The following is a 72,089-nucleotide window of genomic DNA, read 5'->3' as shown; positions in this document are numbered from 1 at the left end:
ATTCTTTAAAATACTACTTAATCTTGCTCGGATGGACCTATACAGCTGTCGAACTGATGCTAGAATGGTAAAGGCCGGACAGAAGCCATGTTCTGGCAGTAAATTTACTTCAGTTCATGCCCAACCTTGGAGCACTAGCGTTGGAAGCAGGCAAGCCTTGGAGCCAGCTACTGCAGCCAGTTCGGAATGCTTGCATTTTTAACACCTGAACAAATTTAGGATCCTTGGAGCCCTAGGATGTCCTCAGGAGGTGAGAGTATGGTTTGCATGCATGATGCGATCGAACTATTAGATCTTCAAGATTCTCAAAGGGTTTCCTGAATTGATGCAAGTCATGGTCTAAATAAAACCGCGTAGCATCAAAAGAACTGTTTGGTTCTTTTGAACTGCGAAACCTAATCTTGCACTGAGTTTTATAAGGTGGTATCATTTTGAAGTTAAGTATTTCTTAAAAAATCATATACCAAAGCAAATTCAAAAGAAGCTTCTACTTAGCATCACGTGCAATTTGGCGTGCTAATCTAAATGGGAATGCAAGTTTGGACAAATGCAGGATTATGGATGCAAATATATGTGCATTAATATCGATATGAACATTCACAGCATATATCCATTGGTGAATGCATGAATTTTTATAAGTTGGGTTTTTGACTAAATCATGTAATTATTTCAATAACTGTGTCAAGCTATGTTAGTCCCCTTCTTTGCTCCTTTCTGATAGCAGGATGGTTGAGTCCACATTCTAAATACGAACTCCTTCAAGTCAAACATGGACAACCCCAGTATTTAGCAAAAGCAGTAACGATGAGACAATTTACTGTTCATCTACCACTTCAGTCACATCTGAAGGCTCCTTCTCAGCATGATCGATTGAAGATATAATGATATCAACCAATGCCAACCCTTTTTCCGACAAAGGAGGAGCTAAGTAGAGGCAGTGGGCCATCCGAAAGAGTGGTTCAGGTGACTGCATGATCAACTAAAGACATATACTGTCACTCAGATTCTCTATCATCTGAGACATTAATCATATACAAGAATAAATCAGTATCATAGATGACTAATATTTACAAACGAAAACAAGAACAAATTCAAAAATTATTAATTGAACTCATTGCCAAGCCCTAACTGTAAGGTACGAAAGCATCATGATTAGTCACTTTTTTTAGATGAAATAAGCAAGCATGCACGTAGAATAGCACTCCGGATAAAGTTGTCATTTGATATTGCCTTTCATGCTTGGTTCAAGCAAAACAACTGAAAGTTGGCAATAAGTTGGTGATGTTATAGCGTATTGATTACATTGAAATGTAGGTGCCTCTTTTCCTATTTTTTTTTTGGGAAACAATTATAACGAACGGAATGGAGAAAGTCCCTATATATCCAATGAACTTTGCCTTTTTTGAAAACAAGAAAATCAGATATTGTATGGATGCATTGCAGAAAGACCAAGATAACGGAATAATTTCTCAGGGTAAGTGATGTTGTACAATACAAAAATATGTATATGGAAATGGACAAAAAGAGTGATCAGTTTTGACCACCTTAGTTGAGACAGGTTATGCATTATAGAGACCATGGTCATGTTTAGTGATGCCCATGGCCTTGAACAAGAAAAGCAATCCAGAGTTTTGATAATAAGCAATCAATTATGACGAAGAAATATGGCTAGAAAATGATAAAACAACTAGGGATGGCAACAGAACGGATATAAATCGGGTTGGCCTAAACCAATATCTAATTAAAAATCCTATACTCATATCTATCCTATGTCCGCCTCAGGTCAAATCAAGTAAAGATATAGGTCAGATTGTATCAGCTACATGTAAATAATATAAAATTATAATTTTGAATAGGAGATATATATTAAAGTTATATTAGGTTGGATCCAAATCGGGGCATACCATTATCGGTACCTGATCTGAATCTGTTTCAGATATTTTTTCTAGAACCCATACATATTCTGGGTTCCTATCGGGTCGGGTATTCGGTGGGTCGACTAAAATTGCCATCTTTAAAAATAAGATGACAATTTCTGACACAACTATATAGCTATGAGACAATTAAAACGAAGTTATTTCTATTGTTTTCCTTCTTCCTTTTTATTCTTCTACTTTTTTGTGTATGTGATGGCATAGAAACAACTATACATGTGTTCCAATACTTATGAGGACCTTGGCCTTACAATGTGTCTGACGTTTGGAAGGGAAGAACAAATGCCTAGGGTAGAATTACTATATATGGTCTCTTCTAACATAGAACTAAGAGAGATGTATTGAAAATTTTCTGAAAACCATGTTCATTTTTAATCCCTAAGGTGACATTTTAGAAGATTGCAGCACAAACCGGAAAAGGCAAAATATGGTCAGGAAAGTCTTAGCAGGGGGAATGTGGAGTTAATTCGGTTCTTCTGAGACAAGGCCAAGTGGGTTGGAGACCTTACTAATGTGATAGAACAATAGATTGCCATGAAGAATACCACTATCTAAGGGAAGTTAATCTTCAATATTGTTTAAGGGTTGGAGTAGAGCAATACATATAAATAACAAGAGGTGAAGATAGCCTTGAAGCAGCCAGTTCCATATCTGGTTGCAGTTTGTAGCTATGTTTTGCTAGAAGCTCCTCTAGATATAAGAACAACCATTGATTTTACAGTGCTTAAGTATATTTGTTTCATGGCCTTCTTGAAGCTTTTCCTTTTTGTTAGTTGAAAACCTTAATAAGATAATTATGCCTTCAGACAAACATTACATTACAATGATTACACGCATAAACTTTTCCAAAGCAAATTGGTAGCTGACAGGGAACTAAAGATGTTGTCACCAAGGCTCGGGGAAGAAAGAAATACTGGCAGCTCATAAATATTCAATTTTATTACTTGTCCCAGTCAATTATAACGTAATTTACATTCAATTATCATCATATTTCAAGTCATGGAAGAGTAGTCTAATATCTTCTATATAAGCAATTCATGGTTGCTTACTGCGTTATCATGAGCAACCTCACACTTCTTAACTATGTTGCCTAAAGCCAGGGCCAGTTATTTTTGAATTTCGGTCAATAGCAATAAATGATATAGGAGGTTTTGAGTAGAAATGTTCTTTATAAATTCCATTTTGAAAATATTTTAGGTCAGAAAATTCTAGTTTTTTACTTTAACACATCTTAATAGCCTTCCAATAAAAGTAAATGGGATGGCATTTTTCTAGAGTGAAATTATCAAAGAAAGTGTTTCTCTTTTTATTTTTTCCTTTTTCTTCATTTCAGGTTAACATGAAAGAAAATTAGAGCCCAGATTACCCCAATAGATGTAATTTTACTTGACAAATTATAAAGTTCATGACCCTCTCCACAGAAGTTAAGATCCAAAATCTGTTGAGGATCCAAGTAACAGATCCCTAGAAAATGTTTTCCTCCGTATTTCTTCATTCTGAATTTACTTTTCCAATCAAATTGACTTCCCTAGTTATATTTAACCACAAAAAGACTCAAATTCTTCCGTTCCCTCTTCCCTTTGCAGCAACTAAGTCTAAATCGATTCCATACCCAGATCTCATCCATCCAAACATCAAGAAAAGACTCTAAGAACCCGAAAAATTGTAGCTTTAGCGGATCAGATCAAATCCTCAAAAAAGAACTCCATAAAAAAAAAAAATGCATGGCATGTTATTGAATACATATGAGAGTAAATAAACTAACAACATAGTTGAAAGTTATTGTACAGAACCAAGATAAACCAAGTGAGGCTCAATAAAATGATCAATATAATGTCTAAACAACAAAATCTATTTTTACAATCTGATGTCAATGGTGATGCATATTCCAGCATGAACCTTGTCTACAAGAACTTCAGCTCAACCCTTCATATAGGTCTCAATGCTTAAACTAAACAATAAACCAACAATTTCATTAAAACATTGTGTACAGAACCAAGAGAAACCAAGTGACACTCAATAACAAGATTCATAACGTGTCTAAAGAACAAAGTCTTTTCCCATTCTGATGTCAATAATAAGTATTGTAAGTTTGTAACACATGTTCCAGATTGAAACTTGATACGCATAGAACTTCAGCTCAACCTTGCATATAGTTCACAATGCTTAAACTAAGCAATAAAACAGAGGTGAGTCTGACAAGCTTTGATGAGAAGAATGCCTCGGTTTATGACGCAGAGGTAGTGCAGTTGTTGATTATTGCTAGCACACAGATCACTTATGCTGATAGAAACTCTCTTAAACATGTATAAAACTGACAGAGGGGCTGAAAATAAAAAAAGAAAAATGATAGAGAGATCTTTCAGATAAACTTGGTAGCTCAGTATCAACCAGTATCACATATTATTATGCCTCTTAACAACAACTAACATGGGACTGGAATTTCAAGGAATCTCTACTGGGGGAAGTATGATCGGAGTCCATTACATTCAACAAAATATTCAATAATTTCATACTAGATTTACTAAACTTTGAATGGCATATTGGTTTCAGTTGGCTGGCAAAAATGCAAGTTTGACTACCAATGTGGATAAATAGCATCAACTAAAAATCTTTCAAGTAACCTCACCCATAATTGATGCTGGTTAATAGAGCAAGCAGACCAAACAACTGAAACTACGATCAGGTGGAATATGGCACCACAAAATTTTCTTTTGCCTTTGCAAAACACTGCCTAAGTTCGAATAACTTGAGGCACGGAAATCTGAATAATTTTCACCGAGTCCATCACTATCAGCAAACTCATAATATATTTTTTGGATGCCTCAAACCAAGAAGGAAAAAGAAAATTCAAGTTCTTTTCTAGGCCAACCAAAGTTTAGATGAATATAAGATGTTAGAAATATAAGCGATAAATAAGAAATTAAGAAAATGATAAAACATAGAATAATCCTTCTATCTTTATATGAACTCAAATAATAACAAAGGAATTAATTCACAATATACATTACCCTTATCTTCTGTACGCCTTCCATCGGACCCTTTCAACGGATCGATACGAGGCTCTATCGCATGCCCAAACCAAAACCTTCTCCCCCAAGCATGCGGCAGCATCAACGGCCACCACCACCTCCTCGCAGGCCAATCAAACATCAACACAGTAGTATACAGATTGTTGAAGAAACAAACAATCCCCCTCCGTGCTACCGTGAGAAACGAAACTGAGTGAGCCTACCATGTCGAAATACTCTGAAAAATTCATCAGGCATGAAGCAGATCGACCTCCATTCTTTCTTTGGCAAATCAAGCTCCCAAATCCCAACCCCAGCAATGCATTCCAACACCTCCACGCCCCCAACCAAGAACAATCTGTCTTCATAATCCAAGATATGAGAACAAACAACCCGCGGCATCGCCACGTCTACGAGGTTCCAATCGCCGCCGATCGGATCGAAGGTCAATAGATGATCGGGCTCATGGCTGAGGACGAACAGTAGGCCGTCCAAGAACACGGCGTTGCCGAGATAGGAAAATTTGCCAGGAAACTGGCCCTTGAGCTCCCACCGGCCGGAACGGGAGTCGAAGACCTGGGAGTAGATGGGATCGCTGGAGCTGACGGCGACGATCTTGTTATGGGCCGAGCGGAATTCATCGATAAGAGCGAGGACGTAGGGATAGTCGACGCTCTCCATTGCGGGAAGGAGGACGAGGGTGGCGCCGGAGAAGAGGTTGTAGACGGCGAGGCGTCTGTGGTCGTCCAAGGCCACGAGGAGGCCGCCGTCGGAGGCGAGGGGGAAGAAGAAGGAGGGGGGGAGACCGACTCTGAACCAGCGGTCGCGGGAGGGCTGGTAGGCCGCGGGGGAGTCGTGGTCGGCGAATGGGAGGAGGTAGAGGTCGTCGGGGTGGCGGCGGAGGGAGGAGAGGAAGGTGGGTGAGCGGATGCTGGAGCGCCAGGAACGGGAGACGTACTGGCAGCGGGCGAGGGTGGAAACGGGAAGGTGGGAGAGGATGGATTCTTGGATGTCGAGAGGGAGGAGGTCCCACGGGAAGAAGGGGGCCGGGTCTTGATCCGATTTGGAAGATTGCTCCATTTCCATTGGGTATGCATCGGATTTGGAAGATTGCTCCATTTCGATTGGAGGGATCTTCGGTTGAAGGCTGCGTGGCGTTCGTTTCTACAAATAATCTTTCCAGGTAATATGTAATATTTATACCATAAAAACGAGGGATTTTCTTTTTCTTTTTATTTTTGAAGGGAGTAAGAAAAAATTAAAAAATCCAAAACTATGGCAAATCCTATACGAAACTTATGAATATTATACATGTACGAGCATCTAATAAGCAAGTTTCTCATATTTTTGAGAAAGAAGATAGGCTGCAAATTAACGGCTAGAATCTTGAATAGAATCAATAGTATCAATCAAACAAAAATTTAAATTAAAAATCTCCTAATAATAAGTTGAATCTGTGGATCAATATTGGATCGAACAACTGGTAGGTTTATGATATGTTATTGGTTTAAGAGTAGGTTGTTTAGGCCTTTAGAAAAGTCAGTTTTAAAACTAATTCTACTTACATATATTTTGTTGCTCTCGATCTCTGTGCCTAAGGTCGGACCTGTCGAGGTGGAGATGTCTAAGATGCAGTTGTTGGAGCTCCATTCAAAAACCTACAAAATATCCCTATCAGGATATTCTTTGGGGGAGATCTTCTGATGCTCAAATCAGGAGATGGAGAACAATAAGAGGGAGAGAGTGGGAGTGAAAAATTTATTTTGAGGATCTCTGTGTCCCTTTATTTATAAGAGAGAAATCGGAATCGTACACGTCTTGGAGTCTTTTTTTTTGAAGAAAATCCAATCATGAAAGAGATCTTCTTTATTTGGACTTGTTCAATTTGCTGGAGAGGCGGATTTTATCAACGGTAGTTCTCCGAACATAGTTCGATTTTGGCCAACTAAAATAGCTCGTCAAGAGCCAAGGCGAACTCCTTGGCTTATGCCGAGGATTCAGCTACTACTTCCAATTTAGTATAGCATGGCCAGCAACCTTTGGGTCCATTGTTCATATGTGGTTTGATCCGATCTATCTTTCAATGTTCGATCGATGTCGAAGATGCATTTAGCTGAGGCCGAGGTGGAGATCCACAACAGATACTCCCCACTCTCGAGCTTGAGCTTGAATAAAATCGGTTAAAGAGAGTTTCAGTTTGAGGTCGAGGCCACTTTTGTCGAGCTATTTTCAGCTAACATGTGTTGAAGATTGACATTGTATGGTGAACCGTCTCCACATCCGGGCCGTCAGATCTTTGGATCCATGAGAGCTCTGTTCTGACCAATCATGGGTTGCCATTTGGTGCACATCAGTGGGGGGAGGTGATTCGTCTGTAAATCGAAGCTATCTGAGCTTCTATAAATACATACTGTTCTACTCTTTTATGTTTTACTACTTTTACTATTTTGGGGGAAGGAACTCTGCCACTTGACTCCTGGTGATTCTCCTCGGTCAATGCTAAGCTCCACTTGTTGACCCCAGTCTGCACCCTTAGTTTGCTTGGCTGCATCTCCTTTTAAGTTAGTCCTTCATCTTCTCTTTGTTTTTCAAGATGAGTGCTTCGAGTTTGTCTCCATTCGCTTAGACCTCGAGTGATGACCTCAGAGATGCGGACCCGACATCTGATGTAAGATGTTCTTTAGATGAACCTGAAGTGAGTGGAATACCCGACTTTGGCCCTTTTCAGGTTGATTCTGTCCTCTTCCCAGAGGACTTAGAGGTCATCTATTTAAAGTACCAGATCCCGACCGAATTTGGACTGGAGGTTGCTGGTCCTGGGAGCGCATAGCTCTTTCCCCCGAGGTAGGATCGGGCTTTACAAAGAATCCTTTAAGGCTGGATTTAAGTTACCTCTTAACTTCTTAATTATAGAGTTGCTAAATACATACCAAATAGCCTCCTGTTGTATAGTGCCGGACTCATGACGTTTAATCATAGCTTTTTTGGTACATTGCCTTCTCCTTGTGGTTGAACTGACCTTCCGTCTCTTTAGAGCATGCTTCATATTGAAGGAACACGAAGCTGGGTGGTGGTATGCCTCTCCTCGAAAAGGGCGTCATCTCTTTCGAGGTGCTCCTTCCTCAATACATAATTGGAAGGAGTAGTATTTCTTTATCTCAACCCAGCAATCCTGGGATATTAGCACGTCATGGGATTGACCTCAGAGGTCGATGGTCAAAAATCCTATTTTATCCGATGCCCAAGAGGAGGTACTGAAGCTTATCTATGGCCTCGCCTCTTCCCCACTCTCTAAACTCCTTTTCGAGGAGAATTTGCATGAGGCCAGGTTGAGCCCGATCGATCTTGCAAGTAAGTAAATTATTTTTTAGAGCTTTTTTATCTCAGCTTTCTTTCTTGACTGACCTTAGTTCTTATCTAGATATGAGGGCCGAGGATATTGAAGCTCTTCGCCAAGCTACCAAAAGGAAGAAGACTACCATGGCCCTTGCTCCAAAGCATGGCCAAACTAAGGCCGTCCTTACTCAGTCCATTGCTGGCGGCTCTTTGGAGCTGAGTGGTGCTTCAAGGAAGAAGCTTTTGTCTGGGGCTCAGCCCGTGCAGGCCCTCAAGTCTATCCACTTGGGGAATCGGTCCCCCAATCTTCTGCATCCTCATCGCACTGAGGTTCGGGCATACCTCGGATTTCGATGCGAATGTCTTCTCATCTGGCTGATCTACCAGCTAAAATTTCTTCATAGTCAAAAGCTCTAGCCTGATCTGAGGCTTGAGAAGATAGATCGAGTTTTGGTAATTATGGAGTCACTGGGGAGCTTCTTCAGACGGCAATGACTCCTACTGATGTTTAGGCCTTGAACATGAAAGGTGGTGCTTTTCGTATCCAAGACTCATACAACTCCCCTCTCCGAGTAAGTGCTGTTCCTTGGTCAAGCTCTCATTCAGTTCGTCATCATCATTATTCAGATTTCTTTGCTCTTCTTCTTTCTTCTCTCCATTTTTTTATTTTTATGGCAGCTCATCCACCATGTTGACCACTTCGTCAAGGTGATCTGGGAAGCCCGATGAATTTTGAGGGAGGTCGAAGATAAGGCTGGTCAGGCCAATAAGAGGACAGACGATGCCCTGCTCTCGAAAATCAAGGCCGAAGAGGAGGTCAAGTCACTGAAGGTTGAGGTGAAGTGACTGGGAGCCGAACTCACCAAAATTCAAAGTGATGCTGAAGCTCGATTGTCGATGGAAGCCAGCAAGTGGGCAAAGGAGCTAGAAGCTATGAAGATTGTTGTGGTCGAAGCTTTTCATTCTTAAGAAGAGCTCCAAACAATCATAATAGAGTTTGCCTTTGAGTCCTATCTATAGGGACTGGCAGACTTCAAGGCAAAAGTTCGGGGCCAATTCCCCAACCTTGACCTCAAGCCCTTGGAGTCGGACAGTGAAGAAAAGGAAGTGGTTGAGGTCGCTGAAGGGGAGGTGCAAGCTGAGGAGATTTTTAGCTCGATGCATGGAGATCAGGAGGCTGAGGGTGCGGCGTCAGTTCATCCTCCAATGATAATTGTCCTCTTGGATCTCAGCGACATCGGTGACTCCCATGCCCCTAATGGGCTTAAAATTTTATTATACCTAAGCTCGGGCCTATCCGAGCTGATGAATTGGTCGATCTGTATCTTCAATTTTAGTCGAAGTATTTTTATATCGGACTGACCAGAAAGCCTTGTAAAAATTTTCTTAATGAAATTTCACCTTTCATAATTTGGCTCCCTCTTCTTTTCTCTCTCTTTGTTTTTCTTCAAATGTTAACCCATCAAGTCATAGAAATCAATTATTTAGAGTACTTGAGTTCGGCCTTCAATCTTGAGCAGGTATTTCAATAGATCATCAATAACCAAAGATGTAGCCATTTCCTTTATGCAGCTATAGCCACTACCCTGTCGCTCTGATCATTATTAGATAATGACAAGCTCATGGGACCTAATTTCGATAGCTGGTATCGAAAATTAAAAATCATCCTTGAGCATGAGCGGATCCTTTATGTAGTAACGGATCTGGCACCTGAGGAGCTAGCCCCGAACGTTAGAGGGACGGTCCGAGACACTTATCAGAAGTGGCTCAACGATCGCATTACCGTTCGGTGCATTATTCTGACGGTAATGAATGATGAGTTCAGCCGCAGGTTTGAGAATGTCCAGCCACAGGAGATGCTTCAAATGTTGAACGACTCCTTTGGCACGCCTGACGATGTTGAAAGGTACAAAACTAGTTGTGCCATTTTCAATGCTCGGATGAGGGATGGAGCCTCAGTCACTGATCGTGTACTGTACATGATCGAAATGATTGAGCGCCTAAGTAAACTGGACTTTCTCCTGCACAAGCAGCTTAGTAAGGATGCGATCCTTAATTCATTGCTCAAGTCCTTCCTCCCCTTTCTTACTCATTTTCGGATGACAAAGCCTGCAGTGAACTACCACGGCTTGTTGGGATTGCTGCAGAACTTTGAGAAGGATCACCAGCTCTATAAGGAGTCGGTGAATGTTGTGGGAGGGTCTTCTTCTGGTCGTCGACCCTTTAAGAAAGAAAAAAAGAAGAACAAGAAGAAGAAGAATAAGAAGGTGCAGCTGTATGCTGGGATGTCTGCACAGGGTCAGACCAAGAAGCGCAAGCCCGATCAGAGCCAGACGGAGTGTTTCTTTTGCAAGAAGCATGGGTACTGGAAGAGAAACTGTCATCTATACATTGCCTTTCTGGACCCGAACAGGCAGAAGAAGAAGCAAGGTACTTATATGATAACACCTTGTAACTTTTTCATTTGTGATACTACTGCCTCGGTATTGGATATCGGAAGCCCTTATCATATTTGCAATTCGATGCAGGGTCTGCAGGTTAGTAGAAGATTTGATGAAGGCGAGAGATTCCTGAACGTTGGAGATGGAAGCCAAGTTCCAGTTCTAGCATTAGGAATCATGAACCTTGTAATCAATTCTCGAAACGTAATTCTGAGTGAATATCACTATTATCCAAGTTTTTTATTAAATATTATTTCTGTAGGCCTTTTGGCCATGAACGGTTATCAATTTTTAATAAAAAAAAATGTTTGCAATATCATTTTGAATGGTGTTACAATGTTTGTTGGATGACTTAATAATAGAATTTACTTTCTATCACAACCTGTTAATGTGGTTCAAACCTCCAGTAAACGTCCTAGAATAGATAATATGTCAGAAATCTACCTTTGGCACTGTCGGCTAGGTCATATCAATAAGAACAGGATAAACAGATTGACTCAAGAAGAAATTCTTGAAGTAGGTGATTGTGAATCACTTCCAACCTGTGAGTCCTGTCTTCTTGATAAAATGATCAAATCACCTTTTACTGGAAAAGGTGAGCGAGCCAGTAAACTCTTGGGTCTGGTACATTCTGATGTATGTGGACCCATGAGCTCAAGTGCAAGAGGTGGATATTTCTACTTCATAACCTTCACAGATGACCTATCGAGGTATGGGTATGTCTATTTAATGAAGCATAAATCAGAGTCGTTTGAAATGTTCAAACTAATCCGAAATGCGGTAGAAAAATAAACTGGAAAGTATATTAAAACTCTTCGATCTGATCGAGGAGGTGAATATCTTTCCAATAATTTTCTGACATATCTTGGGGAGAATGGGATTCTCTCTCAGTGGACTCCTCCTGGAACACCACAACATAATGGTGTATCTGAAAGGAGGAATCAGACCTTGTTGGATATGGTTCGATCCATGATGGAGTTTGCTGGTCTGCCGATCTTTCTCTGGGGATATGCACTCGAATCGGCTTGTTACCTTCTAAATAGAGTTCCGAGTAAGTCTGTAACCAAAACGCCATATGAGATATGGATAGGACATAAGCCAATACTCTCGCACCTTAGGGTTTGGGGGTGTCTGGCTTATGTTAAATGTTTAATTACGGACAAGCTTGGACATAGGTCTGACAAGTGTAACTTTATAAGGTACCCAAAAGAGACCAAAGGGTATTACTTCTACCTAGCTGATGAGCAAAAAATATTTGTCAGCCTTAAGGTAATCTTTTTGGAAAAGAAGTTTCTTGGTGAAGGGACTGTTGCCTCTAAGGTCGAACTTGACGAAGTTCGACAGATGAAAAATCCGATGCAAGTTACTAAACCTGAACCGGATTTGATTAGATCAGATCCGGAGCCCATTGTTCAAGCATTCTTAAGGCGATCTGGTAGAGTACCACGTCAACCGGACAGATACTATGATTTCTTGGTCCGGGATGACGATCCTATCGAACTTGATGAAAACGATGAGGATCCGATCACCTACATGGATGCAATGCAGAGATTGACTCTGAGAAATGGCTAGAGGCCATGAAATCCGAAATGGAGTCCATGAAGGTCAACAATGTGTGGATATTGGTTGACCCATCCGAAGGAGTAAAATCCATAGGATGTAAATGGGTCTTCATGAGGAAGAGAGGCGCAGACGGAAAGGTAGAAACCTATAAAGTCCGTCTAGTTGCCAAGGGATATTATCAACGTTATGGTATAGACTATGATGAGATATTTTCTCCTGTGGCAATGCTCAAATCCATTCGGATTATGCTTGCGATAGCTGCCCATCTGGACTATGAAATCTGACAGATAGATGTGAAGACAGCTTTCCTAAATGGAGAGCTGGATGAAGAGGTGTATATGATACAACCTGAAGGATTCACATCCACAGATGAGTCTAAGGTGTGCAGGCTATAGAAGTCCATTTATGGACTTAAGCAGGCATCACGGAGTTGGAACATACGTTTTGATAAGACGATCAAGACGTATGGCTTCGTTAAGAACGAAGAAGAGCCCTGCATTTATAAGTGGGCTAATGGTCCAGTAGTAGTATTTCTTGTATTGTATGTGGATGACATTCTCTTAATCGAGAATGATGTTCCTGCATTACAGAGAATAAAGATTTGGCTGTCGTCACAGTTCTCCATGAAGGATCTGGGAGAAGCTTCCTACATCCTAGGGATGAGGATCTATAGGGATAGATCTAAAAGGTTGCTTGGTTTATCTCAGTCTACGTATATTGATACTATGCTGAAGAGGTTCAGCATGGAGAATTCCAAGAAAGGCTATCTTTCGATAGGCCATGGAATTTCTCTGTCGAAGAGGGATTGTCCAACAACACCTCAAGAGAGAGAGCGTATGGGTAGGATTCCATATGCTTCGGCAGTGAGATCTATCATGTACGCCATGACATGTACACGACCAGATGTGGCATACTCACTAGGGGTAGTGAGTAGATACCAATCTGATCCAGGGAAGAATCACTGGAAGGTTGTTAAAACCATCCTGAAGTATTTAAGAAATACTAAGGATCAGTGGCTTGTTTATGGTGAATTGGACTTAAGACTTACAGGGTTTACAGACTCTAGTTTTCAGTCTGATCACGATGACAGCAAAAGTATGTCGGAATTTATTTTTACCCTTAATGGTGGGGCTATCTGCTGGAAAAGTTTCAAGCAGCACACAGCGGCTGATTCAGTTTGCGAGGCGGAGTATGTCGCTGTATCAGATGCTGTCAAAGAAGCAGTGTGGCTGAGAAAATTCATCACCGAGCTTGGAGTAGCACCCTCCCTTGTTGGTCCAGTTTTGCTCTACTGTGACAGCTCTGGAGCCATTGCTCAGATGAAGGAACCAAAGGCACACCAGCGGACGAAGCATATTTTGCGCCGCTACCATCTCATCCGAGAAATTGTGGATCGAGGTGATGTCGACCTTCAGAAGATCGATGGAAAGGAGAATCTGGCTGACCCATTCACTAAAGCCATTGTGGTGAAGGAGTTTGACAACTACAAGTCAAAGATGGGTATTAGATACTACACCGATTGGTTTTAGGCCAAGTGGGAGATTGTTGGAAATAGTATCCCAAAGTCAATCGTCAGCCTGTTGACGGTTGTGCTCATTTTGTATTTGTACATAAATTATGAATTAATAAAAATTATTTTGATATTTTTCATCACAAAATATTTCATCTTCTAATGAACTCCTATGTTGTGGTGAAGTCCTTAGGACTATTTAGACTTGACAAAGGAGGATTTATCGTTTAGTCCTTAAATCTGTTCGCGATCAAATGATACGTTGTTACCAAGGACGACAATATTTATCAAGCATAGGTCGTTGTGTGCCATATAGGTTGGTTGTCCTCTTAACCAATGAGTGTGGAGACATTGGTATGGCATACAGGTGAGATGTAAGGGTACATCTGCACTGAATGTGACCAACTCTGGAGCTATTTCTGCTGTCAAGATTTGCTCCGATGGAATATGGGTATAAATATCCCTCCGAGCTGAGACCGCCACGGTGACTTGCAAGCAACTCACTGCACTTAGGCACTGGACTATCTGAATTTTTAATTCAGTGACGGAAGGCTGCTGGGTGTAGTCAAGTACTTGACTTATCGTGCGTGTGTCAAGATGGGACCACTCCAGTTTAGGAGCTGTGTACAGTCATGTTTCAATTTAGTAAAATCTTGGCCAGGGTAGTCCTTGTGAGGAGTCATAGGACTGTTTGAGTTGAGCACGATTCGGATGATCTGATCAGGGTTGACAGTTTAACCCTGAGTCGTCCTAAACACAAGGATCAAAAGGATGAATTATACAGTAACCATATTCATGTAGGTTCTGAGTATTGCGATTGCGACTCTTCGACCTATCTGGACATCAAGTACCATTGCTAGATGGTCACTTCGATTAGTACAGAAATTGGTTCCTGTGCTACCGGCTTAGGTTCGAACCTGTGGGGTCACACACATTAGAGGTTCCTATCTGATCTGATGGCTGATGAAGAGTCCTAATGCTCGTAGACTATGAGTCCTACGTGTCTGGGACTCTATGATCGAGAATCAGGATTCTCTGATCATGAGTCTCACACATTTTGGGTACCAGGGTCAAGAGTCTCACTGGTTTGGGACTCTTCGATCAGGATTATATATCGATGAATTCTGATGCCCGATTATCCATCGGATTTGGACTCAATATTTATGAGAAATTTTATTAGTGATTTGATTGCTAATTAACTCAATTTAATTGAATAATTATTTTTGGATCAAGTCCAATTGAATTGGATTCAGTTGGATTTGATCCAATTAGGTTAAGTGTTGACCTAATCGTCGAGATGGTTTGATCTCTGATTTGATCATGGGTTCGGCTTAATCAATTTCTGATTTGATTAGGATTTTATTGAGCCTAATTAAACTTAATTAAGTTGGATTTAAATTAGTCTAATTGGACTTAACTTGTTTGGTTCAATTAGGTTGGTTTAAATATTGAAACCACCTTGACCCAATCTCCATGCGCCACCTCACTTCCATTGCACCCATTTGAATTCATGAGAAGGAACTTCTCATGAATTTTTTTCTCATGCCAAGCCCTCTCCACACCCCACTTTAATGTGCCAAATGAATGGATAAGGATGATTGGTTGGCCATTCAAATTCAAAATAAAGTTTGAATTTGAATGGGCAATCAATCTTTGTGCCTTATCCCTTTTTTTACGCCTCATTTATTACATGAGAAAAATATTTCTCATGAAATCACTCCATGCATAATTTAAGCCATGCCTCACGCCTTTAGTGGATAAGGGATGAGTTGGTGTCTATTTGAATTCAAAATTTGATTTGAATTCAAATGTGTAATTACTCATCTTTATCTTTTCTTTTGAATAAGACGTTTGACGTTGTTATAAAAGGAGGAGAAGAGTGGGGCGTGTAGGAAGAAGATTTTTTGGAGAAAAATTTTGGGGCGTGAGAAAGTCTTGTGCATGAGAAGAAAGTCCATATCATTCTAAGAGAAAAAAAAAGAAAAGAAAAAAAAGTGGGTGCAAGGTTTCCAGTGAGTTCCCTAGAGTTTTAGCTTGGGGTTCGGGAAGTGAGAAAGTGAGCTACGAGTGTCGTGAGCACACAAAATTTTAAGAAGATCTTCAACATCCTCTCAAGCATGTTTGTTGATGATTCGGAGCATCCAAAAAATTGATAGACATCGATCGAAGAAGTTCGATCAGCATCGGCCGTCAAAAGGGCTCTACAACGAGCTAGCACTCGTGAGGAGTCGATCAGACCGAAAGCTTCGTGTGGATGATCACAGAGGCCAGACACATTGTATGGCTGCATCGTGATGATCAGACTCTTTCGACGATGATCAGATTGCGGCGATCTACAACTCGCACAAAGGTATTGTGTTCTGAACACATTACAGTGAAGTGTTTACTGTTCGAATTTGAATTTCAAATTTAAATGAATGCATGCTATATATCATATTTAGATCCAAGTATAGGATAAATTTATATTAATTAATTAGATTAATTAATATTTTTTCACTGTAAAATCATAATTTTGAAAAAATTTTAAAATTACCATTTTACCCCTGCACTGATTTTTTCCAAAAATTTTTTGGTTACCTGATCCAGTCTTGACCCAATCTGGACTGTATACTCCTCGCTCCCATCATTCAGTGGGATTGTCTCAAGGTCTTCCACTAGTTCTTCATGTTCTTCAGTCACTTTATCGTGGGTATCTAGTCCGTCGATCGGATATACTTCAAAAGATCTTGGGCTATAGAGTGCAATGGTGTAACACCGTTGGACTAGGGCTTGGTCTCCCTGAACCTTACCAACCCTAGACTCAATCGGAAATTTCATTATCAAATGGTATGAAGACACCACAGCTCAAAGTGCATTAAGTCCGGGATATCCGATGATAGCATTATAGACTAATAGGGTCCAAATAAGAAAGTCAACCTGAGCCATGGATCGTTGGGGAGCTCGTCCGGCGATCACTAGTAGGGTAATAACTCCTTCGACAGGTATTGCATTATTAGTGAACCCCTCAAGGGGAGAATCTAGCCGCCCTAGCCACTTGGAAGGTATGTTCATTTTGGAGAAAGCATCATAAGACAACACATCATCCAAATTTTTATTATCAACTAATTTGTGACATACATCACTATTATCTATATAAAGGGATATAACTATGACATTATTATATGAAAACTGAATTCCTCGTGCATCTTCTTCAATGAAAATAATGGCCTCTTCAGTTCTCTACCTCTTAATAGTTTCGACGGTTTTTTTTGTCGCATCGGCACAATGCCCCCCAGTTATGATGTTAATGACTCCAGCTGGGGGTCAATCTGCGAAAGGCTCTTCCCATTGTTGTTCTGGGTGTTGGGGCTCCCTTTGTCGCTCATCGCATTATTCGTGTTTGCACCTAATGAACCGATCTAGGCGCCCATGACTAATGAACTATTCAATCTCGTCTTGGAGTTAGACGCATTTCTTCGTATCATGACCGTGGTTGTGATGGTAGAGATAGTACTTATGTGGATTATGCTGACTCTACTTTATCTTCATCCTCCTTGTCCTAGGAAGCTACTCCCTTATCTGCATCAGCACTTGAGTTCGGAGAGTGTTCAATGGATTATAATTCGTGAATCTTCTTGGTGGAGACGCATGTCGCCCTCCTCGGAAGGAGCTCTTTTACTGGCAATTCCGTGGAGGGGTTCAGGACCTCCGATGTTTGGGTGGAGATCGAGATTGCTACCAATTCTTTCCATGGTCCTTCTTTGGTAGGGACTCCCTAATCTTCTCTTCTTTTCTTACTTCGGCATCCGTACTCATTAGGGGCTCATTTTCAAAAGCTTCATCCGCTTGCACATATTTCTCCACCAAAAATAACATCTCAATAAAATCATGGGGATAGGTCTTCTCCAGTGAGTACTGAAGACCATTCTTTAAGAATCTGCCCTTCAGAGAGGTCATCGCGATTGAATGATCCAGATCATAAACTTTTAGTATGGCTGAGGTAGGATCAGAGTGATTCTCCTTCTTTCTATATGATGTTAATCAATGAATTCGATCCTTTACAGTATCTCCTACTGCTAACGAAATGAGTCACAAACAAGCAGCTCATTTGGTCAAATAAGTAGATGGCCCTAAGCTTCAGACTCAAGTACTAGTGCCGAGACACATCCTTTAGAGTGGATGTAAAGGCTAGGCACATTGTAGCATCGGTGGCCCCATGGAGAAGCATCACAGCTTTAAAGCTTTTCAAGTGATTTACGAGATCGACAATCCCATCATAGCTCTCCAGCTATAGCATCTTAAAGTCTGGGGAATGATTTTTGCATCATCTGAATGCTAAATGGTGGATCGGTGTTATAGCCATCATCTCGTGCTGAAGCCTGATTACAAAGAGCTTTGATTCGTTGATTCATGTCCCCAATCCTATGGTCGATTTTTGTATCTTGGATAGTATAGGCTTTTGAATATGATGAGTGGGATCGACCTAGGTAGAGTCATGTCCAAAGCGAGGACTCGAGGATCGCTACATCCTACGCTCTAGCTCCCAGGGGTGGCTTTGTCGAGTCTATCCTCCCAACTCAGAGCCTTGCAGAGAGACTTGAAGTTGTTCTGGTGGTTGAGCAGCTTGCAGCATGGGATTATTTTGTTGCATTATTTGGATAGCAATGGTCAAATTCTGAATCTATTGGACCAATAAGTTAAAATGCTCCACGTTAACCATTGCTCCCAACTGGGAAAGCAGAGGTAGAGCCTCCAAAGGCGGCATCTGGGCTTGCTGATTGGCGAAATTCTTCAATGGCTGAGAGTTGGTGATGTTGGAATGACGGAAGGATGTTTCTTTGCACGACACCATGATGTGGACTTCTCACTCCTCAAAAATGGGTTGGGCCCTTCCTTTAGCACTAATCTATTACTGTAGATTCTTGACTTTAGTCGAGTGGCTAGAGTAGGCTGGGAATCACCGGCAAGGCAAGATTTACAAATTAAATCTTGACCAGAGTTGGCTTCGATGGAGACCCTCCGACGGTCAAATCAGAAAATTGGAACAGATTAGAAGGAGTGCGAGAGGGTGACAAAGTACGAGTGTGCATACCTGGAGGATCCTTTTTCTACCTCTATTTATAGAAAGACGAGAACCATAAGGGAAAAAGTGATAGGAGACTATTCTAGCCATTTTGCTCGTGCCACTCATGATGTTTGGTTCGGACTTTGGTGACGGATGTCATCTTATCCGACATGTAGTCAGCTACTTTACAGGTGGCATGATTTGACATGACCTCATTTGGTGTATAGCTAGCCATTGGAGTGGCGTAGTCCAATATGGAGTAATGTGACTTGATAGAATCATGTGGGGATTGATCCTTCCAAACCTGATGGCCAGCAATAGTTGAAGGGAATACAGCCTGTGGCTAGAAGCAATGATCAACAAGAGATCCTTCAGTCGAGAGTGATGCTAGGGTCAAAATCTTTCTTGGATCGATGTCCGATGTCTGGGTGTCGCCCTGATGCTAATGGCTAAGAACCTACAATCAAAGCAAACATCGACAATGAGAGTTTAGATTAGCAATTGAATTTAGGATCGGTGGCAATTAGAGTTGGCGGTCGAAGTTAGGATCAATGGCCAAAGTGGGATCAGCAGAGTTTTCTAATAGAAAGCTTCATTTGGAAGGGTTGGTTGGAGAGTGAGGATCGATAAGGTCCAAAGTGAGATCTTTCACTACTTCGTTATGTACGGAATGACTCCCTTCAGCGTACTTCTCCACAGTTTTGGGATGACATATCTACCATTAGAATTTACTCATTTATCTTTGATTAATATTGTGGTGACGACCTCGCATACTTCATCATGGATCTCCTTAGAATGTGTCTTCAGTATGGATGATATATCAACATCAATCATACTCTTGATACGTCAACTTTTTTATTCTTACCCTCATCATATAGTTTAGATAAGTTGAATTTTATTAGAATCTTTTATTTAAAAGAGTCACCGCTTTGATAGGACATTCTTTGCGGAGGACTCTTTGTAACATAGTTTGGGTTGGATTAGAGCGATGCTCGGATCCAATGAAGGTAGGATTCTAAGTCTAATACTACACCCGAGCCCACTTACATATTGTTTGGATTGAGGGTATACCGGGGTTCATAAAGGGAAGGGACGGGAGGGTAAAGAATAAACTTTGATAAAATTTTTTCAAAGGTAAAGAAGGGTAGAGAAGGATTTTTTCAACCCCTCTGTATCTCTCACTTACTCAATTTTTTGTACCCTCGATTTGGAGTGTAACGGAGGAAAAAGTTCACGCTTAATTTTTATTTTTTTAATTTATTTTTAATAAAATTTTAAATTTATAACTAAATCATTATATACTTTATCTTTCCAACCGTCCTTTGCTCTTCGCACAACTCAAAATTCTATAGCCATCTCTTTGCTCGCAGGCCGTTCCTCAGGCAAATTTGGATATCACTGTCTTTGAAAGACAGTTTTCAGATTTTAGTAATAAATATTCACGATCTTTATCAAAATATTATAAATATTAAATAATATATTTATTAATAAAAAAATATATTTATCAAAATATATATAAAATTTTTTTATTTCTCTCTCAAACCTTCTATCCAAACAAAAATAAAATATATACTTTTTATCTCCTCTCTTCCTTTCCAAACAAGAATTGATTAATTTTCTTGCCCTTCCCTCCTTCCCCTCTGTTACTCTCCTCTTCCTTTCCCTCACGAAATCCAAACAGATCATCCTATGTTCTCCTCTCTCCTATTCTTCTCTCGCAACCAAGGCATTAAAGAACAATCCGTCTCACCGACTCGACTTCGATCTCCCATCTCTCCTCTCCACCATTGTCTCAAGGTTTCTTGCTTCCTCCCTCCCTCCCCTCTTCTCCTCCATCGATGCATTGGGCGGTAACAGCGATCGATCGATCTAGATAGATTCGTCTTCGACCAATCTCTTCTCATTCTCTTACCTTCACCTCGAAATAGAAAACCCTAGAGCGAGATGATCGTCACGATCCTCCCACTACCGGCCCCGCCCTCCGACGGCAACCTTGGCCCCATTCCCCCCCCCCCCACAAGATCTCCCACGAGAAGGAGGATGACAAGAAGCCCGAAGACCAGCCGGCCGCCCCTGCCCCCGCCCCCGCGCCCCCACCCCCCGGGCGCCTGTGGCAACCCACACGAGAACCATCGGCATCATCCACCCGCCGCCCGACATACGGATGATCATCAAGAAGACGGCCACCTTCATCGCCAAAAATGGTCCTGAGTTCGAGAAGCGCATCCTCGCCAACAACGCCGGCAACGCTAAGTTCAACTTCCTCATCCCCTCCGACCCCTACCACGCCTACTACCAGTGTCTCCGAATTCCGCTCCCAGCAGCAGCAGCCCCCCGCCGCCGACTCCGACTCCTCCTCCCAGCAGCAGCAGCAGCTGCCCCCTAGCCCCTATTCCGCCGCCGCCGCACCTTCCGGCGATTCCGCCGCCAAGCCCGACCTCGCCGCCCCGTTCCGCATCACCGCTTGGAAGGTCCTCGAGCCGCCGGAGGCCGAGCAGCACAGCGTCCGGCTCCCCGAGGGAATCACCGGGGAGGAGCTCGACATCATCAAGCTCACCGGCGTCACCGCCCCCCTCGTCGCTGGGAAGGGGAAGGACTTCTTGAGTAGTCTCTCTCTCTCCGGGAGGCCAACAACCTGCAGTTCCACTTCCTGCGGCCCACACACAGCATGTTCACTTTCTTCACCGCGCTCACCGACGCCTACTCGAAGGTGCTGATGCCGCCGAAGGGGGTGAAGGAGAAGCTGCGGAGCAGCGCGCGTGACATGACGGCGGTGCTCGAGCGGTGCCTGCACCGCCTCGAGTGGGAGCGCTCGCAGGAGCAGGCGAGGCAGAAGGCCGATTATGAGATCGAGCAGGAGAGGCAGCAGATGGCGATGATCGATTGGCATGATTTTGTTGTGGTAGGGGCCATCGAGTTTGGAGATGACGAGGATGATGAGCTGCCGATGCCGATGACGCTGGAGGAGGTCATGAGAAGGAGCAAGATGTTAATTTTGGGTGAAGAGGCAACCATGGAAACAGTGGAACCAGGAAAGGAGGTGGAGATGGAGATGGACGAGGAGGAGGTCCAGCTGGTGCAAGAAGGCATGGGGGCAGCAAGACTTGAAGATGGTGGCAGGGATGAGAAGAAGGGTGAAGCAGAGGCAGCAGCAGCGCCTACCGAAGAACCAGAGCCACCAATGAGGATAGTGAAGAACTAGAAGAGGCCTGAGGAGAGGATCCCCGCTGAAAGAGACCCGACCAAGTTTACGATCTCGCCAATCACCGGTGAGCTAATTCCGATCAGTGAGATGGCCGAACACATGCATATTTCACTCATAGACCCCAAGTATATGGAGTAGAAGGAGAGGATGATGGCAAAGATCCGGGAGACGACTCTTGCTCGGATGATGAGATCGCTAGGAATATTGTGGGGCTTGCCCGAACCCTTCCCGATATTTTTGGGACAACAGAGGAAGAAGTCTCTAATGCAGTGAAGGCTGAAATTGCGAAGAAGAAAGACGAGCAGCCAAAGCATGTTATTTGGGATGGGCACTCTGGTAGCATTGGGCGAACTGCGATTCAAGCTTTGTCCCAGAGTCTATCTGGCGAGGAACATATTGATGCTAACGGTGATGATGGGAGCCTTCCAGGCCCTGCTTCACCTCCGAAACCTGGTGTACCATCAGTGCGGCCTCTCCCACCCCCACCACCTGGATTAGCTCTGAATATTCCTCGTTTTCCTCCGAATGTGGCCTCGTACCCAGCTCCTGCTACTAGTGGGGGAATGGTGCCGCCACCACCGAGGCCAGGAATTATACCGATAACTCCATCTGTGAGGCCTACAGCTCTACCAATACCTATGACTTCGACCCAGCAGCCTGTTATGATGAGCAGGCCTTCAATGCCCCAGTTGATCTCAGTGTCACCTGCTATTCCCATACCGCCACCACCTGGGTCGCAGTTCACTCCTTTGGTGGCTCCCCGACCATTTGTTCCTATACCCATGCCACCTCCTAACATGCCAACTGTCCTGCCTCCTCTCCCACAAGGAATGCCACCTCCACCTCCTTCCAAGGAAGCTCCTCCACCGCTACCTGATGAACCAGAACCAAAAAGGCTAAGGACTGATGATGTTTCTCTCATACCAGAGGATCATTTCCTCACTCAGCATCCTGTAATGCCTACTATGACTATATACATTTTCTGTTGTTACATGTTTTTTCCCTTTCCCTTTAAGCAATTGTTCTTGTAGTTAATTCAGTGGAGATGATTACGGATAAATAACTTATTCTACTTATTAGCTTTCAGGGACCTGCTCGTGTTTCTGTATCTGTTCCTAATGTTGATGAAGGGAACTTGAAAGGCCAGCTTCTGGAGCTTGTCTGAGACTGTTGGCGGTCTTAAAGAGAAGATTGCTGGAGAGATTCAGCTTCCTGCTAATAAGCAGAAATTGAGCAGCTGGGGTGGTTTTCTAAAGGACAACCTTCCACTTGCTTATTACAGCGTGGGCCCTGGAGAAACATTATCTCTTGCTCTAAGGGAGCGTGGTGGCAGAAAGAAATGATGTCTCCTTCTTTCTTGCTGCAAGATCACTTTGAAAGAAGTAAAGTTGTCAGTTAACAAAGCAATTTTTGGCTTTGTATGATGAGGAATTCTCAGACCAATGTTCGGTAGGTGGATTGGAATTTATCCTACTAGTAACTGATGAAATTCATGATTTTTAGTGCAAATGTGAAATATGGATGTTATCATGCTCTGATGTATTATGGTGGAATGTTATATGTTCCCCAAAGTGCAAGCTGATCATGACTTGGTCATTTTCTGTCATCAGACTCTTGTTGCCTTCCACTTTCAGTTTTTATCTTTTTTTGTTGCGCTATTGCTGTGTATGGATCATAAATATCAACAATATTAGGAGTCTATTAAATATTTTTGATGTTAATGCCTTTAACTTCTTGTGTATTTTCTCACTTGCTGCAGGGTCCACATGTTCTATTTTTGATGAATCACGAATGCAATTTTTCAAATGTTGGTTAATTTATTGCCTATGTTGCTTAGTTTTTAATGTAAAGGTCTTTTTTTTAGTGAGCATTTACCATGTGTTCAGCAGTGTCCATTTTGGATCAAGACTCTAGCTGGATGTCGTATATGCTCTCCATTTTTTTTTATTATCCTATTTCAGTCATCATGTGAATCTATGTATTAAGCCTACATGTACTGCATAGTCCTTTGATATCTTACATGTTGGTTGTCAGTCTCCATGCTTTACGCCCTGGAGACAATTCATAATCAAAATATGGTTCTGAGAGTTCAAGAACAATTTACTACTGGTTCTGAGCCTAAAGTTCTCTCTCCGTGACGTAGTGTCAAATTATTGATCAAAGCAATTTGCTGGGAGGGAGGGACCAACGGGCCTGCCATAAATCTTAATAAGTCATTTCAAGGAAGGCAGACCTACTGTGTAGAAATTTAGTAGGTCATTTCAAGAAAGCAGATCTATTTGTAGAAATTTTAATTACATGCAAGCAGAACAGCAATCTTTGCGATTCCTGGAAGATTAGATCGATAATTAGAGTGGAGATAAAGAGGTGAGAAGATACTGTAATGTGAACTGCATTTATCTCTGAGGCAAATTATGAGCCAAACTGAAACATGATTCGGTGTCTTCTACCTTGAATACGACTATAAATTATTCTTTTTGAATATCAGAGTAATCTTCTCAATTTACTCTTCTGAAAGAGTAGCTGATCTGAGGGATGCGCATTCTTGTTCTTCCATTCTAAAGGCACTATATGGCGCATGATCAAATCATTATTACTACACAGAAGTGCCATACATAGTTCTGAAGTAAGAATAACATGGCCAATGCCTCTGTTTAACAGGATAGTTTTACCAGCAATGACGTAAGGAGTACTGCATACAACATTGTGCAAGTTGTGGGAACAGTTAAGCTTCCTTAGGCATGTGCATGTTTTTGTCTTGCATCCCTTGACTTTAGCATATTAACATTCATCCACTGAGCTATTAACACTCATCTACCTGAGCTATCTTGCAACCTTTTATGGAGGTTATGATCAAGGCATGGGAGCACCTGCTTTGATGTCATGCAGGGATGCAGCCATCAAATCTGCGGCATGGCATGTATGTAGTCTAGTGAACATAGTGATGGCGGTAGAGCATCTGGCCGCTGCTGCTTTGGCTTGATCCATGTCTCTTACCTTTGTTTTTTATTAACTCTGTGATTAAGGGTCACTTTCATGGTGCTGTGTCCCTCCAAGTGCACTGGTGCAGCTGCCTTCTCAGGGTTCTTTCTTTAACCTCCTCCCTCAACTGCCCTCACCCACTCCATTGTCTGCAGAAACTGAGGATGATCTATGGTTCTCTGTTACCAGCTTGTCCGCAGGTAGGTCAGGGGCTACAATGCTCCTCCTGCATGCTGGAAGTTGCATTCTGAAGTTTGTCTTTGTTGTGGTGTCTATTCTGGGTATTTTGGGGGGATGACTATCTTTTAGATGGTCCTTGTTAGCTGTACTTACTCTCTACTATAATATATAATCCTTACACAGAAAAAGGTTATATATAAATTCGTCTTTTCAAATTTATGAAATGAGATAACTTTCTCTTTAAGATTGTTCTGTTTGTTTTCTCAGCTTGAAATTGGCAAGGGTTGTAGTTGATATTGGAGATGGTACCATAATACATTATTCCAGTTCTGGATTGTTACATGACTGGGAGCAGTATCAAATCTTTCCTGATTGCATGCGGTGATGTAACCTGGATATTTTGTAACTTTTACGGGTATAAGACTTTTCCTTTCACCTTTTTCAGGTTCATAAGGTCACTAGGATGCTGTTTTTTATAGATGCAAGTAATTCCTGCTATGCATCTGATGTTCTTGGAGTGATATTACGAGTGGCCATTGTAATGGCTAAGCTCAATATACCAGATTGCTATTTCAGGAGGAATATTTTTCTTTCCTGAATGAAACATCATGAAATAATAGTATTTCTGTATTTTTTTTCCCACTTTGATCATTAAACGTGTGCAACAACGTATTTCTGTCACCAAAAAATATATTTATTTGGTATCATTATTTTAATGATTCATCTTGTAGAAAAACTCATTTCCTCACACTTATATTTTAACCTCTATATCATTTCATCATCAACTACATTTGCTGGCTGGAAGATGATGAGAGTGTTGTTTATGTTTGTACTTGAGTTATGATTTCTGGAATTTGGGTCATTCACTTCCCTGTTCATCAGTTGACCGAAAAACAATCTTATGGTTGCTGTTATTTTGATTATAGTCAAAACATTTATTTTTGATTTATCTTATTTGTTAGATGGCTGCTATCGACCAATTTAATGGCATAAGTTATGACTTAGCAGAAAAATAGGTTTTTAAAGACATTAAGTTTTTTTTTTTTTTTTCATGCAACAAGTTCGGTGTTCCTAAACATACATAATAGTCTTTATGTAATGGTCATTGTATGTATGTATGTATGTCAAGATCATCATAACATGCTCTGTAGCATATGGCATGGAATACTCTTTTTTTCCCCTGTTATAGGTTGTGAGAAACAGAATGACTGGTTCAAGACAATTAAGTGCCGAGACGACCTTGGCCTTAACCATCTAAGATTGGCATTGGTGTCACATAGTTGTTGTTTGGTCGCACCTTATTCTACATCAAGGCTTCTCTCTAGGCCTTGGCTGAAACTTAATTGTGCTTGAGATGTAACTTAAAAAGGTGACTGAGAAATGACAAGCAAAGTTCTGAATTAACAAAGCATCCCATGCATCACATGGGTGCAAGGACCAATATCTGATAGAGTCTACAAGCATTTGAGGATCAAATTGGTGTATATGATTGATCCATGCAGACAACTTGTTTCCAACAGGAAGGACAGTATGTAAATGGCTGCTGTGAATCTTAAGACATAGGTTAGACCCTCTCGCTTGGAACAAAGAAATGCCTAAGTTTGGAGCGCATGGGATATCTTATTAGGGTCATCCTTGTTGATTGTAAATGCAAGCAGCATGTCTGTACTTCCATGAGATGAAAGAATATGTCCAAGTAACACATGAGAGAGAGAGAGAGAGAGGAGAAGACGAAGAAGAAGAGTAACAAACTTAATGAGACTTAGAAGTTCATGATCAATTGATTTCTTAGTTTTTGAAGGAGGTAAGGAACAACTGACAAAAATTAAAGGAACATTAGATGAAAGAATCTGACCAAGAAACCAAGTTGATGGCTATGTCACCATAACGGCATGAAGACTAGTGAAGTAGTTAGATCATCATTGATGATAAGTTGGGAACCATTAAAGTGGAATGTGAACAAATTACCAGATTTAGTTTTGGCTCATATTTTCAGTTTTCTAAGTGTGTGATGAGAAGTTGTTGGAGTATCCAATTCCAAAATTTTAAAAATGGGGCCCACGATGCAATTCATGTCAGAGAATTGAGTCATTATGACAAAAGTTAAAGACCAAGAGCATTTGAAATTTTGAATGGTAGAATAATTTCAAAATGGAGGATGAAATCTAGTGATATGTGGTTTTTGGTGGTAACTACAACAAGCTAAACAATAGAAAGGGCAAGATAGATCATACTGGATGTATTTTGTGAGTATGTTAGCATACTTGTGGACAAAACAAATTTAAAGATTGAGAGGAGGCTATCTTGAAAAATTGTTGAAGATAATGTTAGAAGTGCTGGGTAAGTTGGAAATAAATGTGTCCACTTCTTGAATTTTGAGATTCTGCATAATTTGATTAATGAAATAGAGGATGCTTTATCAAAGACAAAGGAGGTCAGGATTTGAATGAAACTGATGCCCACAGAAGCACCTTAACAATTGAACAAAGTTTGGGACCTTGAACTTTAGGAAAATGCTAAAATCTAAATAAACACAAATGCAGGCTGTGAAGATATACAGACATAAAGATCATTCTTGAGTTAAATTATGAGTTAAGTGATAGGAGTGGATCAGGTGTCAGTTAGTCCGAAAAACAATATAACTACATCTCATTGGGTCAACATCAAGATGATCTTCTTAAATAGTTATGACTGGAAAATATTTTTGATTAAAAAAAAAAAAACTTTGCATGTTTAATATTATTGGAAATTATTTTAGCAAATTTGATGGAGAAACTTATTTGGTGGGTGATGAGAAAGAAAAGTTGGATAGTTTAGAAATGTTAATAACATGCACGCAAAAGAAGAACTACATTAGTGATAACAGAAAGTTCCAAATGACTACAAGCCTTCTCTAGGGTTGGCTTTAAGCCTGTACATATTTATGCTTGTTTTAGATGTCTTAACAAGTAATGTCTTAAAAGGTTACCCCCAGTGAATGCTATTTGCAGTTGTTAGTTTGTTGCTTTTAAGACCGGGGAAGGGTTAAATATTTATTTGGAAGGTGGAAGAAGAATCTTGAGAATAGACTTCATAAAGTGAGTCAAAGTTAGCACCTAGATTGCAACTATAATAGGAATATGGGAGTCCTTGAAGTTGTACTTGAAATTGAGATGCAAGGGGTACAAAGTTCCTTTTTTACCTTGCATCTGTTCTTTAAGGAATGAGAAATAAGCAAGGATGTTTCTAGTAAACAACATAAGGATTTCTGAATATATGATGAAGGGTGGGAGTGGGACCAAAGAAGTCTAGGGCGGAGATAGTAAAGATAATCTTTAGGCACTTTGCATTTTTAAAGACAGATATAAATAGGAATCTGAAGCTGAATAGGATGGTTCTATAAGAAATTGATGAGATAAAAGTTTCTGTCATGCTATTTTTAAGTATCCATGCTATTAAAAGTTTCTCATAGATGCATTTTTATGATGCCTATAAGTTTATATATCATTTCAATAGGATATCACTTACAAGTCAAAAATTAGTTCCAAAAGTGGCCGCACTATAAATTTTGTTGATTATATTTGAAACCTTGGAACAAAAAAAAAAAAAAAAATCCTTTTGATTTCATAACTTACTTTTCCACGTACTTGTCTGTGTCATTTGCATCCATTTCAAGAATCCATGCAGCATATATACTGGTCAATTGTATAAACTTTATTATAATATGGTTTGTCGGTATTAGAGACTGATGAAGGGTTGACCTTTCTAATAATACGTTTAACCTGCCATAATGAGATCATGGTTTCTTTTTTAATTTTCAGTCTTGACTGAGTATGTAAGTGCTATAATGATTGCTTGAAATATCATGCTTTTTATATCCAGGACCTTCTTTTGGATTTTGGATAATGAACATGTATACTGAAACTTCTGCACAAAATATTGTATAAAACATATATACTTTTTTGTGTCTACGTGTGTCCTTTTTCTATCCTTTTGTGTCCTTTTTCTATCCTTTTACCGACTCAGAAGCTTGGATACATCTCTAAATCTGGTCCTGACAGTGTATGTCCATGCAACATTTGTAAAGACCTTTATGACTAATTGATTTAAATTCATCAAATTTTATGACTTGATATTTGAAAAAGAAGCTTATAATGGCTTTCTTTTGAATTCGATGCTTCAATTGTCTTCATTTACTTCTTGTTCTAACCATGAAATGTTTCTCCGTGACAGTCGAACTAGCTCCTGGAGCTGATTCTGAAGCATTTGATGTTGCTAGAGGGTGTTTGCAAGAAGTGTTTAAGGTCAAGTCATCCACCACTGCTGATAGGAATACAGCCTGGTTTATTATTAGACCTATTCGCTTCACAGGAAGCTAGTGAACAGAGTAGTCTGAGACCAGATTTGGACTCTGTTGCAAAATCCTGTGCCACCTCATCTTCCCAAAGAATTGAAGATTCCAAAACTTTAAAGGCATCAGCTGTCAGTTTTCCTCTCCTTCACAAAGTGCTGCATATCTTTGATAAATATATGCTAAAGTATATTTTTTATCAGTTAATTATAAGTTTTTTTTACCTATTTTATGTGCTGCTACTTTTGTTTCTAACTTGTTTCCTCATTACTGTTTGATATCAATTTAAGTTTAATGTGTTTCTTACCTTATCTACTGAATTTATTTTGAAAGTTAAACACATCCATTGATTATGTTTTATAATAAGTTATACATTTTCCTCCATCTTTCTTTGATTATTGGTATTTGGTATAGTATAACAAGATGTAAAGAGGAATGGTGAAGAGAAAAACTTGCCCTTTCCGCAAGGTGATGAAAAGGTAACTGAGCTTACCAAGAAAGGGATTACAAAAATAATTTTTATTAGAAAGGATGAAGAAAATAGATGCAACTGTAGAAAATTCTATCTAAGAATCAAGAGACATCTACATTTTGAGCTCTCTTTTGTGGAAAGAAATTATTCAGATTTAAAAACCGATTATTTTTCAGTTACAAGCTTGACATTTAAAAATTCTCACCCTAGTCTTTTCGCTAAACTGCAAATAAGAAGATATTACGTGTTTTCTGAATGTTGTTTTTGAATTTGGGATGTTTTTGAGTTATCAATATGCGCAATTGGCCAAACACCATATAAGGTGATTCTATATAAGACCATTTATATTTTATATTCATAAAAAAAAGAAAAAAGGGAAAAAGCACTAGGCATGGAACTGCTATTATACGTAGCCAACGTTGTAACTTCTGCATCTACCTCTTTTAACATCCTTAAGCAATGAATACTGCTATACTCGAAAATATTTTTCAATTCATCATGGTTTGCTGAACCGTCCTGAATTGGACGGTTTAGGGTGTTTCGAGCTGTACCATCTGCAAATCGAGATGGTTCGGTCTTCCCAATCGGAACACTAGACAAGGGAGAGGGAAGGAGAGGAAGAGAGAGAGAAGAGGATCGAAAAAGAAGGGGACGACACTGTCGGAGGGTTGGTGGTGGCTCGTTGAGGCGGTTAGAGGGCCATGGAGGCATCTGTTGCTCCGTGTCATTGGATAGGACGTTTAATCAAGAGGGATAGAAAAAGAGGAGTGAGGATATTGGAGGGAGGCGTAATTGGTGGAGAGACTGTTGATGGTGGAGAGGCGCATGGTGTTGGGTGGCCGCCATGGCCAACCGGTAGTGAAAAAGAAGCGATAGAGCTGCGGCTACAGAATAGGAGTGACCGTTTCTGTTCATTATGTTTTTTTTTATAAAATGATGATGAATAGTGAAGCCGGCAAACTGATTGCTGGTTGCCGGCTTCACTATAATCGAGATTTTTTAAAAAAAATCCTATGAAATAGAGGCGATTGCCTTTGTTCCATGATTGCAGAGCCATGCACGTAATTTCGTCAAGCCATGCACCGTAATTTCGCCATCTGGCGGCCTGTAGAGGCCCTCTGACAACCTCTCTGTTGGCTTTTCCTCCCCTTTTTTCTTTCCCTATACTCTTCTCTCTACTTTTTTCTCTCGATCGTGATTTGGTGGAGGAAACAGATGCCTTGGCGGCCCTTTGAGTGGGCCCGTGGCCTGCCTGTGCCCACCATCGGTGTCTCCTCCAGCCACCCTCTCCTCCCTCCCCCTCCTCTCTTTCTCTCTTTTCCTCTCCAGTTCCTTTATTCGCTTCTTTGACGGTTCGCACTGTTCCGATCCGATATGGATCCATACCGACTTATACCGCTGGCTAACTGGCATAGGTCTCGATATCCATTCTGCGGATCTTGCTTTCCAGGTTGTGCATGCATATTCTGTTTTCAGTTTCCAAACTCATATACAAGGTGGCCGTGGTGCACTTAGGTTGTTCCATTGTGTCTTAAACGTTGTGAGTTCGAAATACGAAAATAGCCTCATTATATGTGGCAGTAAGCAAGATTCGTCAACTTGGAACTGAATCCCATGCTAACTGACCAACGGTATGATCGGTACGTCCCTATATTAGATCATATTAGGCTCGAACAGTTACAAAAATGAGGCAGAATCAAGGAGAAAAAGAGGGAGGGGGGAGGAAGGGAGGGAGAGGCGGGGAGTAAAAGAGAAGCTAGTAGAGATGCTGGCGATGCCCATTGGAGGGCCGTGGAGGCCCTTAGAGGGCCGTCGAGGTCTCTAGGGCTCCGCAATCCTCTACAAGAGAGATAGAGAGAGGGGGAGGGAGAGCATGGAGGGAGGGGGAGGTCACCAGAGGCAGAAATCCATCCGTAGACGCTATGTTGTCCCTATTTTGAACCCATGGCATCCGCGGGTGGGCTTCCACTGTCTGCTAGCCATGGTGGCCTCCTTGCTGCCTTTCTCTTCTTCCATTTCTCTCCCTCCCCTTCTCTCTCTATCTCATTCTCTAATCTCTCTCGCAGAGGACCACGGAGCCCCGAACGCCTTGGGGGCCATTGTCGGTCTTTCTATCTCCTTTCCTCCCCTCTCTCTTTCCCTCGCTTCCTCTCTTTTCTTCTCCCTTGCTCTGTTTTTGCTGGCATTCTGATTTGAATGCTCGAATCGCATCGATCGGCCGCCGCTATAGTTTGGCATACCCCGAATTGCCTGGTTTGGGGCTGTTCGGCATTTCTGTAAGGTTGCATATGTATGACCCTTCAAAGTCCTTGCAATGTGAGAGCTTTATGCACTAGGATGTCCATTTTAGACTCACTTTTCCACTTGTTTGGGATACAAATTAAGTCAGATTTTTAACCACATTGTTTTGGAAAGCACTTAATAACATAGAAACCATTATAACGGTATTGGAGCCCCCCGCTGGTTTAGGTGCTTTAGATGGAAATTTGTCTTAGGTGTTCATCATATAAGTCAGGCACAAGGGGGTAAACAGCCTAAAAAATACACTCTTTTGATTGCATGGTTGTGATTATGTTGGATGGGTCAATAGTGGTCCACATTACCATAGCTAGGAGAAAGGGATAGAGAGACAAAGATGCTCAAAAGCATGAAGGTGAAGATCACATATTACCATTTGTCTTTAGAGGTCCATATTACCGTCATTTGCCTCTAGAGGTCCATGTTACCATAGCTAAGAGGAAGGTGTAGAGAGAGAGAGAGAGATGCTTGAAAGTATCAAGGTGAATGTCACAATAGTAAGCTTGGTGTTTCATGTTCTTATATGAGTTTGAATCTTGTTGCTCAACTAGAAGTATTAATACTTATTGATTTTCACTATATAAATGACTACTCATCTATAGATGGTGAGCGTTGGCGCAATGATAAGATTGCTTAATTATGTGGAAATAGCTTTTCCGCACTCAAGGGTAAAATTGTGTACTTCTAACCCTTCTCAAACCCCACTGTGGTTGGAGCTTCGGTCACCATTTTCTAAATGATTATTTATTTATCCTTTTCTTTATTTCTCTTCCTATAATTTTGCATTTCATATCGATAATTTCATACCTTAAGAATGAGATTTCATTCTAAGGTGAGTTACAAGTTGAAAGGCCTGGGATATCTCCAAAACCTGCGCTTTCATATTGACATTAACCTTGTATTACTTGTGTTGGTGCTGAATTCCGCCGACGCCGGAGAAGCTGGAGTCGAGGGGACCGCGGCCGCCACAGAGACCTACAAGGAAAGTCTAAATCGGAGTTGGGGGTGCTCCGGTAAGACCCTCCGACGCTCAAGTCAGTACTCTGCTTCAACAGAAATGGAGCACTCGAATGGGATTTTAGCAGAGTTTTGAGATAGAGTTTAGAGCTTAGAAGAGAACGTATCTGGGGGGTCTCTTTTATAGACGGGGAGCGTAACCGCTTAACAGCGACGTCCGTAACTGCCTGGTAGTGGGCCATCCAGGGCCATGTGGAGTTTGTTACGGAGAGTGGAGTGGTGTCTGTTGTCGCGACTTGTCAGAGAATGGTGGGGCCACGTGGAGTCTGTTACGGAGAGTGGGGTAGTGTCCATTGTCACGACTTGCCAGAGAGTGGTGGGGCCACATGGAATCTGTTACAGAGAGTGAAGTGGTGTCCGTTGTCGCGACTTGCCAGAGAGTTTGGGCTGGATGGTGAAGCTCGGTTGGGACATCTGATGGAGCGGAATGACTCTCTATCTCAGCAATCTAAGAGAAGCTCGGATGTTTTCGAGGTTACTGACGAGTCCACTGTCGTCGGGTGCCTTGGGCGCTAAGATTGCAAGCGGAAGTCATCTATGTAGAAGCTCAGATGGAAACTTTCTGTTGAAGAAGTCCGACAGGAGTCCGATTGCTAGAGAAGTCCGTCTGGAATTTGCCTGATGTAGAAGCTCGTCTGAAGACTGTTCGCTGGAGAGGTCCGATTTTATGAGGAATCCGACAGAAGCTCGACCGATAGTGGAGTTCGGATGGCGTTGTGGGAGTTCATCTGCTGGAGGAGTCTTGAGCACACTGTGGAAGGTCGACCGCTGGAGGAGTCTGGGATTCAATTTTGTTGTAGAAGTCCGGACGGAGTCCGACTCTTGTAGGAGTCCGGAAGGAGGCCGCTTACTGTAGAAGCTCGAACGAAGATCGGTTGCCGTGGAAGCTCGGATAGAGACTTTTTATTGCAGAAGCTCGGATGAAGTCTGCTTGCAATAGAAGTTCGGAGTGGAGATCCGGCTGGTGGAGCCCGTCCGTTGCAGAAGCTCGTCTGGGATCCATCTGCTGTAGAGGTTCGGACGGAGTCCGGCTCTTGTAGGAGCTCGGATGAAATTCAGAAGACGGTCGACCACCGTAGAAACTTGGATGGAGTCTGGTTACTGTAGAAGTCCTGCTGCTGGAGAAGCTCGGCCATTGACGAAGTCCGAAAGAAGTTCGGAGTAAAATCGATCGTGGCTGGAAGAAGTCTGGAAGAGATTTGGAGAGTAGTCGATCACTGTAGAAAGTCGGCTGATAATGAAGCTCAGAGAGCATTTGGGACAGTTCGGCAGACGACTGAAGGAGCTCGTTATTGGAGAAGTCCGGATGGTATTATGGAAGCTCAGACAGCCGGGGGGATCAGAAAGACGTCGCATAAGGTTGGAAGCCGGAAGAGCTCTGGGAGGGTCGGCCTCTTACGAACTTCGACTGGGATTATTTTATACCCCACACCAGTCTCCCTACTTTCGAGTTCGGATTCTAAAGTAAGGAAGTACAGAGAAATTTTGGCAACTGAAGTTGCCTCCCTCGATTTTCGTACTCTGTTTGTTCAGATATTTTGGCGTTTGGCGCACTGGTGCTGGAGTCTTTTCAAATCGAGACGATCCGAAAAGATTTTTTCGGAATTTTCGCTGGAACGTTGCTCTAGGTACGGCGCAATAATGATTCTGTCAGTTGTCAGCCGTCTTTAGCCGCCTGCCATGATGAGTGGGCCACGCGGCGGTTATAGATCGGTCAGAGGAGATCTGCAGCCATATTGCGTCAGATTCCGTTGCCTATTTAAACCCGCCCCCCTCCTTCAGGGGTTTCACTTTGCCTGAGAATTCTGTTGGAGCCTTCTTCTTCCCCGAGAACTTCGTCTTCCTCCAGCGTGTCCCTCTCAGTTTTAGGCGCTCTTCGGGCTGATCCCCATCACCCTTGCTGCCTTCTTGCATTTTTCGGACCAGCTTAGGTTAGTTCTGGAACCCCTCTCTTTCTTGTTCTTCTTCCGTTTTTTATCCTTCGCGTTACGTCCGTTCGGTTTCTCCGCGAGCGCTTTGTTTCTTATTTTTTCCAACTTTTCTGAGATTTTTTAGGATTTTCTCTTGATTCAAAATGTCCTCCAACACTTCCTCCTCTAACAGTTCTAGGAGTTTGTCCGTTCCAGCCCACAAAACTCTAGTTCTGTAGATGAACCTCGTCCGGTCTTTGTACCAGACATCATTCCTAGCACTCTGACTTCGGACGAACTCTCGCTGATCAGAATTCAGTACGGGTTCCTTTGGAGTACGAGTTTGAGTTTCTCGAGCCAACTGACCGGGCTAGCGTCCCTCCTCCTGGTCACTTTTGCTTATATCAGGAAGCTTTCCACACCGGGCTTCGACTTCCGCTTCCACCTTTTGTCGTTGCTCTTTTTCGTTTTTTGAATATTTCTCTAGTTTTTGTAGCGCCGAACTCCTTTAGGTTTCTAATAGGATTTCTTTCCTTCCGTCGCTTAGCCGAAGTCCAGCCAACCCTTTCTTTGTTTAGGAATTTCTATACCTTCAAGCATCACCCTTCGGCCAAGGACTGGTGGTACTTCTCCCCCCAGTTCGGTAGAAAGGGGTTGCTGAAAGGTGCCCCCTCTTCTATCCACAACTGGAAGGAGAGGTACTTCTATGTTCGATGCCCGACCTTGGAGCTGGGGTTGCCCCCTTGGGGCTCCCTAAGGGACTCCGTCCGTCGGGCTTTTAGCCTGGGAAGGGACGACCTTGAAGCCTCTAACAAACTCGAGGCTTATCCAGCTCCTCTCCTCTCTGACCCTCTGAAGGAGCAACTCTTGTTTAACGTCGGCCTAAGCCCTCTCAACCCGGTCGGTATATATATATTTTATTTTTATTTATTTTTTTTTGTCATTCGCTGCTTTCCCCTTTTTGTACTTTTCCTAAGTTGTGTTGATCTATTTTCGTTGCAGATATGGACGCAGACGTAGCTCGAATGTTAGCCCAGGGTCTCAAGACCCACAAGAGGAAAGGCGTCGCATTCTCGGGGGCGACGAAGAGGGCTAGGGTAGAAGAGACGAGCTCGGCCGCGCCTGTCCAGGCGGCCATTGCCGTCGACGCTCTCTCCGACGTCGAGGCTACAGTCCCTCGAGCCTCTTCAAGAAGCCCCCCGGTCGAGGTTTCCGCTCCAGAGGCTCGCTCCTAGGAGGTGCCGGGGGCCGAAAGGAAGAGGAGGAAGAAGACGTTGGCCCGCAAGAGCCGCAGCAGCCGGACTGCCATCGAGGGGGCCGATGGCTCCGAAGAGGACTCGAGGGAGAATCCCTTCAACAATAGGGATTTAATAAAGAGATTGGTCGATGGGTGTGTCCTGTCTGAGGTCATCCACAGGATCGTCCACGCCGATCCTGAGCAGCAGGTCTGGGACTCTCTGGGATCCTTTCTCGAGGTAGATCAATTTACTTCTTTCTTCTTCTTGCTTCGTTACTTAACTTATTCCTTAGCTTTTATATTGACTCCCTGGCTGCTCTTGCAGATTGGACACTAGCTCATCGCCAATATTGAGGCGATGAATAACGCCAAGAAGGAGGCAGCCCAGGCGGAGGAAGGTTGTCTGGTCGAGGCCGCCCGCCTCAAGGAGAAGGTCGCCGAGGTCGCGAGTCTCCAAGAGGTGCTGCAGGAGGGACAAACCTCGACAGATTTGAGGGTCGCCTTGGAGGAGGAAAGAAAGAAGACCGAGGCCGAGGTCTCCGAGTTGAAGGCGTAGATCCCGACCCTGGTCTCGGAGGCAATGGTCCGGGCAGTGGAGTTCAAAACCTCTTCTGAGATGAGGGATCTGAAGGTCCAGTTTGGCCAGGCCGCCTACATCAAGGGCTTCGAGCTCTGCCAGGAGAAAGTGGTCAAGAAGTTTTCCAAACTGGACCTCGGCTTCCTGGATGAGGCGTTCGACGATGAAGCCGGACCTTCTGAAGCCGCTGCCGGTCTTCCTCTAGCCGGGACTTCTTCGACTGCCACGGCTATTGCGACCGACCTTCCGGGGGTGCCGAGCTCCTCCACTTCTGCCCCAGAGGTCCGAAACCTCTAATTTTGTATTTTTTTTTCTTTGTTGTGACTTTTCCTCATTCTCTTGTACTTAAGAACTATTTAATCAATAAAATCGGATTCTTCTTTACAGAGAGCTCCTTTTTCTTATTCTACATCCTTTTTCTTCTCTTTTATTTTCTTGCACTGATTTGTGTTGTGACGCTCTTGTCTCCCAACAACAGTGCCCTGCCGAAGCTCTTCCCCTGCCACAGGGGATCCCTTTGAAGTTGATGATCTAGGATTTGAGAAGGGAAGTTCGTCATCTAACGAAGAAATCAAAGAAGTTGGATGACGAACTTCATCGACTGAGGAAGAGCCATTTGGAAGTCACTGCGGAGGCTACTCGCTTTCGGGACCTCCACAAAAAGGGCTCATGGACTACACTCGGAGGAAGGCCGACTTCGTGAAGGAGCTTGAGGAACTCCGAAAACGTGCCAGCGACCAATCTTGGACTTAGGCTTCCAAGATCAGCTCCCTTGAGGTCAGCTGGCGGTTGCACGGGAGAAGATCGGCAGTTGGAAGGGAGGTCGTCCTGGCTCACGACTCAGGCCGACCACGATCGGAACTGATCGAAGAAATTCTCCGACCTCCAGAAGCAGCTGCAGGACGTCGAGGCGAACTACAACGCCTATCGAGTCGGCTGGTGCGAGCAAGTAGACGACTACTGAAGGAGGCTCAAGACGGCGACCGACGAGGTTGCCCGCCTTTAGAGGCAGGTGTCTGAGAGAGTCCAGGCTGTTTTGGTACAAAGCTCCGACGAGCTCCGCTCCTTGAGGGGGACCATGGAAGAACTGTCCATGACCCTTGGGCAGGAGAAGGCCGAACTGCAGCGGCTGAAGATTCAGTTGGCCTATGAGCAGCAGACGGTCAAGGATGTCGAGGTGGAGTCCGAAGTTCTGAGGAAGAGGCTTCGGGAGTCGGAGGGTAAGAGTCGGCGGTTCCACCAAATGTATCGGGAGATACTGTTAAGAAAGAAGGAACTGGAAGAAGTTGAGAACTTAAAGCAATCCCTGATGATGGCTGGAACCGAGAGTTCGAAGTCGGAAGAAGCCGAGCTTCCCTAGAGCCTCTTTTACCTTCATTCTTCCGTGTATTCTTTTTTTTTCTTGACGTTTTTTTTTTGGCCTTCAAAGGCTTTGTAACGCGCACTTTACTAATGAAATGAAAAGAAATTTTTTCATTACCTTGTCCATTCTTGCATTAAGTTGTTGTTTATCGAGCTTCTTTTGTCTTTTGTCTTATTCGATGTCGACGTTGTTTGAAGATTTCGGATCATTGCCTTGTTGATTCGTCCTTTTTGTTCATGATCGAAGGTCTTTTCGAGACCATTCGAGTTTGACGCTCTCTCCCGGTGTTTGAACTTGGGGCTCGAATTTTTCGTTACTTTGAGGAAGTCTATTTTCTCCTGTCAGTGTTGGGTTCCCACTTAGGGACTGAGGGTTTTTGACAAGAGTCTCCTTCCTCGTTGAGACAAGGTCCTTGTGTCTTTGACGTAGTTCGTTTTTTTCGTTATCTCTGGCGTAGCCCGTCGCTTTCCCTTTTTCTCTCCTTTTTTTTTATGTTTGGGTGAGGGTTTTTCCTCTGCTCCTAACGGGGTTGTAGGGGTGTAGAGGAGCCGTTGAGGGGGCTTTTCCTCTCATTCGGTCTTAAACGATCAGATCTTCGTTTGTGTCAGGACGAGATTCTCCTCCTGTTTCCGACATAGTTAATTTCAGCTCATGTTAGGACGAGATTTTTCTCCTGTTCCTAACAGAGCTGTGGAGGCACATAAGGGCCGTTGCAAGGGCCTCTCCCCCCATCTGGTCTCTGAATAATCGGGCCTTCGACTTTGTTCATATTAGGACGAGATTCTCCTCTTGTTCCTAACAGGATTGTGGGGGCGCATAAGGGCCGTTGCAAGGGCCTCTCCCCCCATTCGGTCTCTAAATAACCGGGCCTTCGACTTTGCTCATGTTAGGACGAGGTTCTCCTTCTGTTCCTAGCAGGGCCGTGGGGGCGCATAAGGGCTGTTGCAAGGGCCTCTCCCCTCATTCGGTCTCTAAATAATCGGACCTTCGATTTTGCTCATGTTAGGACAAGGTTCTCCTCCTGTTCCTAACAGGGCTGTGGGGGCGCATAAGGGTCGTTGCAAGGGCCTCTCCCCCCATCCGGTCTCTAAATAATCGGGCCTTCGTTTGTGTTGGGACGAGTCCTCTTCTTGTTCCTGACACGCTTAATTTCGATTGTCTGAAGGAGCTACTCCCTGTCGTTACAAGCTCATGCCAAAAGAAAAGATATGCGAATATAAAATTTTTATTTAAGGCAAAGTTATCGATAATACATTCGTAGATTTTTCGAATCCCATGGTCGCGGAAGGTCTGCTCCCCGTCGGGGTCCTCCAGAGATGGTGTTGATGATCCCGATTGGAGGCCGATTTTCAGACTGTTCTTTCCTCCTTGGCGGCTCTGGCTGTGGTAGGGCCCTCGGCCGATCTTCCCTACCCTCAGGTCGACGTCGGATGAATCTGTCGAGCCGATCTCGTCTGATGAGCTCCTCGATCTCGTCTCGGAGCTGAATACACTCCTCCGTGTCGTGGCCGTGGTCACGATGATAGAGGCAGAACTTGTTAGGGTTTGCGCTTTTCGGGGTGTGTGCGCATCCTTTCCGGCCTTGACAGCTGCTCCTTGACCTCCATCAGCACTTGGGCTTTTGGAGCATTGAGAGGGGCGCAGCTGCGAAATCTTCCTGGGGGAGAGCTCCGCCAAACTCTGCAGTCCGGGCTCCTCTGCCTACGAGCCTGGGGAGGAGTTCGGACATGCTTGTGTCTCGGAGGAGTTCGAGAACGTGGCCGAGCTTCACTCGGTCCTTTTTCAGCTGTGGGCTTGCTGGAGTCACCTGCCTGCCGCTCCTTCGCGGCCTCCTCATCCTTCATCTTGAAGGCTTCCTCTGCTCGAGCATACCCTTCGGCCCAAGCCAGCAAATCGGCGAAGTCCCTGGGATACTTCTTTTTCAAGAAAAATAGAAGATCGTTCTTTTAAAGACCGCTCTTCAGGGCAGCCATTGCAACTGATTGGTCCAAGTTCCGGACCTCCAATGCGGCGGCGTTAAAACGGTTGACGTAAGTTCGGATGGATTCTCCCTCCTTTTGCTTAATATTGATGAGAGACTCCGAACCTCTCCGGGGACGTCGGCTGCTGACGAAATGAGCAGCAAACTTGTAGCTCATCTGATCAAAAGAGAAGATAGTACCCGGCTTCAGTGCCGAGTACTAATTTCTTGCTGCTCCCTTCATGGTAGATGGGAAAGCTCGGCACAGGATGTCGTCTGGCGCGCCATGGAGCAGCATCATTGTTCGGAAGGCCTCCAGATGGTCAACCGGATCCGAGGTCCCGTCGTAGCTCTCAAATTGGGGGAGCTTGAAATTCAGCGGGATCGGTTCCTGCATAATCATTTGAGAGAAAGGAGGGTCAGTACAGATATCCTCACTGTAAGCAGGGGGAGCATGGTGGAGCTCTTCGATCCGCCGGTTCATCTCCTGGAACCTTTGATCCAGGAGATCCTCTCGACTGCGAGTCTCGAGGGTCTTCTGGCAGGGGGTGGAATCTTGATCAGACGGAGGGCTCTCTGCCCTCTGCTTCCCCCTTTCGGGGAACACAGGGCGACTGGCCTAAGTAGGCCGTCCGGTCGTCGGATTCTGGAACTCCGGCGATGCTCTTTCCAGCCGCACAGATGCATGTGGTTGCTGCTGCTGCTGCATGGTCTGCACTGCTTCGGTGAGGCCCCTGACCTGCTGAACCAGCAGGTCAAACTACTCCATGCCGACCGCCGTTGCCGGAGGAGGAAGAGCATGAAAAACTGGAGACGAGGCCAGAGCTTGGGGATCTCGCTGAGATCTGGCCATGGAGGCTGTAGATCGCCTGGTGGATGCCTTTCGGGGAGGCATCAGGTGGGGATCTGGCAGGAGAAGAGGAAGAAGATGTCGAAGAAGATGATCGGAGACAGTCCTGTTGAGTACTCCTTTAAGAACAAAGGTCCTGCGAAGACACAGACCCTTCATCTAGCGTCAATTCTGTTGGTGCAGAATTTCGCCGATGCCGGAGAAGTTGGAGTCGAGGGGACCGCGGCCGCCGTTGGGACCTGCAAGGGAAGTTTAAACTGGAGTTGGGGGTGCTCCGGCAAGATCCTCCGATGCTCAAGTCAGTACTCTGCTTCAACAGAAATGGAGCACTCGAATGGGATTTTAGCAGAGTTTTGAGATAGAGTTTAGAGCTTAAAAGAAAACGTATCTGGGGGGTCTCTTTTATAGACGGGGAGTGTAACCGCTTGACAGCGACGTCCGTAACTGCCTGGTAGTGGGCCGTCCAGGGCCACGTGGAGTTTGTTACGAAGAATGGAGTGGTGTCTGTTGTCGCGACTTGCCAGAGAATGGTGGGGCCACGTGGAGTCTGTTACGGAGAGTGGGATAGTATCCGTTGTCATGACTTGCCAGAGAGTGATGGGGCCACATGGAATCTGTTACAGAGAGTGAAGTAGTGTCCGTTGTCGCGACTTGCCAGAGAGTTCGGGCTGGATGCTGAAGCTCGGCTGGGACATCTGATGGAGCGGAATGGCTCTCTGTCTCAGCAATCTAAGAGAAGCTCGGATGTTTCCGAGGTTGCTGACGAGTCCACTGTCGTCGGGTGCCTTGGACGCTGAGGTTGCAGGCGGAAGTCATCTGCTGTAAAAGCCCGGACGGGAACTTTCTGTTGAAAAAGTTTGGCAGGAGTCCGATTGCTAGAGAAGTCCGTCTGGAATTTGCCGGATGTAGAAGCTCGTTTGAAGACTGTTCGCTGGAGAGGTCCGATTTTATGATATGAGAAATCCGACAGAAGGTCGACCGATAGTGAAGTTCGGATGGCGTTGTGGGAGTTCGTCTGCTGGAGGAGTCTTGAGGATACTGTGGAAGGTCGACCGTTGGAGGAGTCTGGGATTCAATTCTGTTGTAGAAGTCCGGACGAAGTCCGGCTCTTGTAGGAGTCCGGAAGGAGGCCACTTACTGTAGAAGCTCGGACGAAGACCGGTCGCCGTGGAAGCTCGGATGAAGACTTTTTATTGCAGAAGCTCGGATGAAGTCTGCTTGCAATAGAAGTTCGGAGTGGAGATCTGGCTGGTGGAGCCCGTCCGTTGCAGAAGCTCGTCTGGGATCCATCTGCTGTAGAGGTTCGGACGGAGTCCGTCTCTTGTAGGAGCTCAGATGAAATTTGGAAGGTGGTCGACCATTGTAGAAACTTGGATGGAGTCTGGTTACTGTAGAAGTCCTGCTGCTGGAGAAGCTCGGCCATTGACGAAGTCCGAAAGAAGTTTGGAGTAAAATCGATCGTGGCTGGAAGAAGTCTGGAAGAGATTCGGAGAGTAGTCGATCACTGTAGAAAGTCGGCTGATAATGAAGCTCAGAGAGCATTTGGGGCAGTTCGGCAAACGACTGAAGGAGCTCGTTATTGGAGAAGTCCGGATGGTATTATGGAAGCTCGGACAGCCGGAGGGATTCAGAAAGACGCCGCACAAGGTCGGAAGCCGGAAGAGCCCTGGGAGGGTCGGTCTCTTACAAACTTTGGCTGGGGTTATTTTATACCCAACAACTTGTATATCCCTAGGGAGTTCATTGAAATAGTTGTTATGTTATTACCTATATATCATGGGTATTTAAGTAATTGATGTAATTTAGCTGTTATCTGGACATAATTACTGTCAATAACACAAATATAATTTCAAATTTCTATATCAACACAAAAATAGTTTTTTATTTTGTGAATAGTGTAATACTGCTGTTTTTTTTTTTTTTACGGCTATTATTAATGATAGCAATTATAACAGCAGTTAATCTGGTCCAACATAAACCTATTCCAAGTCTAGACTCTACAAATAACTGCCATTATATTGCTTATAACTGTAAATAATGGTTTTGTGACATGGGGATCATGCCTAGTTGTGAAGTATTCTTGTGACCTCATTTTTTTGATTTTTTGAATAGTAGCCTTATAAATGTGTTGCAGCATTACCTAATGTACATGAATGTCTGAAACGTGAAGTTTAAAGATTTGGGATGCCATCCATATATATTATGGACATTCAACTGTGGAGAATAAATGCAGTTTATTACTCAAGTTGAAATAAGTCATGACTTCGGTAATAGACTCCATTAAAATTTATAAAGCTTTCCAGCTTCCAGTTTTCAGTTTCTTGCATTTTATGAGGAACATATAAATTTGAGAATATACACACTTGTTCAGGGTTCTGCTTGTTCATTGCTGATATTCTTCCATCTGTATGAATTTTAGATTCTGAGGTCCATAATGAACATTCTTCTCTACTTCATGCTATTAATTTAGTAACTTCATTTGCTTATGTCTCTACTTTCTTAACCAGAGAGAAGATTCCACTAGAGATTCTGATGACTTAGGTATGTATCCGAGTCTGATCACTTTAGTAGTTTTAGAGATATTGGCAGGCTGCTGTTCCTTTATTGATTTTGTTGATTGTGTCACGTATCATACTGCATACAAGATACGCAATATGCTTGCCTCAATCAAGTAAACTCATAACTATATGAGATCTATGGAGCATGGACATGGATATTCGATTAGTGGATATAGTATGTATATCACAAGATACAAGTTTGCCAATATGAAAAAAAAAGACATTATATGGCTGTGATATGGAAATTAAATAAGTATATATTTTTTACATAATATAAAGAAACATCCATAGAACATGGTAAATTATGACAGCACATAGCCCATAGTCTAAATGGTAACATCAACATCAGAAAACTCTGATATTTAATCATTATTCAAATTGTTAGACCACAATCTGTACTCCACAACAATATCAAAATCACACACTCTAAATTTACATCCATCATTAATTGGGCAGCATTCATTAAAGATTGAAGAAATGACCTCCCTCGTCATCAAAGGTATTTATTATTTAAAGTATCTTGGCTGTATGAAATTTTCCACTTTCAAGAGTCTTTTTTGGTACCTAGTGGGTGCAGACATAACATGCAATTTAAAGTATCCATGTTTACCATACAAGAAGAAAGAACAAAATGATAATAAGAATGTCTCTTTACTTGATGGCCCTGTTTTCTATATTCTGTAGGTTAGCCACTATTATAGCTTTTATCATACATGTGATAGTGATGAGATGATAGTTTGTTGAAGCCGGGTAATCCATGCTTGCTTTATAGATAGTTTGCTTAACACATGTTCCCTTTTCTTTTCCTGCTATTTGATTTTGGTGGTTGGCACTTTTAATGGTGGACACCAGATTAAAGAGTATGCTACTGGTTTTATTGTACCATGTGAATGGGTGATAACAAATTAGCCTTCCCTATGTAATTAATTTTAATGGTACCTAGCTTTGAAGGTTGGATATTGCACTGGTTCAAATTCTTGGGTAATCCATATTATATGGGATAGTAGTGGAATAAAAATTGACTGTCCCTTGTTTGAAATGTATTGGGACTCAATTTGCAAACCAAGTAACTCAATTGTGGTGTGATGTCTATAGAAAATACAATTTTGATGTTTCGTAGGTTGAAATGTTTCATGGAACTAGGTCAAACCTTAAATCATCAAATGTTTATGAACTGTAAATGGAATATAAATTTGATGGTGCCTGGGTCACAAGTTTAGTCCAAACTCATGACTATCCTAGATACTTTTTGGACTATTAAGGACATCCTATTTGATTCCTCTTGGTTCTAGAACCAGCAAGTCTGTGGATTACCAAAAGGGACTAACTTTTTTGCATGAACTACCTTCTAAATTCATAGTTTTGCTAATTTCATGTGTATGTTTACGATCTTTCAATTTGTCTACTGTAGATGAAATTTGACTTGCGGATTGAATCAGGATAGTTAATTGATCCCTTTGCTGCTGAAACTGATAAGATCATCCCTAGGATCGAAATGCCAGCCAGTCCATGCCATGGGGTGCCCGTCTATGTTGTGCTGGGGGCGTGTTGCATGTGCTGCATGTTGGACCTGCACCATGTGACCTCCACCCTTAGATTTTTGCTTGTTTCTGCCCATGTAGAGAGAAAATGTTTTAGGATGAAACTAAAACTAGAACTGAACAAATGATCAAGCCTTGTCAATGAGTAGCCATTTAATTGTTTATTTTCTAATTTCTAGCATCAATGCTTATACGGAAGAATGTATTAAGTTAGAACGTAAAACTAAAAGAACTTACTACTGAAAATATAAAAAATTATTAAATATATAAGTATTTCTTAAGCACCTCACCAAGATACATATGAATAAAAAATTCAACAAAGAAAATTTTTGAACAAGAAAAAGGATAGAAGAGAAATCTAACATGGTAATTTTTTTTCTAGAAACAAAGGTTAAAAGTCTAACGGAAACAATCCAATTTTTGAAGAAATATTAGTGAGATAATAGTGCTTTTGTGCACCGTTTTCTTGAAGAAATGCTATAAAAAAAACTGTAGATGCTTAAGAAGCATTTCTAATTAATTGTTGGTGCTAAAATTTCAATTACTATTTACTAGCAATGTTTCATTACAAGAAGGTAATTGTGATATCCAGCCCAAATGGGCCAAGATTGAAGGTCTTGATCCACTTGACCGGCTTGGCCACCAACCTTAGAGCTGCATGAATTTTAAAGCAGCAAAAAAAAAAAAAGGTAAAAAAGAAGAGAGGGCGATGGGAGTCTTCATCCTCTCGATTTCTCGATGGAAATCGAAGCCGCTCAGTTGGACCTGGACCCCTCCCTCCTTGAAGAGGGCTTTCCATCCCTTGTCATCGTAGATTTATATGGAGTTTGTCAGAAAATGATGAGAATTTGACTGAACTTCGTCCGGACAATCTCTGCCACAACCATGGCCAAATAATGTCGGAAAGCCCGATAAGGGATGGGCAAACTTTAATTGACCCTCTGCCTATTCCTTAGCCTTAAGATCATAGACTCTGGTCAGCTATCACTAGATTTTTTTTTTTTTTTTTTTAATTTTGAAATTGAGAGCCTCTGGGTTTTCTCTTGTTTTTCCAATATTTTCTTTGATTTTTCAAGTTGTTTGCCAAAATGAGGAACCCCTGGCGGTGCTGCCGTGGCCCATACTCTCGGCCACCATCTTCGGTTGGTGCTCTCTCCTGTTTTGGGAAAGAAGGGCAAACCAAGATCCCCTGTTCTGCCAAGGAATTGAGCTCGCAGTGACATTCATGGGTTGGATTGCATATTTAAATCCAAGGCAAAATTGTCCAAAAATTTGAAACTTCGTCATTCCTGTGTAGAAAACGAAGAATTGAAGAAGTCCAAATTTGCCAATTCAAAAAGAAAGTGGGCCTTCATCAAAATAAATAAATGAATAAATAAAGTGGGCTTTCTCTGCAAAGTTCTCTTGTTTCTTTGAATCTTTAGCATCTAGAAAACAAAATGACACTACAAACTGATGGTTGCCCGATGCCCCAAGTTCATTCCCATACATCTATTTCGGTTCTTGTCGATTGAACTATTAATGCTGATTTTGTAAATGACCTGTTTTCCATGCAGATAAGATGATTCCAGAAGAACTGGGGAATGTATCCCGCTTACATCCCCAATAGGAAATCTTTCGAGCGTGCAGGTGAGGGACAACTGCTGTATTCTTTAAATTACTACTTATCTTGCTGGGATGGATCTATGCAGCCGCCTAACTGATGCTAGATGGCTGTGATGGTAAAGGCCGGACAGAAGCCTTGTTCTGGCAATAATTTTAGAGAAATTTTTTGTGCACCGTGAATGGTGTAAAAAATTCGATATCAAGTGCACCGTTTTATGTGATTGGTCACGTAGTCATCATTTTTCAATGCACATTTAATGTCTGTAATTTTATTTTTTCATTTAAAAATTTTGTATGACGAAGATATCTCTATTTTTTGAAAAAAATTATGACATCATGTGGCATATTATGACTTTCTATACACAGGATGTCATAATATGGTCCAGAAAATTATGACATTCTATATATATTATGACATCCTATATCAAATTATGACTTTCTGTATGCAGGATGTTATAATATAATTTAGGATGTCATAATATGGCTCAGAATATCATAATATAGAAGGGATATTTTTGTCCAATAATTTTTCAACATGCGATTAATACTTACAGTTTTATTTTTTCATTTGAAAATTTGAATGATGAAGGTACATCTGTATTTTAAAAAAAATTATGACATCCTACGTTATATTATGATATACTGTGGAAAAAAAATATAATTTTTTGGATGCAAGATATCATAATATAGATATAGGAAAGGGCATTTTCATTATTCAAAATTTTAAACGAAAAAATAAAATTACGGACATTAAATGTGCGTTGGAAAGTAAAGACTATGTGGATCAATCGGATAAGATGATACATTCTACGTCGGATTCTTTACACCATCCACGGTGCACAAAGAATTTTTATTCTTTACACCATCCACGGTGCACAAAGTTTCTTTATTTTAGTTCTTGCCCAAACTTGGAGCAGCCAGTTCGGAATGCTTGCACTTTTAACATCTTCTGAACAAATTTAGGATCCTTGGAGCCTTAGGATGTCCTTAGGAGGTGAGAGTATAGTTTGCATGCATGATGCGATTGAACTACTGCATCTTCTGTATATTCTCACAGGTTTTCTGAATTGATGCAAGTCATGGTCTAAATAAAATGGCATATCATCAAAAGACCTGTTTGAACTGCGGAACCTAATCTTGCCCCCGAGTTTCATAAGATGGTATCATCTTGAAGTTAAAGTATGTCTTAAAAAATCATATACCAAAGCAAATTCAAAAGAAGCTTCTACCTAGCATCACGTGCAACTTAGCACGCTAATCTAAATGGGAATGCAAGTTTTGACAAATGCAGGATTATGGATGCAAATATATGTGCATTAATATCGATATGAACATTCACAGCATATATCCATCGGTGAATGCATGAATTTTTATAAGTTGTGTTTTTGACTAAATCATGTAATTATTTCAATAACTGTGTCAAGCTTTGTTAGTCCTCTTCTTTGCTCACATTCTAAATCATGTAATTATAAGGTTGAGTCCACATTCTAAATATGAACTTCTTCAAGTCAAACATGGACAATCCCAGTATTTAGCAAAAGTAGTAACGGTGACAAGTTGCTGTTCATCTACCACTTCAGTCACATCTGAAGGCCCCTTCTCAGCATGATCGACTAAGGATATAATGATATCAGCCAACGCCAACCATTTTTCGGACAAAGGAGGAGCCAAGTAGAGGCAGTGGGCCAGCGAAAGAGTGGTTCAGGTGACCGCATGATCAACTAAAGATATACAATGTCACTCGGATCCTTTATCATCTGTGACATTAATCATATACAAGAACGAATCAGTATCACAGATGGCTAATATTTACAAACGAAAACAAGAACAAATTCAAAATTATTAATTGAACTCATTGCCAAGCCCTAACTGTATGGTTCGGAAGCATCATGATTCGTCACTTTTTTCATATGAAATAAGCAAGCATGCATGTAGAATAGTACTCCGGATAGAGTTGTCATTTGATATTGCCTGTCATGGTTGGTTCAGGCAAAACAACTGAAAGTTGGCAATGTTATAGCGTGTTGATTACATAGAGATATAGGTGCCTCTCTTTCTACCTTTTTTTGGCAAACAATTACAACGAATGGAATAGAGAAAGTCCGTACATATCCTATGAACTTTGCTTTTTTTTTTTAGAACAAAAAAATCAGATACTATATGGAAGCATTGCAGAATGACCCAGATAACGGAATAATTCCTCAGGGTAGCTGATGTTGTACAATACAAAGATATGTATATGGAAATGGACAAAAAGAGTGATCAGTTTTGACCATCTTAGTTGAGACAGGTTATGCATTACAGAGACCAAGGTCATGTTTAATGATGCCCACGGCCTTGGACAATAAAAGTAATCCACAGTCTTCATAATAAGCAATCAGTTATGGCAAAAAAAAATGACTAGAAAATGATAAATTAAGTAGGAATGGTAACGGATCGGATATAGATTCGATCAGTCTATATTCATATCTATTTTGTAAATAAAAATTTTATATTCATATCCGTTTCGTATCCGATCGGATCAAGTAGAAATGCGAATTGGATCAGATTAGTTATATATAAATAATATAAAATTATTATAATATATTTTTATGTTTAAGGTAGCTAATGATATATCCTTATGTTTGTGGTGTTAAAATGTTAAATTCATCTCACCCACATTCTATTTACAAACCTCTAACTTTCTACTGTGATGGTAACATCAACTTTCTCAAAATTTTAATAAAATTAAAATTACAGATCAAATCATAAAAATTTCAACGATAGACAGCAGATAGCTCATCAGTCATAAGAATTTGCCTAGAAAAAAAAATCTTTCAGTGATGGTTCCCCAATAAATAAGATGAATCGATCTCCTGTTGCTACCTTCAATTCTGCATTTCTAAAAATGCTGCCTGATATCATGATTTTTTCCAACTTTAAATAATTTTATGAGGTTTAAAATCTTTCAAGTAATCTCACCCATAATTGATGCTGGTTAACAGGGCAAGCAGATCAAACAAGTGAAAATACTAAATTTGAATGGCATATTGGTTCCAGTTGGGCTGGCAAAAATACAAGTTGACTATCAATGTGGATACATAGCATCAACTAAAAATCTTTCAAGTAACTTCACCCACCCAACAATTGAAAATACGACGTGGAATATGGAACCACAAAATTTTTTTTTGCTCTTATAAAACACTGCCTACGTTCGAATAACTTGAGGCAAGAAAATTTGGATAATTTTTATCGAATCCATCGCTATCAGCAACCTCATAATATATTTTTTTTGCATGCCTCAAACCAAAAAGAAAAAAAAAAATTCAAGTGTTTTTCTAGGCCAACCAAAATTTAGATGAATATAAAATGTTAAAAATATAAAAGATAAATAAGAAATTAAGAAAATGATAAAACATAGAATAATCTTTCTATATTTATATGAACCCAAATAATAACAAAGAAATTAATTCACAATATATATTACCATTATCTTCTGTATGCCTTCCATTCGATCCTTTCAGCGGATAGATACGTGGCTCCATCGCATGCCCAAACCAAAACCTTCTCTCCGCAGGGATTGCATCACACGGCAGCGGCCACCACCATCTCCTCGCAGGCAAATCAAACATCAACACAGTACTATCCAGATCGTTGAAGAAACAAACAACCCCCCTCCGTGCTGCCGTCGAGAAAGAAAAAAAATCGAGCCTGCGACCTCTAAATCTTCTGAAAAATCGATTAGGCATGAAGCAGATCGACCTCCATTCTTTCTTCGGTAAATCGAGCTCCCAAATCCTAATCGTAGCAATGCATCCCACATTTGCCACGCCCCCAACCAAGAACAATCTATCTTCATAATCCAAGATATGGGAATGAACAACCGGCGGCATCGCCACGTCTACGAGGTTCCAATCGCCGCCGATCGGATCGAAGGTCAATAGATGATTGGGCCCTTGGCTGAGGACGAACAGTAGGCCGTCCAAGAACACGGCGCTGCCGAGATCCAAAAATTGGCGGGGAAGCTGGCCCTTGAGCTCCCACCGGCCGGAACGGGAGTCGAAGACCCGGGACTCAAGGGGATCGGTCCGGCTAACGGCGACGATCTTGTACTGGGCCGCGGGGAATTCATCGATGAGAGCGATGACGCGGGGTTTGATGACGGACTCCACCTCGGGAAGAAGGGCGATAGTGGCGCCGGAGAGAAGGTTGCGGACGGCGAGGCGTCTGTGGTCGTCCAAGACCACGAGGAGGCAGCCATCGGAGGCGAGGGGGAGGAAGACGGGGCGGCGGTGGAGGCGGAGTCTGAACCAGCGGTCGCGGGAGGGCTGGTAGGCGGCGGGGGAGAGATGGTCGGTGAATGGGATGAGGTAGAGGTCGTCGGGATTGCGGCGGAGGGAGGAGAGGAAGGTGGGTGAGCGGATGGTGGAGCGCCAGGAGCGGGAGACGCACTGGCAGCGGGCGAGGGTGGAGACGGGGAGGAGGGAGAGGATTGATTCTTGGATGTTGAGAGGGAGGAGGTCCCACGGGAAGAAGGGGGCCGGGTCTTGATCGGATTTGGAAGATTGCTCCATTTCGATTGGAGGGATCTTCGGTTGAAGGCTGCGCAGCATTCGTTTCTGCAAATAATCTTTCCAGGTAATATGTCATATTTATACCATAAAAACGCGGGATTTTCTTTTTCTTTTTGAATGGAGTAAGAAAAAAAATAAAAGATCCAAAACTATGGCAAATCCTAACGAAACTTATGAATAGTATGCACGTACGAGCATCTAATAAGCACACTTGGGTAAGTTTCTCATATTTTTGAAAAAGAAGATAGGCTGCAAATTAACGGCTAGAATCTTGAATAGAATCAACGGTATCAATCAAACAAAAATTTAAACAAAAAATCTCTTAATTATAGGTTGAATCTATGGATCAATATCGGATCGAACCAGCAACTGGTAGCTTTATAATATGTTATTGGTCTAAGAGTAGGTTGTCTAGGTTTTTAGAAAAGTTGATTTCAAAATTGATTCCACTTATATCTGTTTTGTTGCTTTCGATCTCTATACCTAAGGTCGGACCTATCGAGGTGGAGATGATCGAGGTGCAGTTGTTGGAGCTCTACTCAAAAATTTGCAAAAAGTCTCCATCAAGATGTTTTTCGGTAAAAAATCTCTGATGCTTAAATCTGGAGATGGAGAACAATGAGAGGAAAAGAATGAGAGTGGAGAACTTACTTTGAGGATTTCTATACCTCTTTATTTATAGGGGAGTTGGAGTCGTACATGTCTCGAAGTCTTGATTGGCCTTCGAATTTTGTGTGTAGATTGAGTTGGTGAGAGTTCTTTTCTTTTGAAGAAGATCCAATCATGAAAGAGATCTTCTCTATCTAAACTTATTGAATTTGCTGGCGAGGTGGATTCTATCAATGGTAGTTCTCCAAACGTAGTTCGATTTTGGCCAACCTAAAATAGCTCGTTAAGAACTGAGGTGAACTCCTCGGCTTATGCTGAGGATCCAGCTACTACTTTCAATTTATTATGGCGTGGCCGGTAACCTTTGGGTCCATTATTGATATGTGGTTTGATCCAATCTATCTTTCAATATTCGATCGATGTCGAGGATGCATCTAGTCGAGGTCGAGATGGAGATTCACAACATATACCCCCACTCTCGAGCTCGAGCTTGAATAAGATAGGTCGAAGAGAGTTTTAGTTCGAGGTCGAGGTCACTTTTGTCAAGCTATTTTCAGCTAACACGTGTCGAAAATCGATATTGTACGGTGAACCATCTCCGCATCCGGGCTGTCGGATCTCTAGATCTATGAGAGCTCTGTTCTAACCAATTATGGATTGCCATTTGGCGCACATCAGTGGAGGGAGGTGATTCATCTGTAGATCGGAGCTATCTAAGCTTTTATAAATACGTACTGTTATGCTTTTTTACTTTTTAGTATGTTTACTATTTTGGGGGAAGAAACTCTGCCACTTGACTCTCGATGATTCTCCTCAGTCAATGCTAAGCTCTGCTTGTTGACCCCAGTCTGCACCCTTAGTTTGCTTGGCTACATCTCCTTTTAGGTCAGTCCTTCGTCTTCTCTTTAGTTTTTCGAGATGAGTGCATCGAGTTCGTCTCCATCCGCTTGGATCTCGAGTGATGACCTGAGAGATGCGGACCCGATGTCCGATGTAAGATGTTCTTTAGGTGAACCCGAAGTGAGTGGAATACTGACTTTGGCCCCTTTCAGGTTGGTTCCATCATCTTCCCAGAGGACTTAGAGGTCATCTGTTTAAGGTACCAGATCACGGCCAAATTTGGGCTGGAGGTTGCTGGTTCTGGGAGCACATATCTCTTCTCCCCGATGTAGGATCAGCCTTTACGAAGAATCTTTTAAGGCCGGATTTAGGTTACCTCTTAACTTCTTAATTATAGAGTTGCTAAATACATACCAAATAGCCTCATGCTGTATAGCATCGCACTCATGGCATTTAATCATAGATTTTTTGATACATTGCTTTCTCCTCGGGATCGAACTGACCTCCCATCTCTTTAGAGCATCCTTCACATTGAAGGAACACGAGGCTGGGTGGTGGTATACCTCTTTTTGGAAAGGGCGTTATCTTTTTCGAGGTGCTCCTTTCTCAATACATAACTAGGAGCAGTATTTCTTTATCTCGACTGAGCAATCCTGGGATATAAGCACGTCATGGGATCGACCTCAGAGGTCAATAGTCAGAAATCCTATTTTATCCGATGCCGAAGAGGATGTGCTGAAGCTTATCTATGGCCATGCCTCTTCCTCGCTCTCTAAACTCCTTTCCAAGGATAATTTGCATGAGGTCTGATTGAGCCCGATCGATCCTGCAAGTAAATTATTTTTTGGAGTTCTTTATCTCGGCTTTCTTTCTTGATTGACCTTTGTTCTTGTCTAGATATGAGGGTCAAAGATATTGAAGCTCTTCACCAAGCTACCAAAAGGAAGAAGACTGCCATGGCCCTTGCTCCAAAGCATGGCCGAACTGAGGTTGTCCTTGCCCAGCCCGCTGCTGGCGGCTCTTCGGAGCCGAGTGGTGCTCCTCCGAGGAAGGAGCTTTTGTCTGGGGCTTAGCCCGTACAAGCCCTTAGGTCCATTCCACCTGGGAATCAGTCCCCCAATCTTCTGCATCCTCATCACATTGAGGTTCGGGCATACCCCAGATTTAGATGCAAATATCTTCTCATCCGATCAATCGATCGCTAAAATTTCTCCATAGTCGAAAGCTCCGACCTAATCTGAGGCTTGGGAAGATAGATTGAGTTTTGATAATTATTGAGTCACTGGGGAGCTTCTTCGGACGGCAATGACTCCTACCAATGTTTAGGCCTTGAACAGAAAGGTGGTGCTTTTCGTGTCCAAGACTCATACAACTCCCTTCTCCGAGTAAGTGTTATTTTTTGGTCAAGCTCTCATTTAGTTTGTCATCATCGTTATTCAGATTTCTTTGCTCTTCTTCTTTCTTCCCCCCATTTTTTTTATTTTTATGGCAGCTTGTCCACCATGTTGACCACTTCATCGAGGTGATCTAGGAAGCCCAATGAATTTTGAGAGAGGCCGAAGATAAGACTGGACAAGCCAATAAGAGGGCAGACGATGCCATGCTCTCGAAAATCAAGATCGAGGAGTAGGTCAAGTCACTGAAGGCTGAGGTGAAGCGACTGGGAGCTGAACTCACCAAAATCTGAAGTGATGCTGAAGCTCGATTGTTGGTGGAGGCCAACAAGTGGGAAAAGGAGCTGGAAGCTATGAAGATTGTCGCGATCGAAGCTTTTCGTTCTTCGAAAGAGCTCCAAACAATCACAATGGAGTTTGCCTTTGAGTCTTATCTATAGGGACTGACAGACTTCAAGGTGAAAGTTAGGAGCCAATTCCCGACTTTGACCTCAAGCCCTTGGAGTCGGATGGTGAAGAGGAGGAAGTGGCTAAGGTTGCTGAAGGGGAGGTGCAAGCTAAGGAGATTTTTAGCCCGATGCATGGAGATCAGGAGGCTGAGGGTGCGGTGTCAGTTCATCCTTTGATGATAATTATCCTCTTGGATCTCAGCAACATCGATGACTCCCATGACCCTAATGGGGCTTAAAATTTTATTGTACCTAAGCTCGAGCCTATCCGAGCTAATGAATTGGTTGGTCCATTTTTGTTGTCTTCAATTTTAGTCGAGGTATTTAGTCGAGCATGTATTTCAATAGATTGTCAATAACTAAAGATGTAGCCATCATTTTTTTGTTTCTCTAGATAGCCATATGAAGATGAGGTTTAAAAATGAGGTAGCCCAACTCTGTTCGTCCGAGAATGAGGAATGCACGTTGAAGGGCCATGGAGATGTGTTCTGTTCAACTCATCTGAGGATGAGGAGCGCACGATTTCATTAATCATGGAGATGTGTTCCGCTTAGCTCATCTGAGGATGAAGAGTACACGATGGAGAATCATAAAGATGCATACCGCTCAGCTTGTTTGAAGATGAGGAGCACGCATTGGAGACCTGTGGAGATGTGTACCTCTCCGATCGTCTGAGGATGAGGAGTGCACATTGCAGATCTATGGAGATGCATACTGCTCAACTCATCTAAGGATGGAGAGCACACAATGGAGAATCATGGAGACGCATTTTGCTCAGCTCGTCCGAGGATAAGGAGCACGCGATGGAGAATCATGGAGATACATACCGCTTAGCTTGTCTGAGGATGAGGAGTACATACTGAAGACCTGTGGAGATGTATTTCGCTCAGCTCATTCATGGATGAGAAGCACGTGATGGAGAATCGTAGAGACATATTCTTTTCAGTTTGTTCGAGGATGAGGAGCGTGCGATGGAGAATCGTGGAGATGCATACCACTTAGTTCGTCCGAAGATGAGAAGCACATGTTGGAGGTCCATGGAGATACATTTCACTCAGCTCGTCTGTGGACAAGGAGCGTACAATGAAGAATCATGGAGACACATTTTGTTCAGCTCGTTCGAGGATGAGGAGCACGTAATGGAGAATCATGAAGATGCATTCCGCTTAGCTCATTCGTAGATGAAGAGTGTATGATGAAAAATTATAGAGATGCATTCCACTAAGCTCGTCCATAGACTGAAGCACACGTTGGAGGATTTAGGAGAACATTTAATCTTGTAAAAATAAATCTTTATTGCTTGATTCAATAAAAATTATAACTAAGGGTGGTAAACATGTAGGTTGTTAGAGTTTTAGGTTCTGGAGATTGGGATTCCATCCAGTCGACGAAGGCAATATGCTTCTGGTTGAACCACTTCATCAATATGATACGAACTTTTTCAATTTGGCACGAGCTTCTCCTGTTTGGTCAAACGAGACACTTCGGCTCTTCGGAGGATAAGATCTCCTTCTTGAAAGGCTTTACCTTTGACCCTTGAACTGTATTACCGAACTATCCTCTATTGGTAGTTGGCCATTCGTACTCATGCCCGCTCTTGGATGTCCTCCAATAAGTCCAGATTCACCCTTAGCCCAATCAAGTTGCTATCTTCATCAAATTCTTCCATCTGAAGTGATGGTAGATCAATCTCCAAAGGTATGACGGCTTCGGACCCAAAAGCTTGTTTGAAGGGAGTCTCTCCAATGAGAACTCGTTGGGTTGTGTCGTACGTTCAAAGTATATTGTACAACTTTTCCACCCACAATCCTTTAGCTTAACCAAGCCGAGCCTTGAGCCCCTACAGCAAAGTCCTATTACTTACCTCAGCCTCACCATTGCTTTGGGGATGATCTATCGAAATCAACTGATGGGAGATGCCAAGTCCGTTACAAAATTTTATGAACTTCGAATTGTCAAACTAGTGTTTGTTGTCTGTGATAATAGCCCGAGGCAAACCAAACTAATAAATAATAGACTTTCATAGAAAATCATAGACTTTAACCTCGGTGATGGTTGCCAATGCTTTCGCTTCCATCTATTTGGTGAAGTAGTTGATTGCGATGAGTAAAAACTTCTTCTGCATGATAACGATAGAAAAGGATCCAAGAATATCCATCCCTCACTAGGCGAAAGGCCAAGGTATGGTGATCGAGGCCAGAGGGGTCTAAGGTTGACATTGAATATTGGAGTTCTTCTAACATTGGTCATATTTGCTCACTAGGTTGGGTGCATTTTTCTGCATGCTTGGCCGAAAATATTCCTATCGAAGTACCTTGTGAGCAACTATCTTACCCCCTACGTGGTTGTCACAGATCCCTTCGTGAACCTCGCAAAGGGCATATTCCGCTTTCGAGGGTCGGAGACACCAAAGTAAGGGAAGAGAGAATGACCTTTTGTATATCTTTTCATCATACATGAGGTATTGAGGTGTGAGGTGCCTTAGCTTTTTAGCTTCTTCTTGATCGACCGGCAACACTCCATCTTGCAAGTATTGAAAAATCAGATCTATCCAGTATGGTTCAAGGTTTGTTTGCATCATCAGGGGCTCCTCAATAGTTGGTTGTTCAAGAGTCTCCAAGTATGAACTTCTTTTCAGGTCGGCAATCCCAAGAGTGGCGAGTTTAGATAATAGGTCAGCTCTCACATTTTCTGACCTCGGTATCTATTGGATTTTCATGATGGTGAAGCCAAAGGTAAGATCCTTCACTTTCTATAAATACTTCATCATGTTATGTTTTCGTGCCTCATACTCACTTTGCACCTGTCCGATGATGAGCTGGGAGTCACTATGAATCTATAGATACTGAACTCCTATTTCTTTTGCCATCCTCAAGCAGGGTTTCACACTCAGCTTTATTATTTGAGATAAAAAACTCAAAACACAAGATGTACTCAACAACTACTCCATCTGAATTAGTCAAAATCAGTCCAGCTTCTGAGCCGACCATATTGGAAGAGCCATCGACATAGAGAACCCAGCATTCTTCGATTGCCGGGGCTGTTAATTCATCACCTGACTCCTTATCCAGGATGGTGCATTTCAAGACAAAATCAACTAACACCTGAGCTTTGATAGATGGCCTTAGGTAATCCTTTATATCAAACTCTCCTAGCTCAACAGCCCATTTAGCTAGCTGACCTAAAGTATCTGGTCTGTGAAGTACCGATGTAATCGTTTGATTGGTGAGAATAGCAATGGTGTATGCCTAGAAGTACGAGTGCAACTTCTTGAAGGATACCACGAGGACGTAAACCATCTTTTCTAACTTTGTATGTCTGACCTTGGCATCATGAAGAACTCGACGAACATAGTAAACCAGCCTTGGCACCTTAGCTTCCTATCGCATAAGGGTCAAACTAACACTAAGGGTAAAACTACAAGATATAGATATAACACCTCTTCAGGCTCCACCTTGCTTAGAAGGGTTGGTGAGCCAAGGTGTCTCTTCAGTTCATCAAAAGAAACTTGGTATTGCTCGGACCACTGGAAGTCCTTTGCTTGTTTAAGAGCTTTGAAAAATAGAAGACTTTTTTCTGTCGATCTTGAGAGGAACCTGCTGAGGGCCGCGATCCTTCCAGTCAAGCGCTGTGCCTCCTTGATCATCTTCGGGGGTTTCATCTCTTGAAGAGCTTGAACCTTCTTAGGGTTTACTTCAATCTCCCACTGCAACAGCATGAAGTCGAAAAATTTATCGAAGGTGATGCCAAACGCGTATTTGCTGGGGTTGAGCTTTATTTAAAAATATCGTAGTATAGCGAATATCTCCTCGAGGTCGGTGATGTGGTACTTAGTGGTTTTGCCTTTGACGAGCATATCATCCACATATACCTAGTTTCTGTTGATTTGCTCCTTGACGATTTTATTGATGAGCTGTTGGTTGGTCACACCTGTATTTTTTAAATCAAATGGCATGACCCTGTAAGAAAAAAGACCCTAATCAGTGACAAAAGATGATTTTTCTTCATCCTCGGGAGCCATTCGAATTTGATTGTATTTGAAGAAGACGTCCATAAAGGATAGGAGTTGATGGTCTGAGGTTGCATCTACCAGTTGATCAATTCAAGGTAGGAGATAGCTATCTTTAGGACACACCTCGTTGAGGTTGGTGTAATCAATGCATATGCGTCACTTCCTGTTAGCCTTCTAAACTAGTACCATATTACTAACCATTCTAGATAATACTTCTCTCGGATGAATCCTATCTTTAGGAGTTTGTCGACCTTCTCTCTTATGGCTTTTGGTCATTCAGGGGCAAAACTGTATCTCGTTTGTCTAACTGGGCAGTGCTTTATGTCCACATTTAAGTGATGAACTATGACCTCTGAGTTAATGCCTAGCATATCAGAAGCCAACCAGATGAATACATCTGTATTGGCTTGAAGAAATGAGGTGAGATGCAGTCGATCTTCCTCACATAAGTTGGAGCCGATCTTAACAACTCTCTTCGGATCAACTTCATCCACCACTAGTGGGACAAGATCTTCCACTGGCTGACCTCTCTATTCAGTTAGTTCATCTTGGACGTCAAGCTCCTTCGCTGATTATTTTTTAGGTGCTTCTTACCGCAAGGTCGTCATATAACATTCCTTTGCTAACTGCTGATTATCTCAGAGCTTACCAATTCCGTGGGGAGTTGGAAATTTTACCACTAGGTGATGGGTTGAGACCATAGCTTGGAGAAAGTTCAATCCATCAACCCATAGCTTGGAGAAAGCTGAATCCAGACTGATCTAAGATAGCATTATATGTTAGGAACTAGGGCTCGGCTCTACATGCAATGAGATGTGAAGAATAGCAGGAGGAAAAAGGAAAGAACACCAAATGGCACACACAAAAGAATATAAAGATTTATGTGGTTCGGAGTCTCTTGCTCCTACATCAATGATCCCACAAAAAATGTTTACTATATAATCAGAAAATTTACAAGAGTATAAGAGATGGAAGGCAACTCTCTCTCACATGCTCTCTCTTCTATACGGCACAACCGTCAGCTCTAATACATTTGATACCCAATGATTATCTATTTATATCAGGGATTAGGGCTAACAACTGATAGAGATATTTTCGAATTTGCCCTCTATTCTAATGAGATAGGAAAGGAGAATCACAACCATCAGTAGTGTATATCCTCTACCATTTGTCCGATGGGGTTTCACCCCCTCGACAAGGGAGTGCTGCCCCCCTTGACCCCCTGCTCACTGGCTGTGTAGCGGGATCTGTGACTACCAATCATAGTGCACAAATAAGACTTGGATCAAGGAGATGGATCAGGCTTCACAATCCTAACAACTCTCCCACTTAGAGACTGAGATATCCAAACATGCATTCATCTAAAAAATACAAACTCTTATATCATAAATCTATATACTCTGTGCAGCACCTCCATTCAACTAGCTTCGGAGGTCAATTAAAGCCATACATAGCCTCAATTTTTCTATAGTTATTGTCTTTGTCAACATATCAACTAAATTCTCTGGATCTTGAATCTTCTCAAGTGACAAAATTTCATCTTCAAGCAATACCCTGATGAAGTGATATCTCAGCTGTATATGCTTTGTCCTAGCATGAAACATTGAATTCTTGGCAAGATGGATAGCATTCTGGTGGTCGCAAAATAGTACACTACAACTCTACTCTCTATCCAGTTCTTTCAAAAGGTTTTGCAGCCAAATCATCTCTTTGTTGGCTTCTATAATTGCAATATACTCTGCCTCAGTGGTAGAAAGAGCAATAATCTTCTGTAACTATGAAATTCAGCTCACTGTTGTCCTGCCATTGGTACAGACATATCTTGTGGTGCTCCTTCTGGTGTCGATATCACCACCCAAATCAGCATCTATAAAACCTTGTAGTGTTTGACTGTCCCTCTTGAAGTATAAGCCAATATCTTAGGATCCATTTGATAACTTTCCAATTTTGTTCATTTGGATTTGCCATGTATCTACTCATAGCTCCCACTATATGTACAATATCGGATCTCGTGCATACCATTACATACATTAGGCTACTAATAGCTGAAGCATAAGGAACTCTCACCATTCTCTTCAGCTCATCATCATCCTTGGATGATTGCTCCTTCGAAAGTTTGAAATGACTAGCCAAAAGTGTCTTCACCGGCTTTGCATTTGTCATGTTGAACCTATTCAGCATCTTTTCAATGTAGCTAGCTTAAGCAAGCTTTAGAGTACCAGCTACCATGTCCCTTTCAATCCTCAATCCAAGTATCTATTTTACTGCATCCATATCTTTCACTGCAAACTCTCTTGACAGCTCCTTTTTCTATCTTTCAATCTCTCGCATGTTTGGTCCTATTATCAGTATGTCATCAACATATAAAAGTAAGAGGAAGAAACTGCCATCGAGTATCTTGAGATAACATCAATGATCTTTCTGACACCTTGCAAATTCATTGTTAGTCATAAATCCATCAAATTTTTTGTACCACAATCTAGGGGCCTGCTTTAAACCATACAAGCTCTTTTTCAGCTTGCACACAAGATCTTCCCAGCTAGAAAATATGAAACCAACAGGCTACTGCATATATATATATATCCTCATCAATCTCATCATGTAAGAAAATAATAGTAACGTCTAACTATTTTAAGTATAAATTTTCAACTGCTACTATACTTAGAACTACTCCAATTATAGAGAGCTTAACAACAGGAGAAAGAGTTTAGTATAATCAATACCTTCTTTCTGTTGGAAGCTTTTTACAATCAGTCTAGTCTTGTACCTCTTGCTACTATGATGCTCCTCTTTGATCTTATAAACCCACTTATTATATAGAATTTTTTTTCCTTTCAGTAGTGCACTGAGCTCTTAAGTTTAATTTTTGCTCAAGGACTGCATCTCATCCTTCATGGCTAACTCCCACTTCATCGAATCTTTACTTTGCATAGCTTCTTCATAGTATTCGGGTTCACCATCATCTGTCAACAAAAGATAATGAAGAGAAGGTGAATACCTTTCTGGTGGTCTTGAGATTCTCATAGATCTCTTTAGCTGAGGTGTATTTGGCTTTGGTTCAGGATCTTGTTTAGTCCTTTTGACAATATCCTCTATAATTTCTTCCAACTCAACCTGTTCATTCTCCTTGACTAGTTTCCCTATAATATTAGAAATATCCTTGTTCTTGTAGAGATTTCTTTCATTGAAGATCACATTCTTACTTCTGATGATTTTTCTATCTTGCTCACTCCAAAACTTGTAGCTGAATTTATCAGTACCATACCCAATGAAGAAATACTTTCTTGATTTTGTATCGAGTTTGTCTCTCTTTTCAACATTGATGTGCACATAAGAGACACAACCAAAAATCTTTAGGTGAGATAAGCTTACTATCTTCTCTGTCCACTCTTCTTCTGGTAGCTTGTAATCAAGAGCGATTGAGGGATCTCTATTTATCAAATAAGCAGCTGTGCTAATTGCCTCAGCTCAAAACATCTTGGGCAATCCAGCATGAATCCTCATGCTTCTGGCTTTCACATTCAAGGTCTGGTTCATGCGTTCAGCCGCTCCATTCTGTTGAGGTGTGCTCGAGATGATTTTTGCCATCTTGATTCCATTCGTTGCATAGAACTCCTTGAATTCGCTGCTGTTGTATTCATTGCCATTGTCAGACCTCAGACATTGGATCTTCTCATTAGACTCATTTTCATCAGACTTTTTCACTTCTTGAAAATAGCAAATACATCATATTTATTCTTTAGAAAGTAAACCCATACCTTTCTGATGGCGTCATCAATGAATGTGACATAGTACTTCAAGCCTATGAGGGATGCGATCGGAGAGGGACACCACATGTCTGTGTGTACAAGCTTCATCTTCCTTGCCTTTGGTGTTTGATAGATCGTGATGTTATCGTCAGGACACCGTGATTATCAGTTTAAATCCAATTTTTTTAAAAAAATTAAAAATATGTAGAGAGTTGCGACTCAGGTCAAATCTATGGAGAAGAAAATGCTTTGATTTGAAAACTTTGATTTTTATAAAAATTAAAAAATTTTTTGAAAAAGTGATTGAAGTTGGAAAGAAGTAATTAAGAATGTAAAAAAAATAATTTGGTACTAAGATTTACTAATTAGATCTTAGCTTCTACTTACAATAAAAATAAATAGTAAAAATTTAAAAAGCATAAAAATAACTTGATACTAAGATCTACTATCTAAATCTTAGCTTCTACTTACAACAAAAATAAAGAATAAAAATTTAAAGTATACAAAAATAAAATTTAATTATAAAAAATTTAAAAAAATAATAAAATAAAATAAACCATAATAAAGATCTGAAGTAGATTGGTGCAGTCTCATCGAAAAGATGGCCAATGACCTCTTCTTATTTATTCAAACTCTTCAGAACAAACTGAGCTTCCTCTTCTTCTTCTTCTATGGATCCCTACAATTTTTTCTATTTTTTTTTTATTTTTCTATCAATTTTCTCTTTTTTTTGCTATTCTCTACTATTTTTCTCTTGTACCATGGATCCCTTTTTTTATAGATACTGATTTTCCCCAATTTTTGGGAGAAAATGGAGTTCGAAAAGCCTTGAAAATCATATCCAAACTGTGTACAATGTTTCTAGCCATCGGATCATATTTAAATGTATCAAATTTCATTAAAAAATCACTGCTCATCTCTTTATCACGGTCGAAAATGATGTCAGCCATCCGATCGCTCATCAGATTTGATTTGAGCCGTTGATTAGCACAAAAGATCCCTTCTCTCAGTCAGTAACAATGTTGACCATCGGATCACCCTTGAAATTCAATTTGGGCCGTCCGTCAGCACAAAACCTAGATTCTGCCCGATCTGCTCTCATGCATCGCGATAAAAATCAAAGGCTACTGTTCCCATAGGTCGCATGTGGATCCGATGTTGCACGGTCTATACACCATCCTGTGAGCTACATCTATTGCTGTGGACCACCTGTAGATCGAGCGATCAGTCCACCATCCATTGAAAGTCATTTTTAAATAATTTTTTGATGATTTTTGATTGATTTTTGTTCTTCTTGGCTTGTTCTCTATTTTCAACATTTTTTGCTATGTATATAACAAAATTGAGCTTGGATTTGGACTTAATTGGGCTTAATATGATAAAAATCTCCATGACTAATAATTTAAAAAAAATATAACAAATATCAAATAAAAAATAATAAAGATTAAATATTTAATATTTTAATTTTTTTATGCCAAATTTAATACACTGATTACCCCCCTCAATTTGAACATTGCTCATCTTTGAGTAAAGAAAAGATTTAGAGCTAGATACCGTTTAATTTAGAGTTTCAAATTTCATCAGACAATTTTCAAAAAAGGCCATTGATGCTCAATAGAGCGTGAGTGAGGTATATCATTGAGATATTAGTACTAATCAATGTAGAAGTTAAGCTAAGAATACTAATTTTTTTCTAAATTACCACTACCTTTATCTTCAAATTGTCTAACTTTTATATGGGCAAATGTATTGTTATTTCCATCATTTATTATAAAATTTTTTTCACATTGTCTACTTTTTAATGTGAACCACAGTGCTTACTTAGAGGTGAAGGGGCCCAGTTACTCGATAGGAGATCAATATTTAGACTTTGCTCTCTTTTTTTTTAAATATTATACTATTATTGATGTCTTAATTTCTAAAGCTTTTTGTCAGATCCATGTAGTAAGTTTTCAGCCAATGACTTTCGAACCATATGGCTTTAGGACAGTAAGTATAAAATATTTTTCGGACTTACTAGCTCGAATTAACTAGACTATGAGTTAAAATTAGCTTTACAATAGAGCTTCTTTGTCCTTCATAACTTTTGATGTGAAACTCGATGCTTACATAGGCAAAGAGGTCCGCTTACTAAGCATGAAGTTCTTGAAAGTTTTTTTTTATAATATGATTTATTTTATGAAGAATGTTGCTCCTTGAATTGATTTTGATGATTACAAAGCATTTGAGGGGATACTAATAATTTTGGCTTGAAAAAAGATTTATTGTATTTCAGGGGCAAAATTGAAATTTTATCAAGTTCTGATTCGAAAGCCTCAAGAGCAACAGCAGAAGATTTGTAATCTATTGAAGATAATTTTAATATTTTTGAATATATAATTTTTAAAAAAATTATATTTATATTTTTGAGTGGACTCCATGAGTCGACTCATGTCAAAAGGGGCTGAACGGCATGTAGAATTTTTGACTGGCACACCCTATGAGTCGACCCTTGTGCATGAGTTAATCCTATGAGTCGACCTCTGCTGTAGTACAGGCCAAACTTACAGAACAGTCATTTTCTGTTCTGTGCGACAGAAGTCGACCCCATGAGTCGACCACTGTGCATGAGTCGACCCTATGAGTCGACCTTTGCTGCAGTATAAGCCAAAATTACAGAAGTTATTTTTTGTTCTGTGCTATAGAAGTTGACCCCACGAGTCGACTCATATGCATGAGTCGACCCTATGAGTTGACCCCTGTGACGAAAACTCCGCAACGGCTAGTTTTTAGCTCGTTCTGGCTGCATTTAATGCCCATTTAATGTGCTCTAACGGCTCTATTTCAGTCCAGATTACTTTTCATCAATATTTGAAGTTATAAAAGGGACTTAAAGGAGGGAATCAATAAGGTTTTGAAAAGGATTCTTCAAGCATTCATTTCAGTCCTAACAAAAGAATCCTCTTGAAGTTAAAAAAGCTTTTATTTCAAGTTCACTAATCCCTCAAGAGCTCATTCAAGTCTTCAACCATCTTGAAAAAAATCAGAAAAGCTTCCTTCTAATTGTGTAAAGTATATTTAAAGCTTTATTCGCTTATTAAAAGAGCTACATCTGTATTTCTATGTAATTAACTATTATACTCTCTTTTTGAGTTGATTGTTTATTTTGGAAGGGTTCAAAAATGTAGAAAGATTGATCCGAACCTTGAATCGGATTGTATTGGGTTGACTTATATCCGAAAATAAATATTCTAGCTTGGTATAGCTAGAGTCGGAGGTTCCGACATTGTATTCGGATTGAATATGGTTTAGTGGATTTGAATTCTCAAGTAGGAGCTTGGGGAGTGGATGTAGGTGCAAGGTTAGAATCGAACCACTATAAATCTCTTTGTTTGTATTGTGCTTACTTGCTCTCTTTTTTAATTTTTTTATCTACTTACATTCTTGCATCCTACTTTTATACCTTGCATAAATTTCACTCTCCACATTTATTCTGCTCATTGTTGAATAATCCTTTTAGTTGTAAGTTAAGTTTTAATTTTTAAAAACCCAATTCACCCCCCCTTTTGGGTTGCATAGCTGGGCAACAAGTGGTATAGAGCTCGGTGCTCTAGTCCTACTTTGATTTAACCATCAAAGAGCTAAAGATCTATGGCAACTCAAGTTGGTGCTTCACTAGCCGAGGGGCAGTCCACAAACCGACCTCCACTTTTCAATGGGTCAAACTATATCTATTGGAAAGCTCGGATGAAAATCTTTATTCAAGTACTTGACTATGATATGTGGAGTATCATAGTAAATGGACCTCACACACCCATTAAAATAATTGATGGTGTGGAATTAACCAAATCCGAAAAAGAATTGGACGAGGTTGATAAGAAAATGACTTAACTAAATGCTAATGCCATGAATATTTTATATTGTGCTCTAGATGCTAATGAATTCAATCATATTTCAACATGCATGTCAGCGAAAGAAATATGGGATAGATTAGAAGTAACTCATGAAGGAACTAATCAAGTAAAGGAATCAAAAATCAACTTGCTTGTGCATAAATATAAACTTTTTAAAATAAAGCATGATGAGTCAATAACTGAAATGTTTACTCATTTTACTAATATTATTAATGGTTTAAAAAATCTTGATAAGTCCTATTCTAACAGTGATCTCATAAGAAAGATTCTTAGATCTTTACCAAGGACTTGAGAAACCAAAGTGACCGCTATCCAAGAAGCCAAATATTTGAATATCTTACCCTTGGAGGAGCTTCTAGGATCGCTGATGACACATGAGCTGAGCATGAAACAATATCAAGAAGAAGATGTCGAAAAGAAGAGGATAATCGCCCTCAAATCTACTGCTTAACCTGATGACGAATCTGACGATACAGAAAATAAAGAGTAGGATGAAGAAATGACTCTCATCACTAGAAGGTTTAAGAAGTTTTTGAAGAAAAAAAGACAAAGAATGAGGAAGAGGCCACCTACAAAAGGGAAACATAGCAAAGAGAAGGATAAAGAGCAATCCCTTATTTATTATGAGTGCAAGAAATCAGGACACTTTAAGTCTGAATGCCCACAATTGAAGAAGGATCCCAAGAAGTACAAGAAGAAGGCCATGATGGCTATATGGAGCAGAAGTGATGAGTCCAGCTCCGAAGAAGAAGACTCAAATGAACAAGCTAACTTGTGCGTTATGACACATGAAAATGAGGTAAATACTGAAACTCCTACTGACTTTACCTTTGAAGAATTTCATGAAGCATTTTATGATCTAATTGATGAACTAAAGAAACTGGAGGTAAAGAACAAAGAACTAAAATTAAAGAATCAATCTTTACTAAAAGAAAATGAGAGTATTTCAAATAAAAAATCAATCATGTCTCAAAAAAATCTGAACTTAAAAAATAAGATTGCAAAGTTAAAATCAATGGTTGAAAAGTTCACTTTAAGTTCAAATAAACTTCACATAATACTTGACAACTAAAAGACAATTTATGATAAAGCCGGTCTTGGATATAACCCTTTAAAGAAATAAAAACTTTTGAAAAATATCTTTATAAATTCATCATGCAATAAATTTTTAAATATGACTTATTTTAAATATGGTAGAGTAGGACACAAATCCTATTCATATTTTTCTAACAAATCTAAAAATTTCAATGTAAAAAAAATATGGGTTCCAAAAGGAACCATTGTGACTAACCTAAAAGGACCCAAAAAAACTTGGGTACCTAAAGTCAAAACTTGACTCTTGTGTAAGTGTATCTTGCATCCTAATGAGCAAACTGAAAATGGTATCTTGATAGCGGGTGCTCAAGACACATGACTGGTGATGAATCCCAATTCATCACACTTGATGCTAAAAATAGAGGGATGGTCACCTTTGGAGATAATGGCAAAAGAAAGATCATCGGTATAGGTACATTGGTATCACTCCCTCCAAGTATATTAAAAATATTTTATTAGTAGATGGTTTAAAATATAATTTATTAAGTATAAGTCAATTTTATGATAAAGGATACAAAGTCATTTTTGAATCTTCAGTTTGTATTGTATCTAGTCCTGTTAATGAAGGTATTAAATTTATTAGGCATAGACATGATAATATTTATATGATAGATTTGAATGATCTTTCCAAAATAAACATACAATGCCTAGTAGCCTTGAATGCAAGATTAATGATACTAGTTGGCTTTGGCATTGTAGGCTTGCACATATTAGCATGCATTCACTTTCAAAACTTATTAAAGAGGAACTGGTTATCGGCTTACCCAAATTGAATTTTGAAAAGAATAAAATTTATGATGCATGCCAAATGGGTAAGCAAACACGGGTCTCATTCAAATCTAAAAATACTGTCTCAACTTCTAGGCCATTAGAACTATTGCACATGGATTTATTTGGACCCACTAGAACTACTAGTCTAGGTAGAAAACGATATAGTTTTGTAATTATTGATAATTTCTCTCGTTTTACATGGGTCTTCTTTTTAGCACATAAGGATGAAACTTTTCATGTTTTCTCAAAATTTTATCGAAAAGTCACAAATAAAAAAATTTTTTAATTCAAAATATTCGAAGTGATCATGGAACTAAATTTGAAAATTAAAATTTTAAAAAGTTTTGTGATGAAAAAGATATTGACCATAATTTTTCAGCATCTAGGACACCCCAATAAAATGAGGTAGTAGAAAAGAAAAATAGAATCCTTAAAAAATGGCCCATACCATGCTATGTGAAAGCAACCTTCCAAGATATTTTTGGGCAGAAGCAATTAACACGGCATGTTACATTTTAAACTATACTTTAATTAGATCAATTTTAAAGAAGACTCCTTATGAGCTTTGGAAAGAAAGAAAATCAAACATTGCATACTTTCATATTTTTGGTTACCGATGTTTTGTTTTAAACAATGGAAAAGAAAGACTAGAAAAATTTGATACAAAATTCGATGAAGTAATTTTTATTGGTTACTTCTCTTCTAACAAAGCTTTTAGAGTTTTCAACAAAAGAACTTTAGTAGTAGAGGAGTCAATACATATTATTTTTGATGAAACTAATGATCTTCCTTCAAAGAAGAATGAAGGTATTGATGATGCAGATCCTCTTATAGAAGGGATGAAGGAGATCACTCTAAAGGACTCAACCATTCAAGATGATGAAGAACATGAAGACAAACAAGATGAGGAAGGTAAAGAACAATAAGAACAACCTCAAGGTACAAATGATCTACCCAAAGAATGGAGGTATGATCACAATCATCCTAAAGAACTAATCATTGGTGATCCTACACATGGTGTAAGAAACTCGCTCTTTACTTAGAGATGCATTCAATCATTTTACTTTTGTCTCTCATCTTGAACCTAAAACCATAGATAAAGCTAAAAAAGATTATAATTGGATTAATGCAATGCAAGAAGAACTTAATCAATTTGAAAGAAATAATGTATGAACTTTAGTATCAAGACCTAAAAATTATTCAATAATTAGCACAAAATGGGTTTATAGGAATAAATTAGATAAACATGAAAATATAATAAGAAATAAAGCAAGATTGGTTGCAAAAGGTTATAATCAAGAAGAAAGAATTGATTTTGATGAGATCTTTGCATCTGTTGCTAGATTAGAAGCAATTAGACTTCTACTTACATATGCTTGCCTTATGAATTTTAAATTATTCTAAATGGATGTCAAAAATATTTTTCTAAATGGATATATTGCTGAAGAAGTTTATGTGGAACAACCTTCAAATTTTGAAAATCATGCTTTTCCTAATCATGTTTTTAAATTAAACAAAGCATTATATGTTCTGAAATAAGCACTTAGGGCTTGGTATGAAAGGCTAAGTAAATTTTTGCTTAATAATGGTTTTTTAAGAGAAAATATAGACACAACCTTTTTCATTAAAAGAAATCAAAATGATATATTAGTTATACAAATATATGTTGATGACATTATTTTTGGGTCTACTAATGAAACTCTTTGTCAAGATTTTGCCAAGCTCATGCAGGGAGAGTTCGAGATGAGCATGATGGGAGAACTTACATTCTTCCTCGGACTCCAAATTAAACAAACAAAGAAAAAAATCTCCATCACCCAAAGTAAGTACACAAGAGAACTACTCAAAAGATTTGGAATGGAGAACTCCAAAGCAATTGGTACACCCATGAGCCCATCATGTAAGCTTGACAAGGACAAAGGAGGTAAAAATGTAGACTTAAAATTTTATAGAGACATGATTGGTTCTCTATTATATTTAACTGCTAGTAGATCAGATATTATATTTTGTGTTTGTCTTTGTGCTCGATTTCAATCAAATCCAAAAGAATCACACTTAAATGTAGTTAAAAGAATTCTTAGATATTTGAATGGTACATAATCTCTAGGACTATGATACTCTAAGGACTTATCAATTGACTTAATAAGATATTATGATGCTAACTTTGCTGGATATAGATTAGATAGAAAAAATACTAGTGAAACTTATCAATTTTTTGGAGTTAATTTAATCTCTTGATTTAGCAAGAAATAAAACTCAATAGCACTGTCTACAGTCGAGAATGAATACATTGCAGTCGAAAATTATTGTGCTCAAATCTTATGGATTAAGCAACAACTTGAAGACTTTGACATCAAACTCAATGAAACTCCCATAAGATGTGATAACACTAGTACTATAAATCTCACTAAAAATCCAATTCAGTATTCTAGATCAAAACATATTGAAATTAGACATCATTTCATAAGAGAACATGTCCAAAATAAAGATGTAATTCTTGACTATATTTGTACTAAAAAATAATTGGCTGACATCTTTATCAAGACCTTAAGTGAAGATAGATTTTGTGAAATTAGGAGAGAACTAGGAATCCTTGATCCATCAGCCTAAGTATCTCTCTGATTTCAAGTTCTTAATACCAAAAATTCATTGAACCAAATTTTAGTGAGCTTAATTTTTATTTTGTTTTGGGGCTCAAAAGCTCAAAACTATCATTCACATGATCAATTTTTGGGTAAATATCTTTTTTTTAGAGTTTCAAATTTTTTTTGAGATTTATCCATCATTCTTTAGAATTTTTCTGTGCCATGAGTCGACCCCTAGGGTCGACCCTAGAGCAAACTTGTAATTATGTCAAAATCCTTCGGGCACTCTCTTTTTGTTAGAAATTTCTCCTTTGAGCCGACCCAACTCTCCGCCTTCTTCCTCCCATCGAACCTAAGGCTCTCCATCTCCTCTCCTTCAAACCAAAGATTTCTCTCAAATCTCTTCTCCCACCCATTTTCATCCTTCAAATTGCCTATTTAGGAACCAAGTTTCTCTCCTCCTCCTTTATTTGGGATGGTTCGAGCTTACCTTAAACTCTACCCATCTTCTCCAAATTGGCACCTCACCTCTCCAAAATCTCTACCTTTTCACTAAAATCCCTTCCTCTCTCCCTCTCATCTAGTCTCCTAAGTTCTGTCCTAGTCCTGCCTGTGCAAATGGTTTCCAAAATGAAGCTTCCACAGAGGAGAAAATCCATTCGCGGGTTGGAAGAAAATGTGCGCAGAAAAAGACTAGCAACCGAGACCTCTTCTGCTTCAAACCCTGCTCCTGGTTCAGCTTCAGCTTCAACTCGATCACCAATCAGTCCAAATAAGGTACCCCTCTCTGATAGGAAAGTAGAACCTAAAAAAAATATTGATTTCAAGTTTTTTGAAAAAGAAGAGTTCACTATTGGATCAAAGATTAAGGACCAAAGAAGAAAATTTTATTGCTCTTTAAAAGAAAATACATATGTCGATTTAGTCAGAGAATGTTACTTAAATTTGGGATATAGCAATGGAACAGTAAATTCTATCGTAAAAGGTGTTGATATTAGTCTAGATCTAGTGCTTTTGGGATAGATAGTACGTTTGCCTTATGAAGGGTATACCAACATGGAGCTCCCTATTAAAGAAGAAGAATCAATATTATCTTAAGGAAACTTTTACTGGTAGTCTGAATAAATTAGAGGCAAAATTTTTTCTATTGAGATGAGGCTGTTACATCATATGGTAACCAAATTATTTTTTCCTAGAAGTGGTAGACATGATCTT

General features: G+C 40.9%; 2 protein-coding genes, 1 non-coding gene and 1 pseudogene across 3 annotated transcripts in view; 2 read left to right on the top strand and 2 right to left on the bottom strand.

Annotated features, from left to right (window-relative positions):
• Nucleotides 1-331, top strand: part of LOC105038061 (uncharacterized) — a 6,615-nt gene extending 6,284 nt beyond the window's left edge. The window contains exon 5 of the transcript XR_012137879.1: nucleotides 1-331. This exon is cut by the window's left edge and continues 91 nt beyond it. This is a non-coding gene — a transcript (uncharacterized protein).
• The window catches only part of LOC105038060 (F-box only protein 6), an 8,936-nt gene extending 2,266 nt beyond the window's left edge, over nucleotides 1-6,670 (bottom strand). Inside the window, 2 exon segments of the mRNA XM_019848232.2 lie at nucleotides 4,946-5,147; nucleotides 5,150-6,670. Coding sequence (XP_019703791.2) covers nucleotides 4,946-5,147; nucleotides 5,150-6,064 — 1,117 coding nt within the window. The 5' untranslated portion in view covers nucleotides 6,065-6,670.
• A 13,766-nt stretch (nucleotides 6,671-20,436) lies between these two features.
• On the top strand, nucleotides 20,437-48,359 carry LOC105038063 (probable splicing factor 3A subunit 1; annotated as a pseudogene).
• Nucleotides 48,360-48,375: 16 nt separating this feature from the next.
• Nucleotides 48,376-51,838, bottom strand: LOC105038091 (F-box only protein 6-like). The gene is made up of 2 exons (XM_019848230.3): nucleotides 50,391-51,838; nucleotides 48,376-48,681 (listed from the first exon to the last, which is right to left on the bottom strand). The coding sequence occupies exons 1-2, from the start codon at nucleotides 51,514-51,516 to the stop codon at nucleotides 48,662-48,664; spliced, it is 1,146 nt and encodes a 381-aa protein (XP_019703789.1). The 5' UTR covers nucleotides 51,517-51,838; the 3' UTR covers nucleotides 48,376-48,661.
• Between the last annotated feature and the right edge of the window lie 20,251 nt (nucleotides 51,839-72,089).

This window comes from Elaeis guineensis, chromosome 1 (assembly GCF_000442705.2).
Source record: "Elaeis guineensis isolate ETL-2024a chromosome 1, EG11, whole genome shotgun sequence".
In the NCBI taxonomy this organism is placed as follows: Eukaryota; Viridiplantae; Streptophyta; class Magnoliopsida; order Arecales; family Arecaceae; genus Elaeis; species Elaeis guineensis.
This window is presented reverse-complemented; position numbering and strand designations above follow the sequence as displayed.

Bases quoted from the DNA above. Each gene is read 5' to 3' on its own strand.
- LOC105038091 (XM_019848230.3), bottom strand. From the start codon at position 51,516: ATGCTGCGCAGCCTTCAACCGAAGATCCCTCCAATCGAAATGGAGCAA. The intron at 48,682-50,390 runs GTAATATATATT...TTAATGTCACAG, and splicing joins AAGGCATACAGAAGATAATG to ATGATAAAGGATCCGAGTGA.